The sequence below is a fragment of the Dromiciops gliroides genome, chromosome 6, assembly GCF_019393635.1.
Source record: "Dromiciops gliroides isolate mDroGli1 chromosome 6, mDroGli1.pri, whole genome shotgun sequence".
NCBI lineage: Eukaryota > Metazoa > Chordata > Mammalia > Microbiotheria > Microbiotheriidae > Dromiciops > Dromiciops gliroides.
The window spans coordinates 83,800,708-83,872,796 of NC_057866.1; the positions used below are offsets into that span (position 1 = coordinate 83,800,708).

A 72,089-nucleotide genomic window follows, 5' to 3' on the forward strand; every position below is an offset into this window, starting at 1 on the left:
ATAATGAAAAATGCTACCCACCAGAGAGAGAACTGATGAAGTCTGAATAAAGATTGAAGCATACTTAAAAAAAAAAACCTTTATTTTAATTGTCTTATTTCGTTTGTTTTTTCTTTTGCAACATAGCTAATATAAAATATACATTTGGCATAAGCTTACACATATACTCTAAATCAAAGTGTTTGTCTTATTAAAGAGGGAGGAAGGGCTACAGGAACTAAGAGACTTTGAATCTCACAATTTTTTTTTAAATAAACATCTTTATTTAAAATTTTGAGCTTCAAATTCTATCCCTTCCTTGCCCCTCCCTGTGTTGGTAAGCAATCAGATATAGGTTATATATGTACAATTATGTAAAACATTTCCATACTAGTAATTTTGTACAAAACTTGAATAAAAGAAAAAAATGAAAGTTAAAAATAGCATGTTTCATTCTGCATTCAATCAATATTGGTTCTTTCTCTGGAGGTGGATAGTATGCTTCATCATTAATCCATTAGGATTGTCCTGAAACATTGTATTGCTGAGGATAGCTTAAGTTTTTCACAGTTCTTCATTGAAAAATATTGCTGCTACTATGTACAACATTCTTTTGGTTCTGTTTACTTCACTATACATCAGTTCATTTAAGTCTTTCCAGATTTTTCTGAAATCATCCTTCTTGTTATTTCTTATCATACAATGATATTCCATGACAACCATATACCACAGAATGTTTAGCTATTCTCCACTGATGGGCATCCCTTTGATTTCCAATTCTTAGCCACCACAAAATGAGCTGCTAAAAATATTTTGTACAAATAGGTCCTTTCCCCCTTTTTGGATGTCTTTGGGATATAAACCTAGTAGTTTTTCTAGGTAGTGCTGTATTAAAGGCTAGGCACAGCATATGGAACTCACAATTTAAAAAATAGATTGTTTTTTTTACATGTGATTGGGAAATATTTAATGATATAAAACTATTTTTAAAAACAAAAAAATTATTTTTACTTAGCTCCCTTATATTATTCCATCCTGACAAATGTAACTTATTTGTTATGTAACACCACATTTCAGAATTCGAGGAAGCTTTTTAACATCTTCCCAATTATGTTACTCTCATCCTTTTATGTTCTCAGCTGTCTTCCTCTGTGTTTCTCGAAGGAAACAATGAGAAAAATGGAGGAGTGCTGGGAGAGGAGCCCATTGAACATTCCTAAGGGTCTTTTCTTGAGTGGCATCTCTGTACATGGTGCTAAATCATCCCCATGCAGAACTCGGAATGGACATTTGCCACAAATAGAATATTTTATTTGTTCTGGGGCAGATTATTTAATTAGTGGATTATCCAGATAGACATTTTCCCCTGGACTTAGAATATAGTATAGTGATGAATGAGACTTGGGGTTAAGAAAAGTTAGATTCCAGTCTTGGCTCTGACATATACCAGCTTTGTGACTCTGAACAACTAACCCTCTCAGCATCAACAAATGATTCTTTAAAGACTAATTTACAAAAGGGTTGCTGATCTGCAATTGATGAAGAAGGTACCCAGCCAGGATGTCCCCTATACTGACGAAATCACAGGCTAGAAGACCTTCAACAAATTAAATGGAAATGTTATTAAATATGGACTTCAGTACCAACTAGGCCAGGTACCAGGCATCTATGGTTAATCGTCTTCATCTTTTTATAATTTCAATGTCTTCATCTGTTATGCGATCTTAATAATCCTTCCATCACTGCCTATCTCATAGAGGTGCTGCAAGAAAGGCATCTTATAATCTATAAAGTGTTATATCATTATGAGCTGTTGTTATTTCACCTGGCTATGTGTCATTCCACAGTCTTATTACTTTTTGGATGGAATTCAAGGGAGAGTAGTTTGCTACAATGGAAAAAAAACACAACAACATAGATTCGGAGTCAGATGACTAAGGTTCAAATCCAGGCTCTGTCGCCTTTCTGTGTGATACTTGATGAATTATTTAACTTCCAGGGCTCAGTTTCCTCATCACTAAAAGAAGGAAAGATGGGTTATACAACTCCTAGGTTTCTTCTAGCTATCAATCCATGCTACTATGATAATAACAATCACTTCAGGGTACTAGGAGGAGTAGGAGTACGAGTAGGAGGAGTAGGAATAGTAGCAGCAGCAGCAGCACCAGCACCAGCACCACCAGCAGCAGCAGCACCAGCAGCAGCACCAGCAGCACCAGCAGCACCAGCAGCAGCACCAGTAGCAGCAGCAGCAGCAGCAAACAGTAGTAGCAGTAGTGGTATCTAACATTTATAAAGTATCTACCATGTGTCATGCTTTGGGCTAATTGCTTTACAATTATTATCTCACTTGATCCTCACAAAAATTCTAGGAGGTAGGTATTATTACACCCATTTTACAGAGGGGGAAACAAAGGCAGCCAGAGGTTAAGGGACTTTTTAAGAGTCACACAACTAGTAAGTGTCTGAGGTCAAATTTGAACTTAGGTTTTCCTGACTCCAGGCTGTGTGCTCTATCCACCGTGTCACCTAACTGTGTAACTGTGAATAATTCAGTAGAGTAGGATGAACTTAAGTTTACAACCAGATACCACCTAGTTCACCTCCCCCCCACATACACACACACTTTTTTTTTCTTTTGGGTGAGGCAATTGGGGTTAAGTGACTTGCCCAGGGTCACACAGCTAGTGTCAATCATCTGAGTCTGGATTTGAACTCAAGTATTCCTGACTCAAGGGCCGTTGCCCTATCCACTGCACCACCTAGTTGCCCCCACACACACACACACACACTTTACAGAAAAGGAAACAGTGCCAGAGAAGTAAAATGAGTTTTCCAAGACTTAACAGCAAGTCTGTGGCAGTGTTTGGGCTAGATCCTAGGTTTTCTGAGGCCTCTGACCTTTGCTTTCTATAACACCATAGCTGACTCCCAATTGAAACCAATGCCAGAAATGAGGTTTTTGAATTGTCTGTAGATTTGACTATACTTATACTTTATCCAAGCATTCTCCTCCTGGTTCTGCTTCTGACCTTCCTGAGCTCAACAGCATGCCTCAGCTACTCTCTCACCCTTGAACTTCCCTCAGTCACTAGTCTTTTCACTCTTTAGCTTCCCACATCTCCTGCAGCCTTCTCACCATGGACCAATATTGTTGGCCTCCTCCCATGGATGAGTTTCACCCAGATCCTCCATTTTGGGAGACATAAGTCTCCAGAGGCTAACTTACATACCCTTCCTGGTTCTGGTTCTGACTTTCCAAAGTGATGCTTCCTGTGAAGATATTTTCCCACCTTTTACCTCCCTTTTGTGTGTTGTCTTCCACTATTAGAATGCAAGCTTCTTGAGTTCAGGAACTGTCTTTCTTTTTGCTTGTATCCCCAGCACTTATTACAATGCCTGTCACACAGTAAGGTCTTAATACATGCTTCTTGCTTTGCCTTGCCTTGGCTATCTGGATAACTAAGGATTGACTATGCTATCTAAGTAAAGACACTTCAAGAGTTAGAGCGGGGGTTTGAATGATTCTAAGAAGCATTTCCTTAAAGGATTCATAAATCACTAGTCATTCAGGCTATAATGTGAAAACAGAGACATATTTCTTGCTTCCTTTAAAAAAATCTCACAGTGGATATGTCTCATTTCCTTTCATTATCCTCATCCTCATTCTAAATCATCATCGTCTTCGCTACAACATTAATAATCAGCATTTATATAGTAACACTTTAAGGTTTACAAAGGGTTGCCTATACCCCAAAGTCTGTAGTACAGAATTAGAGACTTAGTAGGAACTCCATAAATAGCTGATGGATTGATTGTTTGATTAGGAAGACAGTGAAAGTGCCAAGGTAAGCCCTTCCTTTTCCCTTCCCCCACATAATTTCATCATTAGCAAAGGGGTTCATATTTCATAAAATTACTTTGCTGGGAAGATGAGTCATTATTAAATTGTATTTTAACTGAGTTCCCAGGAATAATCATTCTTAGCACACCTTCTGGAAAATCAGTGAGCTGTCATAGAAAGATTTTTGGATTACTAGTGAAAAATACCTAGGCTGACACTCAGTTCCCTTATGATCCCAGTTTGTAAAATATGTAAAATCATTGGAGTAACATTTGCATACTATTTACCTCCTAGGGTTGGCTATTGTGAAGATAAATTATGATAATGGATATAAAAGGCCTTTGCCACCTTAGAAGTAACCTATAAAGAAATGTTACTATTATTGTATTCCTAAATACAAACAAGACTTTGATTAGGTGGGGTATGGGAATGGGAAGGGCTTATTTTGGCAGTCTCACTGTCTTCCTAATCAATCAATCAATCAATCAGGTATTTATGGAGTCCCTGCTGAGTTTCAAATCTGTGCTAGAGATTTGGGGGGTATAGCCAAGAGTTATAAAACAGCAATTGCCTAAAATGAGCTTTCTTCTGATCTAGTTGGGAAGAGACGCTATCCTTGCATAACAAAGGATAGTATTTTTTAAAGTGCTGATAATAATATGGGTAATTGCCATAGGAAGTTGGGAAAGGAAAGTGCATGTGAGTTAAAGTAACCTGAGAGAAAATTCAAGGAGGAACTCGAACTGGAACTTGGGCTTAAAACAGGACTGCTTAAACTCTGTGTGTGTGTGTGTGTGTGTGTGTGTGTGTGTGTGTGTGTGTGTGTGTGTGTGAAGGACTCCTTTAAAAGCTTAGTGAAACTTATGGACCCCATTTCAGAATGATTTTAAATAATTAAAGGAAATGCTAAATTTCAGTTAGTGGGTAGTACAATAAAAGGTTTCTTTTGCTCATCCAAATTCAGAGACCCCCTTAGAACTTCTTTCCTCATGGCTTGGTAGAATTTGGATAAGTGGATAAACCCCAAGAGGGTACCAAAGGTTCACCTTGGAACAAGACTCTGGGGTAAATCCAAGTATGGTCATTCTTACTTTACAGATGAAGAAGCTGAGGCTTTCACAGGTTAAGTCATTTCCAGAAAAATACCTTATTATTAAGACCCAGACCCACCCCCACTGCCCTTACTCTAAATTCAGTTCCCTATTCATTGAACCCAGATGCTAAGTATGTGACAAGGAGTCTTCCTAAGAATCCTAAAATCTATTTATTGATCTGGGTGATGGACAGCTTTCATTTGTAGCCTTCCATAGCTGGTGATGCTATGCAGAAAGGGGAGAAAACAAAACAAAACAAAACCACCAACTATCCTTTCAGGCCTGACATTATTTCCAATGAATTGACTACAACAAATTCAATTAGAAAATTAATTTTCTTGTTATAGATATTGGATTTATATAGTAAACACAGTTTCAAGGAATATACAGTCACATTCTCTGATCCTCAGTCAAGTTTGTGGTAGAAAAGACAATATATTTGGGGGGTCATAACTTAGTTCTGAATCTACCTACATTACCTACTAAGTGCATGACCTTGTGTAAGCTATTATATCCCATTTGAATATTAATTTCCTTGTCTGTAGAATGAAAACAATACTTGTACTATCTACTTCAGAAATAAGTTTATTGATTCAGCCACCATTTTTAAAGCACCTACTGTATAAAAATAAATTGCAGAGAAGGTGCCAATCTTCAATGGTGAAGGGTGTTTCCTCATCTGGGCGTTCCCTCTACCAATGAAATCATAGGTCCAGTTCCTATCCCCTATGTACATAGGAAGTGTGTTAAATATGGATGGAGAGCTGGCTATGGAGTCAAGAATAAACAGGTTCAAGTACTGCCTCTGACATATACTGGCAGTATGCCCCTAGTTATGTCACTTAGAGCCAGGAAATGCTCTGCGACATTAAGATGTAGAGAAGCTACATACCTGCATTTTTTGAGGGAATTTCCTCAAGACAAATTTTCTATGCCAATGAAATGCAGGTCAATTTCACAAAAAATAAAATAAAGTATTTTGTTAGGTATGAGCAATACAAAAATAATTGGCATGATCTTCCCCTCCCATCCAGCCTATAATCTAACAAAGGGAATATGACTCACATAAGTATTCAAACTTTACTCTAAGTATTATGCTGAATATAATAGAGTAGAAACATAGAATGATAAAAAAATGTTCTTAGAGGATAGATCATTGTCTGAGGATCAAAGTATATGAGCTTTGTAACTATAAAGTGCTACAAAATATTAGATACTATTTTTACTATGACAGACTTATGTGTGTCCATGGATAAGTCGCAGTGTCTCTTTGACCAGAAATGTAAACTCAAGGGATTGGACTAAATGATTTTCTATATCTATCCAAACTTCTGCGACCTTTGAGATAGATTTTTCACATCACTATCTTGATTTTAAATCTGGACATCAAACAAAGCTTTGAATGGAGATGTTATCAATGTTATACTTTAATGCAATCCTCCTTGTCCTTTTAGTATAATGGAAATGGTACAAGATTTGAAGTCAGAAGATTTAGGTGTAAATACTGGCTCTGATAGTCACTATGTGACGTTGTTGTTCCTTTCTTTTTTGGTAATATTTTTATCATACTGGATCAGCCTACACATGAGCAAATATTTCTCCAATTACTTAGGTATCATTATTTCAATGAACAGTATTCTATAATTGTATTAATATAGTTCTTTGGTGTATTTTGGTAAGTAGACTACAACATTTCTATATACCATGTACTTATTTTTTTCTAATCTATTGTTTATTTTAAAGATTTTTTCTCTTTAACTTTTGAGTTTCAAATTCTTTCCTTTCCTCCCACCCCTCCCACCCCACTGAGAAAGTAAGCAACATGATATCAACTATACATGTGAAATCATGGAAACTAATTTCCATATTAGCCACATCTCAAAAAAGAAAGAAAACAGTGCTATGTGACTTTGAACAAGCCACTTAGCAATTCTGTTATCGATTTCCTCACCTGTAAAATGAGGTAGTTTAAAAGAGATCATCTTTAGGTTTACTTTCAGCTTTAAATCCCAAGATTGTTGGTTGAATTGAGGGAGGGAGAGAGGGCTGGCCTTCATGGAAGATGTTAGAAATGTTCAGGAAACATGAGTTGTGGATTAATAAGAACAAATATACATTGTTTTCAAATGTATGTGTGCATGGAATTGGAGGGATTTATTTTTGGTACAAAAGAGATCCTGTGCTCCATGGTGTCAGCAAGAAGTCAATCATTTCCTCTCTAACAATAAGGCTACCAGGCTAATTAGAAAATAAAAAGAGGTGAGTGAATTGAAACAATACTTGACTTTCGATTCCATCAAATCTGTAGATTTATTCCAGATATAAACATGACTTTTACTGCATAATTATATTCTTTCTAGTTGGTCACATTAATAGAAAACTTTAAAAAAAGAACACATAATTTTGGACAAGTACCTTTACCTGTGTGGGCTTCAATATCAGACTCATAGATCATAAGATTCAGATCTGGGAAGGACCTTCGTCCAACTTCCTTTTAATAGTTAGCATTTACATATAGCACTTTAAAGATTGTGAAGTGATTTACATGTTATTCCATTTGACCCCCCAACAATCCTATGAGGGAGGGGGTGTGTGCCATTATTATTTCCATTTTATAGATGAGGAAACTCAGGTTGAGATCACACAGTTAAACACTAAGTTGAGCACGCTAGGCACTGTGCTACATACATAGCTTTCTGATTTTGTAGTGGAAAGAAACTGAGCCAGACACAGAAATTGACTTGTTCAGAATCGTACAAAGACTGTTTTTACACCAAAGTCAGTGCTCTGCCTGCTATGCCTTACTACCTCTATTCTGTTCAATGTAAAGACTGGCCTAGGTGGTCTGTAAGGTAGATCTGAGATCTAAAAATTCTGTAGTTGCATGATTGATTCCAAGTGGGATTGAACGATGCAGATCTACTGTGATCTGCTTTATAAATGAGATTCTATACCTAGGCAAGAATGGGAAGTATGCAATTACTTGGAACCCATAAAGCTTCACACAAAATGAGGGCCTTTTAAAAATACATTTGATGTTTAAGGTGATTCAGCAGCAAGAGCTATTAGTGTGCCATGTAAATCAGGACTAGGAAACTTTATTAAAATTGGATTTTTAACCTGATCACAATTTCCCCTGCTTATAAAGAATCCCATTGGACTCCTTAATATTCACATTATTAACCTGAAAGATTCAAATAGCTATTATGAGAGTATTGGGTGCACTAGCGTAATATACATGGGACACCTATATCTTCTTATTGATTGTGGAGATATAGAATACTCTATTATGTGAGGTAGGATACAGGTAAAGTTAATTTGAGTACTTTAACAATCTTCTCAAGAGTTCTGTTCATACTTTTTGTTTACATTTTTCCTTGCCTTTGTCTTCTCTCTACCTCCGGCCTCAAGTTTTGTTTTAAAAAATGGGATTAAAGTAATAATAATTAGGAGGTAGGCACTACTATTATTCCCATTTTGCAAATGGGGAAACTGAGACAGGCAGCATTTAAGTGACTTGCTCAGAGGCATACAGTTAATTAATGTCTGAGACCAGATTTTTCATCTCATGTCTTCCTGATTTCAGGTCCAACACTCTATAAATTGTGCCACCTAGCTGCCTAACCCTGGTGTGGGGAAAAGAACTGTACCATATGTTTGAAACAACACAAGATTAGAAGGAAGGGAATGTAAGTTCTAACCTTGAGTGAGCTCCTGACTGTGTGATTTTGGTCACTTCTTTAGGACTGTTTTCCTCATCTGTAAAACAGGGCGGTTGGATTAGATGCCAAGTAAGGTCCCTTCCAAGAGGTAGATTCCATGATCCTCTGACTTGAGTATGAATCAACAATTTGGTTATGTACATTAGTCCAATTGCTGCAAAGCTTTTCCATTTTCTGCTTTATTTCACCCATGAAAATAGACAATGCAAAAATCTCAAGTTGTTTTAATTGCTAAACCACTTACAGGATGCACTCTGCCCTTTACCTCCTGATTATTTGTATTTGTATTGTTCCTTTATTGTTGCATGTGTGTTTACCTTCACCCAGGTCAAAATGCTCTCTCTAGTACTGAGTAGCTATGGGAACATCAATCAATGAAACCGATATTGATTTAGTGCTTCCATTATGATCCAGGTCCTACCCTGGGCACTGGGGGCACAAAGATAAAAATTAAATATTCCTTGCCTTCAAAGAGAGTGCATTCTATCTAGGGAGGTATGTCAGCTTTCCAAGCCTCAGTTTTTTGTCTTTTCAACTGTTAAATAGGATGTGTACTGTCTACCTTTCAGAGTGGTCATAGGTAAAAATATTTTGTAAATGTTTAATTTTCTTAAAATTAGGAACTATGACCAAGTGTGCCATTGTGGGGACTTCCCCCACCAATATAAGTGGCAATGACTGTGTGACTACATAAATCAGGGGTTCCTAACCCTGTGAACTTCTTTGGAAAAAATGTGGATGACTATATTTCATTTTTTGTTTTTTGTTTTTGTTTTTGTTTTGTGGGACAATGAGTGTTAAGTGACTTGCCTAGGGTCACACAGCTAGTAAGTGTTAAGTGTCTGAAGCTGGATTTGAACTCAGGTCCTCCTGAATCCAGGGCTGGTGCTTTATCCACTGTGCCACCTAGCTGCCCCTTGATAACTATATTTCAATATAATTGTTGTACATTTTAGGAATTTGAAAACATGATTCTGAGGAGTCCATTTGGCTTCATAAAACATCTCAGGAGGTCCATCACACATACCTTAAGGACCTCTGCCAGAGTTGATCTTTGAGAGTTACTATAGTTGAATGTTTCATTCCCCTGCAACCAAGTAGATAATAAGGCTCTTTAAATTTTGCTAATCTAGTCCTCAAAAGACATCTTGGATGTAAAGCCTTTCAAAGCTGGTACCATCTGACTTCCAAAGCTTACATTTCACCTAGTACCATTGCCTTCAGCAATCCAGGCTCATCTGCATACCTTTTAAAATATTAGTGATAGAACTCTGGTGAATAATGGCCAAAATGTGAGCTATTATTATAACTTCTTATTCATTATAGACTCTTTGAGGGCAGGGATCAAATCTTATATGTCTGCAGTACTAACTTAAGTCCCATAATACTGGGAACCCAATAAACTCTCAAGAAATATTTAAAAGCTTTGAATGTTTAATCTGAAAATAAACATTTCAGGTTTCATCCAATTCTCCAATTTTATAATTGGGGAAACCAAGGCCCAGAGTGGTCAAATAACTTGTCCTAGATCACCAGGGTAATGATAGAACACCTAAAGGGTTCAACCTTGTTCTTATTGCTAGTTCAGTATTCACTAATTGACTGACTTAGGTAATTCATTGTTGTTGTTGTTCTTCTTCTTCTTCTTTTCAAGAAATGTAGGTGGTTTAATGTATAGAACAGTGAAGAATTAAGAGTGGGGTTGTGGAGATGCCCAGGGTTGTTGTTGTTTGTACTTTGTTCTCAACGGCAGCTAGGTGGCAAAATGGATAGAACACTGGCACTGAAATTGGGAGGGCTGGAGTTCAAATTTCATCTCAGACACTTACTAGCTGTCTGCTTCTGGGCAAGTAACTTAACCCCAGTTGCCTTAAACATCCAGAGCCATCTCCAATCAACCTAAAATATATCTCACCACTTGACCAACGTGACTCTGAAGGAGAGAGTGAGGTTGGTGAACTTTCACAGCCCTCCCTCACTTAAATCCAATTCAGTGCAAACCATGACATCACCCCAATGTCAGGGTCCTCTTGGAGCCCCAAGGACAAACAACAACAACAACCTTTATTCTCAAAGAGAACCAATGACATCAGGAGGTGACTTGTGAGTGAATTGGATTTAACAGTAGATATGACTGTCCTGACTAGTACAGAAAGGGGCAAGTCACTTAGCTTTGTTATGAACCTGTGTGAAGGTAGAGACAATATTTATCTTTCCACATTTCACATAGAATTTGTAAGGACAAAATCACACACATATATGAAAGCACCTTGAGCTTTTTAGGACAGAGTTCCAAAAAACCTAAAGTATTATTGGGCTCATTTCTTCTTGAATTTGTCAAACATGCCAGTTCAACCTTGCAGGGTGGTTCTGAGCCCAAATACCCATGCATGGGGTCACCACCATATTTTAGCTGTATGCAATTTGCCTCATGTAACCTCGGGTGCCTGAACTCTGAGCTCCTCATAATGATAGGATACCTTCTTTTTTAAGGAAATGAAAATGAAAAGCCAGAGGTTTCCAAAATGGGACTTTAAAGTGATTTTTAAATTTGCATTTTCTACTTAGAATCATCTGCCAACATTTAGCCTGGAGCAAAGAATTAGCTGTGGTCATAGAAATCCCTAATAGCTTATGATGTCAAAATCCTGAAGTGTCAGCTATAGAGGTATAACATTCTCAGTCTTATCTGACAGCATGGAAACACCTGCTTTTTCTTGGCCTGGGAAGAAGATGCCTGAGTAGTCATTTGAGCTGGTTAAGATCATAAATTTCTCACTGAAATATCCTGACAAATGGACTATTTTTAATGTTCTTAAAAAAGGTAAATGAAAAATTTTAAATAAATAAAGTTTGGAAGATTATAGGAATTCCAGTTGGAAGGGACCATGGACCTGATCCCCATTTTACAGGTGAGGAAACTGAAGGCCAGTGAGATGAAATTGCTTGCCCAAGATGTGGAAATGAAAAGCCCCAGTGGTCATCTTGTCCAATGCAAAGAAACCTAGTCGCAGAGAGTTTAAGTGAATCATCCAAAGTCACATTGGTTATAATTAGCAAAATGATGGTTTGAACTCGGGTCTTTTAATCCTAAATTCTAGTGTTGTACATCATACACCAATCTGCTGAAGCTCTCCTAATAGCTATTTATCTGAATTTCTGATAGATCTATTTATAAACACATGCATATGGCCACAAACATGCATTTAAATAAACACTTGCATATATGCATGTGTATATGCATATTTTGTTCATGCACGATATAGATATATGTATGCATACACCTGTGTGGACAAATATATGTATATACTTTGAACTCTTCCACTTAGGAACTGTTCCTGATCTTCCTGTGAGGATGGGACCTAAAAGGATGATAATAATGACGATGGTGATAATCATACTGTGCCTTGGAGTCGTCTTTCCTAAGGCTCAAACCCAGAGCTTAACTAAATTTTAAGTTTAACTACTTAAGCGTGGATTCTCTTCGAAACACACAAGCACACGTTCATCAGTGGGAAAAGAGTCTTACACACACACACACACACACACACACACACTATAAAGCCATGATTTGAATTCACACATAAAAGCATCCCAGCTCAAATAAACACTGAATCATAAAGAGCACAGGCGGAAGAGAGTTCTTAAATGGCGACAAGCACAGAGAGAGAGGAGGGCAGAAGCAGGGGACTTTGTCTAGGGTTCGAAAGCCCGCTGGACCAGTGCTCCCTGCCAGCCCCTTCCCTTTCCCCAGGCAGTTCCGAGCTCCTGCTGTGTTTGGAGACTTGGGAAGGATCACTAGCTCAGGGGCCCAGTTACCTGGAAGGGTGGGGGAGGGGAAAGGTGAGGGGCAGAGAGGCGGTGTGGGGGAGGGGGAAGAGGGAATCTTGCCCTGGATCCTTTTAGGTGGGTTAGCACCAGCAGGAGGCTCTCGGCGTGCGCGCCCAGACTCCAGCACAGGCACAAGGTCCGCGGGTGGAGGAGCGCGGTCCCCCAGAAAGCTTGACCTGAAGCAGCGCCTCTCTTGCGGCGGTCTTCTCCTCCGAAGGAAAGCGGGGGAAGGGGAGGCAGAGGCTCTCTCTTTCTCTTCTTCCCTTCCCCATGCCCCAGCGGACCGCGGCGGGCGCGCGGAGCCAGGGACGGAGTCCCACTTCTGCTTTCCCCGAGGTGGAGACACGGAACCCTGGTTTTCTTTTCCAGCCACTAGGTCTGGGGAGCGGTAGGGGTGGGGGTGCTGAAACCAGAGCTGCCGCTTCCAGGGGGCGGGGCGGGCTCGCCCATTGACGTGCGTTGGGGAGGGAGGGAGAGAGGGAAAAGGGAGAAGGAGGGCAGAGGAGAGTGGGGAAGAGAGGAGAGTTTGCCGAGTGAACTCCAGCTAGGCTGTAAAGCGAGAGCAGCCACAGCTTTGGTCGGCCGCACCTGAGCCGGCTCGGCAGCAGCGGGCGCTCGCGCTCCTCCTCCCTCTGGGGCTCTCGCCCTCTTCCTCCTCCTCGTCCTCCTCCTCGTCCTCCTCCTCCTCCTGTCTCCTTTTCCTCCGCCTCCCCGTGGGACCAGGAGCTGCCAGCCTCCCGCACTAGGTCTCCCCACTGTAGCAGGAGCACCCGCTGCCGCTCCAAGCCTGTCTGCCTGTCTCTCCGCTGGCAGAAGCGGCGGACCTCTGGTCTCCCTCTCCCTCTGTCCCCGTGCATACCCTTCCCTTCCTCCCCTGACACCCTCCACCTTCCTCTGGCCCCAGAATCTTCCGCAGCACCCCCACCCACGCGTCCACGGACTCAACCCTCCAGTCCCGGAGGGTTTCGCGAAGATCTCTCCCCTGCCTGCCTCCCTTCCTCCGGCCACTTCTCTCCCGAGTTGCGCCGTGCCCCATGGCCCTGGCAGAGGGACGTCTGCGGGACGCCGACGGACTGCACAGTGCAAGTCAGGTGAGTGACCCCAGCAGGAGCGGAGAGAAGCGATTGCTTAGGGACCGACTGTCTCAACTGCAGAGTTTGCAGGGGCATGGCCACGAAAGGGTGTCGAGTGCACAAGGTCTCTGAGCAGTTGAGAATGGACTTCTCCCTCTTAGGAAGTAACAACCCAGGACGACAGGTGCTTTAGCGATAAGACTAGAGCCCGAACACGAGGTGGGGATGGGGGTAGGGGTCAAAAGAAGAAGGGGCGAGGAGTGGGATTTGTCCCCAGCTCCCTAGCTGCTTTCCTGGCCTCTTTTTGCCCCGAGGGGTAAAATCTCTCCATTGGGTGGCATCTACATAGGAGATATGGTTGCCTTGATTCTGTTCAAAGGGGTGTTGATTAGCCTCCGTCTCTAGCATCTGTCCCCGTGCCTTCTTCCCGGAGGACCAAGCATGTTCGCAAGAGAAGCATCGCTGAGCCAAGCTGTGATGCTTACGGATGTGAAAGTGGGGGATATTTGAGAAAGTCACTTGGTCTGGAGAATGAATTGGAGGGACTCTCTTCTTGAAATTCGGCTGGGGAAGGGAAAGAAGAAAGAAAGGGCGATTTTTTTTTAATTTTAAAGGAGGTAGGTTTGGGCTTCAATGAGGATAGCATTCCAGTGCCCTAAATGCTACCCACTAAAATATAAATTAAAAACTCTACACCTCCAAATCTCTGCTTCTATGTCTGGAAAATAGCAATGGTCAAAGCTGTGGGGAATAGGCGGTACTTGAACCCAGGATAGATTAGTGTATACACTTCCTCAGGAAAAGCTTGAGGGTGTTGGTAGCTTTAGCTGAGCCTCCCAATTTCTCACGGGTGTAAACTCAGTTTAAGATATATCACTGGTACCTTCGCCTCTTCAAAGGAGCGGTCCCAATTTGGCTGTGCCAAAGAGAAGGGTGGTAGCTCTGGCAAACACCACCCTCCGACCCCCGAACCCCCGCCTTGCAGGTGAGATCTCTGCCCTAGGTACTTTACACAGCCCCTCTGCTGTGTGGCTCACTTGCTGTACAGTGTCTGTGAAACCCGAACTATCTGGGAGGCGGCCAGGTGGGATGGAGATGGGGAGCCCAAGGAAAAGGAAACCACCTCTTCGGCAGAGGTGGCCATGTCTTCAATTCCCCTCCTGTTAATTCTGTCTCATCCTAAAAATCGTTCACATCCTCCCGTCTCTTGTATGAGTGCACCCCATCCTGTGGTGATCCCTGAGCTGTTCCTTCTGCTATGGATGAGGCTTATTGATCAATTGATGAGATTTGGTCCCGGATCCCCACACTGGACCAGCGTTAACCGCAGGTTATTTTTATCCACACCTTGTGTACAGACTCTTGGATTTGAGGGGGCTCTGGGGAGATAACTGCAAATCCAGTCAATTCAGGCGGCCCTGCCTCCCAGAGCCGGCTTTTTTCCAGCTGGAAACATTTGAGATAAGCGATTTAGAGAGAGCAGAGGAGGGTTCAGGAAGCACCATCAACATCTCTCTCTCTGAGTTCAAGAAATGACTTAGATCGTTGCACAGCCCCAGATGGGCTGCTTGTGAGACATACATTAGATCATTATACAGTTGGTGCTGATAGAAGGAAACCTACCTTTGGGAAAAGACAACTGCTGCTTAATTATCTTGATAGCTTGAACGAGGGGAAGGAGACTCGATGCAGATGATGGTGTTGTCCAACTCCACTTTCATGCCTTAATTTTCTTCCTTTCTCTAAATTAAGGCCTTTTGTTGGGAAGTGCAAAAAGAAGCTTTAACTCTGAAGCCTTCTACTAGCTTAATATGAAAACTTAAAAAAATATGCCAGGATTTTCTAAAATGTATTTTTGGTATATGTAGAATATATTCTCCCTGAATAACCTTCTAGTGTAGAGATAAGCTGTTCAGTTAAATTCTAGGGTACAGACTCTCATAAGTTGTATAAATTGCCACAGATCATTCCCATACTTCAGACTGGGCACCTCAACAGTTAATCACCCCTAGAGCCCTTTCTTTGTCCTTTCTTTGGGGGGGGGCATAGCACAGGATTGCAAGAATTACATATGGAAATGAGCTATTTTCTTATATAAGAATTCTCTAGCACCAGGCAGTGAAAGATTTCTCTATGTACTGTATATCCCAGTGCTAGCTTAGGGGATCTGACTATTTCAACTGGGTTTGACATGGATCAATAAATTCATGACTAAGCACCTTTAGCTGAAGCAGTTAATTACAGCCAGTATTAAGAAGTGACAGTCCTTTAGGAAGATGTACTAGGGAACGTTTGGCAGTGAAATGTTTCTGTGAAGAGACTGAAGCCTGGCATGTGGAATTTTTGCTCATGAGGCAAGGAGGTGATACCTTGAGATGGGGGTCTGCTGGGAGGAAAGAAAGATACAAGAAAGGCAGATGGCTTGCTTTTAAAATTCTCTCACTTTAGCCAACCAACCAAAAAGTAACTTTACTCCCTGTTGAAAGAAACTGAAACTTTGTTTGAAATTTTGCTTGTTTTCAGAAGTCTTTCATCAGAAAATCCCTTCTATTTCTGAATCTACAAAGGGATAATAAAAGCTGAAGCTTTACTAATTCTTGAAAATGAAAAAAAAAATGATGGTGACTAGAGTCATTTGGCCATAAGCAGACTTAGGCAGTTTAATACTCTTGTGCCAAATACAGGGGAAGTGGAATTCATGTTTTGTCATTGTCCTTTCACTATTCACATCCTAAAAGCCTTACTTGTCACTGAATGGTCTTTGCTCTGGTGGGACTGGATTTGGAATTTCAGAGGTATGAGGAGATTGTATATATCATCTAATGGAAATCTGTACTGAAGTTACATTGTTAGGACATTTTGCTAGCTTTGCAGGGGAGGGTATTGTCCTAGACTACTGAGCAGTAACTCAAGAAGTCAGGTGATCTGAGAGAACACAATAATGGTACTCCTTCCTTGAAACTCTTATGTGTGGTGTATATATGTATATAATGTTCTCCATCACTTTTCTCTCCTTTTCCTCTTCATCATTTTAACATGATTTTGCATGTGAAATTGTGGGTGTACATTTTTAGGGGGAGGGTCATAGGAGAATAGATGGAGTTCTAAGTGATCTTAGGGGTTCTCTAGCTCATTTAGCAGATGAGACAAGTGACAGCCAAAGAGTGGTAAGTATAGGGGAGGGAAATAGTAAAACCAGCATTCCAGTCTAGATTTTCAGACTCCAAATATTCCCACAATTCAATCTTGCATAATTTGCCATTAGACCATAATTCCCTAAAAGATGATTGACTGAAATATACTAATACTGTGATTTATGCTTTCCTTTCTCAGAACTATTGATTTATAGGGTCACAGAACTAGAAGGGACCTTAGTACAAAACAATTAGAGCTAGAGGAGAACTTGCATTACAAAATATATAAGTAGGAGAGGTCCTTTGAGATCAGTGAACAGAAATCCTTTAAAAGTTGAAAATAATATTGGATGTGGAGTTAAAGAATCTTGGTTGAAGTCCCATTTTTGCCATTTATTATCCATACGACCTTGGGCAGGTCATTTAGCCTCCTTAGCCCTCAGTTTTCTCATCCATAAAATGAGGGGTTTGGAGTAGATGACCTTGAATGTTTTGTTCTTTTGGTTTGGGTTTTTGTTTGTTTTTTCTTTTCTTGTCTTTTTTGTGCTCCAAATTTATGATCCTGTGAACATTCTTCATAGAGATGAGGAAATAATGGTTCAGTTAATGTGCTGAGAACAATGTCAAATAGTAGCAGAGCTGGGAACTTTATCTGTAAAATGAACTCTGTGAAATCCTATGGTTCCCACTTCTTGACTTTTTCTTGTCTAGAGCTGTTTTCTTTTTCGCTGCTGTTTCCTTCCTTCCTTCCTTCCTTCCTACATAGATGTGTTTTGATGATATAAATACACAAGGTAACCAAGAATGGGAATATTGTCCTGATAGGTGGGGTAGAGGCAGGGAAACACACATAAAGCCAGGATAGGTTGTTTATATACATGTTATGACTTTAAACATAGTTAATGATGTGATGCTTATACTACTTCCTTTCTTCTCTACATTCTCTCTCCTTGTTCTGTAATTTATCAGATACTTCAAATCTATGTTCCAAATTATTTATGAGTTTTGTAACCTAAGTCATATATACCAAAGTACTATGTCCAACTTAGTAAATATGTTCTACCTTAAAGTATCATTTTTTGTTCTATCTCTTACCTAATTAGTGTCATTTTAGCCATCTTAACACTGTCTCAATGGATTAAAGTATATAATTAATAATGTAGACTTTTATCCATCTGATATGAAATACATAATTTGGGATTGATATATAGGAAACGGTTATTATACTTTCCTACAAAATACTCATTCTTTATTCTTGCTTCCCCTGTCAGAGGGTGAATACTGGACTGTTGGTCCATGGATCTAATCTACTCTTCTATTCCTTATGACCTTGCATATTTGTGCATATTTTAATATTAATTTAAGAAGGAGTTGAAAAGAAGTAGGCTGATTATGCTTTATTGGAAAAGTCACTGGACTATTGTTCATGATGCCTAAGCTCTAGCCTTGACCTCCATCACAAATAGCTGTGTGACCTTTGGCAAATCACCTAATCATTTGATATTTGGTGAGCATCCAGACTGTACAAGGGTATCAAGTGGTGCTGTGGATAGGGTTCAGGGCAAGGAGTCAGGAACAATCATCTTCTCAGTTCAAATGTGACCTCAGACTAGCTGTATGGCCTGGGGAGAGTCACTTAACCCTGTTTGGCTCAGTTCCGCATCTGTAAAATGAACTGGAAAAGGAAGTGGAAAACCACTACATTATCTTTGCCAAGAAAACCCAAATGCGGTTACAAATCATTGGACATGACTGAAATGACTGAACAATGACAACAGAATGTACATGGTACTTTCCTAAGTTCCCACTCAACAGAGAAGAAAGAGGAAATTGTCTTTCTCCCATACTCAGCTTTTCTCTCCAACTTCTATAGGTCTATCACTACAAGTCACTCATGCTAGACAAGGTAATGTCAGTTGAATTAAAATGACTAAGCAGTTAAGTGTGTGAAGTCCAATTGTGCTAGGTGCTAAGGGATGTAAGTTTTAAAAAAGGCCCTGCTTTGACTTTCTTACTCTTTCACTTCTCAGTTACCATCATTGTTCAAGTCCTGTTGATGCTATTTCCACAATCTCTCTGAAAGCAATTCCCTCTTTTTTGTTCCCACCATCAGAATACTAGTACAGAATCTTATGGCCACCTACCTTGACAATAGTAATGGTTTCCCCAGCTGGTGTCTCTAACTCTACCTCTGTTCCCTACAATGTAGGTAGCATGCCACTAAAGCCTTCAGAGCCTTAGAGTAACCTACTGAATAAAGTTTAAAGCCTAGAAAGACATTTCAGGGAGAGTTTGGAAACTGTGTCATAGTGAAATGCAGATGGGGTCAGAAGAACTAGTTTCAAGTCCTTAGTAGGTGATGTGGTATAGCTCTGACACCTATGCAGTAGACTAGAAAATGAGAAAAATAACAATTATGGGACCGTTACCTTAAAAGGTTGTGGCAATAAAAATTCATTGTAACTCAAAGGTACTATTGAAAAATTAACTATTTTTATTGGAGGCAAATGTAGGCGATAGGACATGTATAGGGAAAGCAGCTAACAATACAAGTCTGAATGGTTGGAACTGAAGATAAAGAGGGCGGGAGTGCAAAGGAAGGAGAAATTTCTGCAGTGTTCAGGGAAGACTACAAGGAATAAATATGACTTGGGCTGAGTTTTATAGGCTTGACAGGCTTTAGCTATATTAAGAGAAGAAAGAAGACAGACGTTCTAGAGGAGAACAACATGAACAAAGCCAGGTATGGGGGAAATTGAACTATATATTCCAGGGACAATGAACCACTTAACTTCTATGTGATTAGTGATCAAGAAATCAATCAGCTTTTATTAAGTGCTCACTATGTGCCAGGCACTGCACTAAACACTGGAGATAAGGCAAAAGATGGCTCTCAAAAATCTTAGTCTCTAATGAGAGAGACAAAATTAAAAAAAAAAATAACCATGTACAAACAAGCTACCTACAAGATGAATAGGAAATGGTTAACAGAGGGAGCACTAGCATTAATGGGGATCAGAAAAGGCTTCTTGTAAAAGATAGGAGTTGAGGTGAGACTGGAAAGAAATGAGGGAAGCCAGGAGGAAGAGATGGTGAGGAAGAGTGTCCTAAGCCTGGGCAACTGCCATTGAAAATTCCTAGAGTCTGAAAATGGAGGGTCTTGTTCCAGGAAGAACAAGGAGGCCCATGGTCCTGGATGAAGGTGGGGGAGAGAGTAGTGGGAGTGAGTTATAAACAGAATGGAAGGGAAGATGGAAGGGCTGGTCATAAGAGGCTTTGAATGCCAATTTCATGTTTAATCCAGGTGGTGAGAGTGAGCCACTAGAGTTCAGTCAAAATGGGAATGATGTGGTCCTTCGGTAGAATGATTTGACAAGTGAGTGGATGATGGACCGGCTTGGGAAAAACTTGAGGCAGGCAGAACCATTAGCAGCCTATTGCAACTCTCCCAGAATGAGGCAATGAGGGCAGGCCTGGGTGATGTCATTGTCATAAGAGAGAAGGAGAAAGGGGGCAGGGATATAAGAGAGAGGTTACCAAGGCAAAAGAAACATTATACTGGCTAAGTTTCCTCTGTCACATACCTAAAGTCTGTCCTGCTGACTTCAGAGGGGCTTCGGTAAGGTTCTAGTCAGATTATGAATTTGAAAGCACTTTGAGATATAGAAAATGCTATACAAATGTTAGGTGTTTTAATTATGCATAAAATAAATGTTTGTCCTTATCCTTTACCTCTCCCCCATTCCTCCTATGTTTATTTGTATCCACTGCCATACCCTGTACTTTGTTAAGTACTCAGCAAATATTCTATCTCTATTGAATATTGATTGAATTTAGAAGCAGCTAGGTTGCAGTGGATATGGTGCTGCATTTGATGTAAGGATGGCCTGGGTTCAATTGCAGCTTCTAACTCTTAAGAGTTAGATGACTGTCTTCTAGTTACCTAGACGCTCTGCTCCTCAGGCAATCGGGCAGGATTCCTCTGCTGTCATAGATGGGGTTGGGAGCTGCCTCTGCAACCACAGAGTCTTTCAATTTCTTATATTGATTGAAGTAAAGTGCAGGAGGCATCAGCTAGGTCTCAGGATTCTTTCTGTTGTAATAAGATTCTAAAATGACATTTTTAATGGTATTAAAAAAATGTAGAAAGTTATACTGATGATATAAATGGTAGATTATGAGAAGTCAAGTACAGAATCAAATAAGTATTTTAACTCTAGTGGAGAAATCATTCTTTGCAAGTAAATGAGGTTTTGTTTATTTGTTTGTTTGTTTGTATGTTTATTTGTTTTTATTTTATTAGACCACTAGAGTACTGTAGTTTTACAGGGCACCACTAAAAACTTTCATTTTCTCTTCTCTTCCCTTCCTTTCCCTTCCCTTCCTTTCCCTCCCCTCCCCTCCCTTCCCCTCTCCTCTCCTCCTCTCCTCTTTTCCTTTTTTATTGCATCTATGATTCTATTAATAAAAAGTGAAGATTTCCATTTGCCATTGTAGATGGAGAATTTCTGAAAGTTGCCCATGGCAGTGAGTGGTTAAGTAAGTCACCAAAGGTCATGCAGCCTGTATGTTTTAGATCAGAGGCATGAACTTAAATCTTCCTGACTCTGAGATCAACTCTAGCCACTATGCTATGTGGCTTTGCACATTGTAGGCTTTTAATAAATGTTCATTGAATTTTAACTTTGACATCAAGCAAGGTATAAATCAGAATGACACTTTACTCTAAGGTGTTTACTATTACAAAGGTAACAGTAGGATTCCCTATGGATAGTGGTGTCCCTATTCACAAATGGCACTGTATAAATTACATAAATCTCTGAAATTCTACAAATCTTCTTCCATGGGATCCACTAAAGGGGGCAAAATGGTTTTTACCCTTCTCACAAATAGAAAAACAATGGGTGAAAAATGTATATCATTCAAACAAAGACTTATGCAGATAGCCTATTGAGTTAGTTCAGTTTATCTGTCTTAGATGAAAACTGCTAATGGACAATGAACTGAGCCTGGCATACATGTACTGTGTTTTCAACATTCAAGCTACCTGGTGCCACAACAGGTCATCTCTTAAATTCAATTATTTTCTTGGTGATGTTATGTGGCTATAATTCTCAGAATGCCTAAATTATAGAAGAATGAAAACTTCAAGTAACCCAAGGAGCAATAGAAAGTTTTGTGGAAGTAAATAGCCTACAACACATCACCAAAAATGATTAGCAAGTGAAAATTACCTTGAAAGGCATTGTCAAGGACATATATGGCCAGAAAAGGAAGTGAGCCTTTCCTGTAAAAAGGATGAGAGACAAAAACTAACTAACTAGATAGGTAAATACATTTTTTAATTAAAAAGAGAAAAGGACGTGAGACAATAGATGAATAGCAACATTGGTATCGCTAGGTATTAAGAGACCCAGAGAAAATCTACCAGTACAGTTAGAGAATCCTTTCTGAAGGATTTATAGAAAGACAAGTAGAGGAAGTTATGGAAAAACTGTAACCTGAATTGGTAGAGGGGGTAATCATAGCAATAAAATTGGGAATCTGCCAAAATGCCAAAGTACATTTTCAAGTCTCCCTCTTTGATAATGGCAGAGAGTTGCTTAGAATCAGGTTGGAGAAGGAATGGACCTTAGAGATCATGTCATCCAAGTTGATGAAGTAACTGAGATCCAGAGAGGCAAAGGGGGTTCTCTAAAGCCAATTCAATTCACCAAGTATTTATTAAATGCCGAAGATGTTTCTGGAACTGTGCCAAGCACTAAGAATACAAAAAAAAAAATGGAAAAAAAAACCCTTGCTCTCAAGGCACTTACTTACATTCTTCTTAGAGGAGAAAGATGTACCTATATAAATAAATAAAGAATACTGACACATTAGATACAAAGTAACTTCTAGTTGGGCTGCAGACAGGTCTAATGGAAGAAGTATCTTCTGAGCTGAGCCCTACATAGAGCTGAGAATTTGAAGAAGTAGAGATAGTACATTCCAGGCATGGGGGAAAATAGAAGGAGGTAGAAGATGGAATGTAATGTTTGGGGAATAGTAAATAGGCCAGTTCTGCTGGAATGTGGAGTTAGTTGCAGGAGGAAAGTAATTTGAACTAAGTATCAAAAGGCAGGTCACACAGCTATTCAGTGGCAGAATCAGAGCCACAGCTAGAATTATTTGGATCTCCTGACTCTGACCCTGTGTTCTTTTACTACACTTTAAAAAGTCCTTGACACAGGTGCCTTGATTCCACCAGGCTGAGCTGACCAACCTGAACATGAATTCTTCTGACACTAGCTTGGGAAGGAGGTATAGGTTATCCTCTTGGGCCAGATCACATATGGTCCTCTGTAGTCTTCCCATCTGTGTCCATGATTAATCATATCACGATACTTGGCAGACCAGCATTAATATCTCCACACTCCAGCTCATGAAGTGAGGGCCAAGAATATCTTTGGGGGATATCTCACCTCTCTGGTATATTGCTCCCATCTAGAAAAACCAGAAAACTCACTAAAAGACCATACTCAAGAGTATTGTCATCACTTAGACTCTTAGGTACAAAGTTTACAAAATTGAAAGAATAAAAGTTTTATTTATAGGTTGAATAAAAAAATAGAGCTAATAGCAGAGCTCTTGTAGAATGATGATACCCATCAATGAGCAGCTAGCTCATCCCCAAAGACTTAAAGGTTCTCTCACTTAATCTTGTGATAGGTTATTGTTCAAGGAGGTAGTAGCTAAGGTAGTTTTTTACCTTTTCCTTCACTGAATTCTATTTTGAGGAATTTATTTTTCAGTGTCATTGATGCATTTGTATTATTTTTTTCATATCTGTCATTTTAGATAACTTTAACCCTACTTATAACATACACAAGCTTCCCTTGGACATTGAAAAAAATAAAAGTTAAGCAAAACCAACCAATGTGGTAACTATGTTTGGCAATCTATGAAACATTCTACTCCTATAGGCTTTAACCACTCCAAGGGAAAGGTTTCTTCTACCTTACAAAACTTTCAATAAATGGTCTTAGGGTTGTTTTGTTGTTCCTTTTGCAGTTCTGGGTAGCTACCAGGAGGTGGCATCAGTGCCACTCCCTGGCATGGTTCCTGGTCATGGTTCCTCTTTTTTCTGCATAGTGCTAGGTTGTTTTCTCATCCTGTACTGATATTCTTTTACCAGGTATGGAGAGAAGGGAGAAAATTTTCAGTGTTCAACACATTAACAGCACACTTTAACCTGTGGAGAGAATCGAGTCAAATAAAATCCCAAAGTTCACTTTCTAAGACCTGATTTACCTAGGTTTCAGGTCTATATTGATCTATTTATTATGCTCTGTGAACATCAGTTTTCTCACCTGGAACATTCACATGCTATCTTCCTTATAGGACTTAAAGGAGATAATGCCATGAAATGGTTTACAAACCTTAAAATGATGTAAAGATGCCCATGGTTGGTATCATAGAAATAACTGAACTATCAGCCAGACATTTCAAAGCCTTCACGATCTTTCTGTACCCTACCTTTCCAGGCTTCTATGCACTCTGTGTTCTAGACCATTTGACTTACTTGTGATCTCCCACATATTATGTTAATATTTAATAATAATAATCATAATGACAACAACAGCAACAATAATAATAATAATACAGGAAGCTAGGTAACATAGTAGGATAGGCCTGGACTCAGAAAGACATCTTCATGAGTTCAAATCTGGCCTTAGATACTTACTAGTTGTGTGACCCTGGGCAATTCACTTAAGCCTGTTTGCTTCAGTTTCCTCAACTCTAAAATGAGCTGAAGAAGGAAATGTCAAAGCACTTTAGTATCTTTGCCAAGAAAAGCCCAAATGGGGTCACAGAGAGTCAAACTGAAAAAGGAGTGAATGACAACAAATAATAGTTTTATTATTACTAGAATTTACACATCCTTTAAGGTTTTCAAAGTGCTTTGCATGTTTTATTCTCTGAGCCTTTGCAAAGGCTTATGACTGTGTCTCCCCAGCCTTTTAGAAGCCCTACCTTCCTTTAAGCCTCAGCTTATTTACCCACCTATTTAGAGTGGGAAAGACCTTAGAGATCATCAGTCACACTCCCTCATTTGGTGGATGAGAAGCTTTTTCTTGTGAGGCTGGTTGTTCGTGGTCACCCTCTTCTCAAATCATCACGTACAAAGAGGCTTCTCAGTTGACATTTTGTATCTCTCTAGTAGAATGTAAGTTTCTTGAGGAAAGAGGCTACTTTGGGGTTTGTCAGACTACTTTTAACACAAGGGCTTGCAAACAATAGGTGTTGGATTGAGCTAGATTTCCATTTTTCCCTGTGTATGTATAGTCAGGAATAGACCACTCTGCCAGGAAAAGACTGTTAAAGGTGTGGGTTCATTTGAATGGGAAGCAGGCAAGAGCTTTGTTCAAGGCTGGAGAACTAAGGAACTAGAATTCTCAAAAAGAAATAGTTTAAAATCAAAGTATTTGCTTTTCCTTTGTCCGTGGAGAACTTTCATTTCAGCACTTTTTGAGGCACATTTTTATGTCTTGTTGAGCTTCTCCAATTCCTGCCCATTTAAGAGTATGTATATATGCCCCAGTAGGTTTTCCTATGTAAATGCTTTCTCTCTTTAGTTAAAAAAAGGAGCAAATCAAAGCTCTGTATCAGCAGTTCAAATACAGGAGGAGAAATGCAATTGCAGATGTGAGGAAAATGAAAAGCACTTTAGATAGCTGTGCTTAGAAAAATAAATACAAGAGTGAAAAGACACCAAAGCCTTCTGAAAGCTGCCTCCAGAAGGCTCCCTTGTACTTCATTCAGCTTCGTTCAGGAGCCCAGTTCTCCCTGAAGCCTGGGGCATGTTTCAAGTCTCTGGATGCTGCTGCCTGTTGAGTTCTGTGATCCAGAAAGCAAGGACGATGTCCTAGTGGACAGTTTTTAAAGCTATAGATGGTACAAACTGGAACAACACATCATAGGGACCATTTACTCCAGGGATTCTCAACCTGGGGCGGGGGGAGGAGGGTGTCTGTGAACTTTGGTGTTTATTTTTGTAATGTTCTATTAAATGCATTTCAATGTAATTGGTTTCCTTTATAATATCCAGCATTTTATTTTAAGCATTTAAAAATAGTATTCTGAGAAGAGGTCCATAGGTTTTGCCAAACTGACAAAAGGTCCATGACTCAAAAAAAAAAATTAAGAGCCTCTTCTTCTAGTCTAAACTCTTCACTTTGCAGAGAAGGAAACTAAGACCCACTTTGTGACCACTTCCCCACTCCCATGGGGGAAGTGGTCACAAAGGGAATTAAGGGCTCAAGTTGTTTAAGAAGTTAATTGATCTTAAATTCATCCTAGAAGAGAAGGAAAAGAATAATGGAAAGAGTGTTGCAGAGAGTTTCTGTGGTGCCCGGCATCCTGTACATCTAGTGAGATATTAGACACTTACTATGTGTCAGGCAGAATGCTAAGTGCTAGAGATATAAATGCAAACCAGAAAGACAATCTGCACATTCTAATGGGAGAAAATGCTGTTGTTGGTGATTGTATTATCGTTTAGTTATTGTTTGTCCTTCATTCTTGAAGAGGATCATGATTTCAGGGAGGTGATATGGTGAATTGGATTTAAGTGAGGAAAGGCTATGCAAAGTCAACAGTCTCACCCTCTCCTCCAGAGTCATCTGGGTCCAGAGGCAAGGCATACATCAGGACAACTAGAGATGTCCCTGATGTAGTGGGAGACTTTGGCCTTTTTAATCTAAAGTCTTTCTTAGGTCTCAGTTTGCCTGAGGCAACACCCATTCAGTGATGAAGGCTAGGTAAGAAATGAGGCAAGGAATGGCCCCCTTTACCAGGAAGAAAGGAAGGGAGGGAGGAAGAGAGGGGGAAGGGAAAGATGGAGGAAGGATGGGAAGGAAGGAGGGAGGGAGAAAGGAAGGAAGGAAGGAAGGAAGGAAGTCTGGAAAGGCAGGGCCCTCAGGGTTTCCGACCAAAACAGGAGCGATTCAATGGGAGAAGATAACATAAAGGGATATGAAAAAGGGGTGGTCAATGGAAAGTCAGATGCTTCCTAGTTATTTGAAATAAGTCCTAGACATCTTTGGAAGCTACTTTAACTCTGAGGCCACCAGGGCAGATAGGTATTTCCTAAAGCAGGTCCTCTTTACATCCAACTAGGCTTGGGAGCTTAGCAGTGCCGGACTGTTATTGGAAAAATCTAATATACTGAACGCAAAGACACTGTTTAGTACATTGAAGGAGTAACAGAAACGTTGAAAACTTACACTATGAATTCATTTAGTGTTAGAACAATTTTAAGATGAAAAAACTGTTTAAAAGACTCTCCAAGATGTTAACTATGGAGCTGGTGACTTCATATTCTAAGTTTAGTAAAAACAATTCCCATAAGACAGGTCCAGTGCTCTTCTTTTACTAGGCTGGTAAAACAGTTGATTTCTTTTTCAGATAATATTATGGCTGAACATTTCCAATTAATAAGACTGTTGTTACAAATAAATCTTCTAAATCATAGTACTAGAGTTTTTCTAAATACCAGTGTTTTCCTTATGGTGATATTACATTAGTATACCCAAATCCATTCTCATTCTCATTCTTTCTCTCTCTCTCTCTCTCTCTCTCCCCCTCTCTCTCTCTCATACACACACACAGATATATTATTCTAAATATAGGTCTTCCCTAATTGGTTTGCATTAAACCTGTATGACATCTATAGTTGTGCAAGATGAGAAAAAAAGAGAATGACAAGGAAAGTGTTGAAGAAAAAGACATGTAATGATAAAAATAAATGAAATGTTATTTGAATGGGAGGAAAGTTAAAAGAAAACAGCAATTATTTTAATGAAATCGTTTTACAGGATATATTTGAATTTTCTCCCTTTTAGTCATTTTTTGGGAGGAAAGCCTGTAATTCAATCAATGTTAGTAAATATACATACATATAGTAGCACTGCATTTATTTGATGGTTTTATTTATCCAAAATACAGGCAATTGCAGAAGGAAGCAAATAAGTTAGCTTATTCAATCTGAGTTTCCAGAATGGATTCCATAATTTCCAATATTGACAATATAAATAAGAAGAGTAATCACATTTTCCTTGGTGGAGTCATTAAGACCAAAATTCAGGGTGGACTAACTTACCCAAATTATATTTAAAAACAAATAAACAAGTGAGGTTATCTGGTTTCCTAGCTAATGAGAAGAGGAATTTGGGGAGGCACACAGATAGGAGAAGGAATGAAAGCTGATAACCATGTAGCAAGAAAAGAGACCAAAAATAAACAAAAAACAACAAAAGAAAAACCATGAAAAGCAGACAAAAGACACAAGAATATGAGGTCTTTTAGAAAATGGGTGCAAATCCCAACAATGCAATGAACAAACATTTATTGAATAAACTTATTTTTATTTTTAACTCCTAATTCACTCATTTAATCCTCTAGGGATTGGAAATACAAAGACAAAACCAAAGCAAGCCTTAAAGACTCTGTGTGTGTGTGTGTGTGTGTATACATACATATATATATATATATATATATATTTGTATTTTCCTGTGTGTATGTATTTGTGTATGTATGTACATATATACATATATACACATACACACATATATGTATTCTATTGGGAAATAACAGGTATACATATAGTAGACACAGTGCATATGCAAAGTAAATGCAAATTAACCCAGGACAGTTGAGGGGGCTCTGCATTTACATTTCAGCTGAGCTTTGAAGGAGGATGAGGATTCTAAAAATCTGGAGGGGTGGGGAAGGCATTCAAAGGTTGAGACAAAATTTGAAATGTTGTGTGTCATGACTCCTGTGCCTAAGGAATAGCAAATAGTCTAGATTGGTTGGACCATAGACTGTGTAAAGGAATGGAAGTGCTAAGTATTTACGGGAAAAGGATACTAGAGCCAAATTCTGAAGGGTTTCTTATCTCTCACATCTTTCCCTTTTCCATTTACATCATCAGCCCAGTATGGCTTCATCACCTTTTATTTGAAGTATTGTAATGCGGCATGAACTAGTAGTGTGCTTGCCCCATCCTTCACACAATAGTCAAAACAATCTTCTGAATGTCTTGGTCTAATAATATCACTCATCTTGTAATATAATTATTATCTGGCTCCATCCTAACTCTTCTAGTCATATTTTACATCCATCCTCTGAACATATTCTAAGCCAAGTGGATTTAACCATCTGTTTCTTGACCTTGTCTCGGTCTCCTCTACGGCTGTACATTTTCCCAGGTCATCTTCTGTGCCTTCAGTGTATTTTCCCCTCTGTGCCTGTTAAAATAGCCCTCTTCTTTCAAGGCCCAGCTTGGGGGTTACCTCCACTGTGAAACTCTTCCCTTAGAACAGGAAGTGATTTCTCCCTCAAGTTTCCCCTCAACGCTGTGTCTCTATCTCTACCTTGCCTTTATAATAATCTTATTTGTACCATCTTATTTCCTCTACCCCTCCTCAGGAAAGTTTTCAGCTCTCTGTGGACAGGTCTTATTCTTCATTTTTGTGTCCCAAGAGTCTTCTAAACAGTAGATATTAAATAAATTAACTAGAGATGTGTTGATAAATTGGTGGAGAAAAGACTCACTTTAAGGAATACTCTTTAAAAGAATCAAGAAATTATCATGTTGAAGCATTAATCTATTTCTTTCTCTCTCTCTCTCTCTCAATCTCTCTCTCTCTCTCTCTCTCTCTCTCTCTCTCTCTCTCTCTCTCTCAATCTCTCTCCCTCTCCCTCTCCCTCTCCCTCTCCCTCTCCCTCTCCCTCTCCTTCCCTCTTTAGATGATACAGTTCCATTACATATAGGTGGCAGTTAACTAAAATGTTAGTACCCTGTTGATGTCAAAGTGCTAGGATAATGGGCCACATTTAATGAGATTTAATTTAGATAAATATAAAGCCTTCCACTTGGGATTGGAAAAAAACAACAGTCAACAATATGTGATAGAGGTGGCATTGGTGAATGACCATTCAGTGACTTTTAGTGCATTGGAAATTCTATGAACTATGTGACATGGCAGTTCAAGAAGTAGGCATAAGCACAGATTCCATTAAAGGGGAAATATTATCTATAATGAAAGAGGTCACAGTCCCATTAGACTTTGATCTAAACAGACCAAGTCTGAAGTATTACACTTAGTTTTTTATTTTTTTAGGAAGGACAGTAACAACCTAGAGGGCATCCAAAGAAGGGTCACCACTATGGTGAGGTCATTCAAGATCATATCATATGAGAGTTAGTTAAAAGAAACGGAATGATTATCCTAGAGAACAGAAGACTCAGAAAGAAAGATGATAGTCTTCTTCAAGAACTTGAGTTAGCATGGTATAAGGCAAAGAAGTATGAGAATAAACATTTATAGGGGGTCTCCTATGTGCCAGGCACTTTGCTAAATACTTTACAAATATTCTCATTTGGCACTCACAAGAACCCTATAAGGTAAATGCTATTATTATTCTAATTTTACATTTGATGGAACTGAGGTAAATAGAGGTTAAGTGACTTGTCAGTAGGACCTTTTTTTTCTGGACCACAATTTGTATTGGCTAGTTTGTGTCAAACTAGTAAATGTCCAAGGCCAGATTTGGACTCAGATCTTCCTGACTCTAGGCCCAGTGTTCGATCTAATGTGCTACCATCTGCTTTAAAGAACACTAGAAATATTTACTAAAAGAAGCTCTGCAGTCAGACTCCAGCTCAGATGCTTAATACCTTTGATCTATTGAGCAAATGGTTTAGACTCTCTGAATCTTAGTTTCCTCATCTGTAAAAGAGGCATAATAATTCTTGTAATTCTCTAATTTATAGGATTGCTGTTGGGAAAGTGCTTTTTAAAAAGTTAAACTCTATATAAATTAGACTTCTTATTATCCATTGGTAAGAGGCATTGGAATTTTTCTGTCTGGCCTGAGTCCAGATCCAGGAACGATGTGTCGAAGATTCAAATGCATACTGGGGAGCAATGTAAGGAAACATTCCTGAACTCTTAGAGAAATCTAATAATGGAATGGACTGTTCTAGAATGCCATGGGCTTACTAGAGGTCTTCAAATGAAATTTGAGTGACAGCTTGTTGAGAATGTTGTTAAGGCAACTCATGTGTAGTTAGAGTATGGAATATAGGCTTTCTAAGTGGATCAATGGATTTTATCTTCAGATATGGAAAGGATATCAGAAGCCATCTACTCTTTTTTTGTTTGTTTTTTTGGTGGGGCAGTGAGGGTTAAGTGACTTGCCCAGGCTCACACAGCTAGTAAGTGTCAAATGTCTGAGGCCAGATTTGAACTCCGATCCTCCTGAACCCAGGACTCGTGCTTTATCCACTGCGCCACCTAGCTGACCCACCATCTACTCTTAAGATCTCATTTTATAGCTGAGGAAACTAACTTAGGTACAATTTAGTTAAGTTACTTGCTAAAGGTCCCCAAGATGGATAGTAAGTTGCAGAGCTACAATAGCATAGCTATGTCCTCTGATTTCAATTATCCATGCATATGATCTCTTCCATTAAAGTAGGGCAGAACAGAGTAGATTAAAAGCAAACCTCCAAGCTCTCAAAACCTCCCTTACTTTAAGAAATCTCTTTAGAAAAAAAAAATTAATGCTTCCATTAAACACACAGAGATTACAACACACTTACATTTAAAAGTTTGCTAGAGATGTGTTAAAACTTCAAATATTATGAGACAGGGATCAAAGGACACTGAATTTAAAACAAGAGAAGCTGGCTTTGAATTCTAACTCTGCTATTTCCTATTTCTGTGACGAGTCATCTAACATCTACAGGTATTAGTTTTCTCTTCTGTAAGATGAGGGGGTTCGAATATATTGCCAAGGGGCTTCCCAGCTCTAAGTCCTCTGATCCTATTCTAGTAATCATTCAGTAAATATGTATTGAGTAGCTACAATGTACAAGGTACTCTGGCAGATTCAGAGATGAATAAAACATGGCTACTGTCCTTAGGGGAGTTATAGCCTTGCAGACTTAGGACAATGAATTCATGTTATATAGACATAAATGTACTTTAATATTTCAAAATGTCTAGTATTTATTTTTGGTTTGGGGAATCCTCCCTCTGATCATTCAACAAGCCTTTATTAAGCATCTAAAGTCATACATTATTCTAGGCACTAGAGATACACAGACAACATTGAGGGAAAAAAAGTCCTTGCCTTCAAGGAGCTTATGTAGTTTAAAGGAAAACAATGTATATAAAGGACACATACAAGTAGATGCACAATAGATCCAAATTATGCATATGGTGATTTTGGAGAGAATGTAATGACTAGTCCTTGTGGAAAGAAAGGAATCAGGAAAAGACCCAAACCAGCTGGTGCTGAGATGATTGTCTTCTGGGGCTAGTCTAGCTAAGTTTGGAAGAATTGATCACTGAAAGTTGGCCATCTGGTAAGGATTATTTTTCACCCACAGCAACTCCTAAATCCTATGTACTAATACATAAAAAGACTTGTAATATGTGTTACTTGAGGAGATTCACTCAAATTTCAGGCATTGTGATTGAATTATCAGTCCCTGAATAATTAAAGTAAATAAATATCTTTGACTAAAGAATATAGAGAATTTGAGTTCCCAAAGTTGAATCTCTGGAAACAGAGTGATAAAATCAACAGCAATTTATGGAGACTAATGATAGAAGACCTAATTAATTTAGTCCCATTGTCCATCTGCAAGGTTATAGGGTGATCAAGTATTACTTCTCTACAAAAATGCAAGGTCACAAGAATTAAATAGATTTGATGATGGTTAGGGACAGAAAGACCTTTCTATAGCTCACATCTCTATAATTTAGCTATCCTTAAAGTTTGCTTTTTCGTTTTTCTTCACAATGACTTGGTAGGTAGGATGATCTAAAAGTACAATGAGCCATTTCCATAAGACATCATTTGAAGTTGACAAATAGATATTATGCCTGTCAGAGATATTATAGATCAAATTGTGATTCAGACATGAATTGGACTAGATGACCTTTACAAGTACTTTCCAAGTCTTAGATTCTTTGATTATTATTCAAAAGAAAGAGAAATCCTTATAAATTAAAGTAGGTGAAAAGGGCTAAATTCAGTGTTGTACCTTAATTAATTTTCCTGTAAGCAGAAAGGAGTAGGGATAGCATTCCAGGGAGGATGTACTGAGTAAACAAAGGAATGACCAAAGTATGTTCCAGAGACCATGAATAATTACAGAGTGGACCATTAATGCTACATAGTAATAGTCTAAAAGGCCTGAGAATCGAACAGTTCAAATCATAGAGGACCTTCAATGTCAAGAGAATAACAGAATGTTTTACCCTCCAGGGAGTAGAAAGTCTTATAAGAATGGTTGTTTTTGTTTTTGTTTTGTTTTTGTTTTTTTTTTTGGTTTTGCAAGGGAATGAGCAAAGTGTTGTTTGGGGAAGATTCTGTCATCAGTTACTTGAAGGATGGATTGGAAATGGAAAAGACAGTAGGGGAACACACTTGTCCAGGGGCTAGTGTAATAATCCGGGTGAGAGATGACAGGAACATGAACTCACGTGGGGGAAATCAGCGTGGTATTACAAAGGAAGAATAGCCAGGACATAGTGGCTGATTCAGGAGATGAGGAGGAAGAGGAGCAAGGAGTCAGGATTATTCAAGTCTTCTCTCCTTGGTATCCCTGAGAGTGGCGTTCTCATTAACAGAAAAGCAAAGAGATTTAGGGTTTAGGGAATGCATTTGGGGTGTACAGGGTATTTAAAACAAAAACAAAGATCTAGGATTCAGAAGTGAGTTTTAGTCCTTACCCTGCCACGAATTTATTTGAATTAGTTTGAGGAAATCAATTCCCGTTTCTGTGCCTCTGCCTTCCTATCAGAGGATTGAGCCGTTTGGACAGCATAATGGCTAAGTTCCCTTTCTTCTCTGACTCCATGAAGCACTTAATTATTACCATAATGAGTTTCATTCCAGGGTTTGGAATCTATGGGGTTTTGCTCAAAGAAAAGAATCAGACGTCGAGGTTTGGTAAATTCGACCACACCATGGTCCCCTTCAATGTTCTATTTTCATAGAAATATTCTTTATTCTCCCCACTCTTGTCTCAGATTGCAGATGCTATTATTTCAGAAATATGATTTTTCTCTTCTAAAAAATAAGGTGCAAAATGGTGGTTGCCCTTTCCCAATACTGAAACACTTTTCCTTCCCTTTATATCTTCCAAAAAAAAAATAGTTAATGACTTTGTGATAGCATCAGGCAATTCATTAGGAAACCTCTGATGCATGTCATCAGCCTTCCCTGATTTAAACAAATCCATGTTTGAAAAATAATCAGCAACTGCTTCTTTTCTTATTTTAATTGCACTTTATAATCTCCCATTAAAGTCAGTGCACAAGCTAATTGTCTCATAATAGTTGTCCTTTTAAAAAAAATTAAAGACTGAGGGTTAAAACACACACACACACACACACACACACACACACACAAATAGGTATTCAATGGCTCTGTCGTTGTTATCCCTGGATTCTTTCTTTTGCTCTCTAAGACCAGGAGAATGGATTTCAACTTCTTCTCTTGTGTGAGATAGAACAAAAGAGCATTTTCCTCTTCAGTTAAGGAAGATTTATTAAGAACATACTATGTGCCAGACAGTATATTAAGTTCTGCAAATACAAACACGGGTCAAAAAACAAAACAAAACAAAACAAAAAACAAAAAAACATGGTCCCTGCCTTCAGGAAGCTCACAGTCTAAGACAACATGTCAATAACTATCTATATATGTCATAGTATTAAAATGGAGGTAATCTCAAGAGGGAAGGCATTAATTAGCAGTGAGGAGACTGAAAAGGGCCTGCTATGGTAGGTGAGATTTGAGCTGAACTATGAAGGCCATTTCTTAAAAAATATAACTTTCTTTTCATCTTGAAAGTCAAATTATAAGAAAATAAATAAATAATAAAACAACTAGAAGATTCAGAACAAAATAAACAGACAAGGGATGAAACTATGTCCTTTTGTTCCTATTTCACAATATCACCAATGTCTTTGCTGATAAAGTATAAACACTCTTAGCTGGCCCTCCATATAAGGTTTATATAGCTTCTGTTCAGTCTATTTATTTTGAAATGATAATCATATAATTTGGTTTCATCAAAATGCTATTTAGTGAATCAAACTTATTAGATAGTTTTTCCCAACTTAAGCGGTTATAGAAAAATCATGATGAAAAAAAAAATCTGATCATAGTCTTTAAATATCCATTTAACTTATGCTTCTCTCCCAAACCAGCCTCTTCATTTATTTTGTTGATTCTTATGAGAAAGACCCCCTTGTCCGCTTACAGGCTGGGCCTTCTCTGGGGCTGTACTCAATGACCACATGCTTGTAGGGGAAATGAAGGTGATTTTTAAAGAAGTGAAGCAATTTGGCAGATTGGATATTATGAGCCCACTTTTACCAAACACACTGCAGTAAGTTTTATTCTTTTGACACCTCTGAGAACTTATTCTCAGGGAAGTCTCATTCTAACTGACAAATTGCAATACCTCATGGTGTGTGTTAGCTTCATTATTGCATTAATGGCCTTGTGAAGGTAGAAGAGTAGTGAGATGCAATGAAAACTTAGCTCATTCTCAGAGTTATAACCCTGGACATATATGTATTTTTATGTAGCATTTGGCTTTTATGTGTACCTTACATGGGACATTATGCAGCTGAAAGTCCACATCAATCCAACTGTCAGATTCTTTGGACTTAGGACAAGATATAACAGTTTAAAAATCCTTTCATGTCAAGGACATTCAATTGCCCCCCATTTGTTTGCCCTAATAAAATTTTGTTCTTTATTTTTTAATAAAAGATCAAAGGAATATAACAACAAGAAAAGGATAAATGTATAGTCAGTTTGAAGAATAAGCTATTTTAAAAAAAGGTCAACTTGAAGGCTCTGGAATGATCAGCAAAAACTAATCTTATCTAAATTCTAGATTTCCTTTCCAAGATATGCTTTGACAGGGATGGGCCTAGGTTTACCTCCCCCTAGTCCCCACCCCTTTCAGTAGATGCTTGTTAATGTTTTTTGAATCAAATACATGTACTTGTTTTAAATTAAATACATGTATTTTTCAGATATGGTGGTTTTTTAAATCAAATACATCATTTAGAATTCTCCCTTAACTAGTGATGATGATGATAACAAGTAGTCAGGTGGTTCAGTGGACAGAGCACTAAGACTTCAGTCAGGAAGACCCAAGTTTAAATCTGGACTCAGACAGCTACTAGTTGTACGATCCTGAGGAAATCATTTAACCCTGTTTACATCAGTTTCCTTATCATTTCTGTACAATGAGCTGGAGAAGTATTTTTGCCAAGAAATCTTCAAATGGGGTTAGTCACAAAGAGTCAGTCATGACTGAAAGAACTCAATAACCACAATAAAATCATAATATATAGGTTAAAATTTTCATATATTAATCTCCTGTGAGCCTGAAAAAATTCTGTGAGGTATGAACTACAGGTATTCTTAGTTCATTTTCCAAATGAATACTGGATGGCTGAGATGGGAAATACCTTGCTCAGGGCCACTTAGCTAGTAAGCATCAGATAGAGGATTTGAATCAAGATCATCCTGACTCCAGAGCTAATATGTTATCCACTATACCAACAACCAACTATTGCTAAGCACAACTTAGCATGGCAGATCCAGAAAGGGAGACCTCTTCTGACTGGAAGTTATGCTTATTTTATGCTATCAAAGGATCCAGAAAAGGACTCTTTTCTGAAACTTTTCCTTGGCAGTTCAGAATATAGCTATATTGCTTAGAGTTTAAATGTATAGAGAAGCATCACAGGGTAGTAGAATTAGATATGAAAAGAACTTGAGTCCAATAAAGGTTTTGCTGCTTACTGTCATTTTTGTCATTTTTAATCCATGATCTAAAAGTATGGGTGAGTATCTGCACCAATCTGAGCCTCAGTATACTCATTGGAACATGGGTATAATAATATTTGCACTAGAGCCTGTACTTTATTATTATGAGGAAAACATCTTTAAACCCTAAAGAATAATACACAAATATTTGGTTGTTATTGTTGTACTTGGGCTAAGCTACTTTAAGTGAAGGATGGATGCTATAATTTGGCAGGCCTTATTTCATTTCTTGATTTGAGGCAAAGGTCTTCATTTCCTTTTTTTCAAATGATTGACTTATTTGGCAAAGATTTTAATAACCGAGCTCTGTTTTTCATAGTATTCCAAGTATATCTTCGTTATCATATAACACTTTAAGGTTTGCAAAGTGCTTTACAAATAATAGGGCATTTTATCCTTACAACAACCCTGAGAAGTAATTGCCATTATTATCCTCATTTTGCACATGAGGAAACTGAGACAAGGCAAGGGTTCAAGTGATTTGCCCAGGGTCACACAACTAATAAGTGTCTGAGGTGGAATTTGAACTAAGTTTTTCCTGACTACAGGTCCAGCACACTGCCCACTGTACCACTCAGCTGTCTATGACTGTGTAATGATTGTTAATAAATTGAAAAGAACTGAAAATTATAGAATGTTAAATTTGGAAGGCGCCTTAGATAAATAATCCATCTAATATAATTTTTTTTTTTTGGTGCGTGGCAATGAAGGTTAAGTGACTTGCCCAGGGTCACACAGCTGGTAAGTGTTAAGTATCTGAGCCCAAATTTGAACTCAGGTTCTCCTGAATCCAGGGCCAGTGCTTTATCCACTGTGTCACCTAGCTGCCCTAGTCTAATATCACTTTACAAATGAAGAAATTGAGGTATAAATCATTAAAGTGACTTATCCAATAATACATGGCAAGCTAGTGGTAGAGCCCAGACTAAAAGCCAGATCTCCTTCCCAGTCCAGTGCTCCTTCTATTATGTAATATTTGTCCCGAAGTAATATTTAAGGAAGAACATCATGTATAGTCTAATTTATTTGGCCCAAATTATTTAAATTCAGCCTTACATTGATAAGACTTACTGGAAATTGGCAAATATCCATTTCCCAAAGGCACAACATATACTGGATACTCAGTAAATATTTATTGAATTAAACGTAACTGATTTTCTTCATCTACTGTCAGGTTGATTCCAATAATTAATCAATAGCTACAGACTTCATTTAAAAAATTACACTTTAAAAATCATGTCATTAACAGTCAGAAATAACAAATGAAAGTGAAGCTGAGAATTTCGCCTTGTGTTCCTGTTAGACATGATGAGAAGTGATTAGAATTTCAATTAAAAGAAAAAAAAATGTAAAGAGGTTACTAAGTGGAAGATTGGGTTAAGTATAAGCAGTAGGTCTTGCCTTTCTTCCCTCAGGTCCAGCATTAGGTATCATCTGTAGAATTTTTTTTTTTTTTTTTTTTTTTTGCAGGGCAATGAGGGTTAAGTGACTTGCCCAGGGTCACACAGCTTGTAAGTGTCAAGTGTCTGAGGCCGGATTTGAACTCAGGTTCTCCTGAATCCAGGGCCAGTGCTTTATCCACTGCCCCCAATCTGTAGAATTTTAAGATTGAGCAGAATTCAATGATGATATCCATTGTTTTAAGTAAATTAATTTATACAATTTAAGCTTAATTGATAAATTGAAGCATTCCTCATCATCTAAGCATTCAATTGAAGGCACTGACAGGATTACATCATGCTTTGTTTGCTGCCATCTGCTGGAAATAGTTGTTATTACAACACTGCTCTATTAGAAGGAGATTGGTGATGTTTGTTTTAAATCTTCCAACTGGCTCCTTCTGACATTGCTTTTTTGTCTGTAGCACCACCATTCTTCCATGTCCAAAACACTGGGGAATGAGGTCTTCTTCCCAAGTCAGTCCATTTTGCTTTTGCATAATTCCGATTATCAGGAAGGATTTTTTTTTTAATTTCCCCTCACCTCCATTCCTTTACATTAGGCTTACATTTTTTTCTCTTAGCAACTTCCTCTTGTTTCTTTTTCCACCCTCTAAAAAAGTAAAAATACTCCAATCCCTCTTCTATTGAACAAGTCTCCAAATACTTGAAGGTAGTTACCACCACCTTCTTATTCTTCTTTTATAAATAAGTTTTAAACATTATATTTTAATAATTTACATATATGTTATATGTCATGTAAATGTATAATTATATAATTAAACTAATCTTCATGTGACATGATCTCGAGTTGCTTTACCACCCTACCTTCCTTCTTCTGAAAACAATCAAGCTTATCCATGTCATTCTTAAAATGTGGTTCTTGAAGATGAATATGACTCTAGTTGTAGTCTGACTAGGTATGAAACCAAGAGGACTACTACTTCCCTTTTCTTATACACTGTAACTCTCAATAAAGTCTAAGATCTCATTAAACTTTCATGCCTGATGTATCACATTGAGTTTGAATTGTACTGATTCCCTTCCCCGCCACCAATCTTTTCCAGTCAAATTTAGCTTTTGCCTCCTGCTTTCTACCTGTGAAGTTATTTTTTTAACCAAACTGGAAACTTGCTTTTATCCGTGTTACATGCCATTTTATCAGATTCATACTGATGTTCTAGCCTGTCAACTTCAATTTTGAATCCTGATTCTTATCATCCAGGGTGCTAACTTTCCCTCTAAGTTTTGGGTCATTTGCAATTGTTAATCTAAATATTGATATAATTGTTCTCATCAGTTGTTGTATCCAATCATTTAACAAAGTCCCATTACTTCTGCCACCCTACTTTCTTGCCTATGTCCTATTTCATTCTATTTTTTACCTCTTTGACCCTTGTTACCAATCAACAGAACATTTCAGTAGCCTTCTATTGGTCTTCCTTTCACTTCTCTTGCAAGTCTCCCCTCTGGGTATTCTCAATTCTCCAGTCCATGATTCACAAACTTATGTCCCTTTTTGTAAAGATCTGTCCATATTAAATCTTTGGTCAAAGCCTTTTAATAGGTCTTTATTGCATCCCAAATAAAAATTAAACCCCTATCCTTCAATAAGCAAACAGGACATAGAATGTTTTTTAGAGAAAGTTTGTGCAATTCTTTTTCAGTGAGTGTATACACATATGTAAATTTGGAGAATAGTAGGTAGTGAATTTAGTCATTATAAGTCATTTAGTCTAACACTTATTTTAGGGATGAAGATACTGAGGCTGAAAGAGGTTGTGACATCCATGGTCACACAGATAAGTAAGTAGTAGAGTTTAAAAGCAAAGCCAGGTCCCCAAGCTTCAAATCCAGCATTCTTTTCACTGAACCATACTGTCTTTTGTTTGTGTATTTGTATAGAGAGGCTGTAGGTGATTGTGGATAGAGAGCTGGCCTGCGTTCAGATCCCATCACTGATACATACTGGTTGTGGGAAGAATTTAGACAAGTCATTTAATCTCTTAGTGCCATAGGCAGCTCTCTAAGACTATAACATGGTAGAGAGGGTGCCAATTGACATTGGTAGAGGTTTTTCCCTTATCTGGGCTTTCCCCATACAAGGAACGAATACTCAGTTCCTATTATGTCAAGTATACATGCTCTATCTAAATATTAGACATAAACATGCATAGATGTGTTTGTATGTTACATACAAAAACAATGATGTAAAATTGCACATAACTAGTTATGCCATTCATTATTATAACTCTACGTATGCTCAGGCTTAAGATAAAACAAAGCCTTGGGTTCATATGCAGCTCTAACATTTATTTATCAGCTGCCTAACTCTAGGCAAATCACTTAACTTTGACTCGAGGACCTCCTTAGAATATCTCTACCAAGGCTTATTGAAGGAGGAACTTCTGCCTGTGAAGTGGTCACACATTTTTTCTATGCTCACTCATATGTGGCTAGTCTGAGGTGTCCCTAGATCTGGAGCAGTATAGGTGGATACGAAAGGGAACAGGAGGCATGGAGTGCTGAGGGATTCCTCAGGTGCAGGGGATCCCCCAGCAGCCCCAGCCCATGTTTGAGTTGCATATATATATATATATATATTTTTTTTGGCAAGGCAATGGGGGTTAAGTGACTTGCCCAGGGTCACACAGCTAGCAAGTGTCAAGTGTCTGAGGTTGGAATTGGACTCAGGTCCTCCTGAACCCAAGGCCGGTGCTTTATCCACTGCGCCACCTAGCCGCCCCTGAGTTGCATATTTACCACCAGCTAAGACCCAGGTATAAAATTCATTGACCCTTGCTTCATTTGCAATTAGATATTACAATACGAGCACATCCTCATCGTCATGCTGAAACTAGATATGATTATGCATTTCAGAGGACTTTTATCTCTGAAAGTTTCCAAATTCAGCCAAGCCTCAAGCATATTCAGTAACAGGCTAGGCAAAAATCAGTCCTGTCTGGCAGTTGAAGCCTGCCCGCCCACCAACATATCCCCATTCTGCTAAAAAGTAAGAGGTAATGAGGGCCCCAACCCACCCTCTTCTCAGGTAACTGTGTCAGTCCTTGACAATGTCAGCGTGTTGGTTTCTCTGATGTAGGATTTATTTAGGTCACCACAACCCAGGTTACAAAATATCTGAGAATGAAAATGGGTAATTCAGAGCTCCTCTTTGTGCATCCCTATGACCGCCCCACAGTAGAGCACCTTTGGCTAAAGCCCCCTAGGAAAACATTTTAAAATGGTTCCTGACCTGTCATTAGCATTAATTCTTCCACAACTCGGACCATTGTCTACTGGGAGCATTCAATAACTCATTCAGGATCAGAAAGATTATGGCTAAAAAGCTGTTCGCATGTAAAAATATCTCAGGGTTCTTATAGAAATATATTTTAGTGATTTAATTCTTTTAACATTACCTACATTTCCTAATATAGTCCCCACTCCCCTTCCCAAAGAGCCAATTCTTATGATATAGAAGAAAGTTTTTCTTTCTTTCTTTTTTTTTAGGGGGGAGGGGCGGGAACAGGAGTTAAATGACTTACCCAAGGTCATACAACTAGTAAGTGTCAAGTGTCTGAGGTCTGGATCTGAACTCAGGTTCTCCTAAATCCAGGGCTGGTGCCTTATCTACTGTGCCACCTAGCTGTCCCAGAAAGTTGTTGTTTTTTTTTTAAGTTAATCAAAACTGAAAAACATATTGAATTAATTTGACATTATCTGCACTGTTCCTCACTCACGGTTCCCTATTTTGACAAAGTGTGTCAGGCTTGCTTATTTTATTTTTGCAGTTTTATTTCAGGTATTCTGTTGTTGTTTTTACTTACATTGGTCAATCCATTTGTATGGACTTTTCCTGGTTCTACTTGCTTCTCTATCACTACGTATCAGTTTTCCCATGTTTCACTCTATTGATTATATTCACTGTTTTTTAGAGCAAACTCATATTCCGTTCCATCCATGTGCTACAGTGGTTCTTAACCTAGTGTCTCTTAACTTTTTGTTTAAAAAATAAAGTTGAATCAGTGTATTTCAATGTAACTGGTTTTCTTTGTAATCCCATGTATTTTATTTCATATATTTAAAAACAATATTCTGAAAAGAATTGCATAGGCTTCTCCAGAAAGCCAAAGGCATCCATGGCATGAACGATGTGCTCATGCACAAACACACACACACACACACACACACAATGGCTAAATCAGAATCACTGAAGTACTGCACCTTGTTTTTCTATGCTCTAATCGATGGACATCTACTATGGTTCTGCAACTTTATTTGCTACCAGAAAAAGAAAATAATATCACCATAAATAATTTAGTGCATATGGATCTTTTTTTTTTATATTGACTATTTTGGAGAATACGTGCCTAGTAGCAAGAATGAGAAATATGGATCAAAGGGCATGGGCCTTTTAAGTCACTTTCTATTCATTATTCTAATCAGACAATGGGTCAACATGCATCTGTTAAGCAGATGCTTAACTAAGTGCTATAGATATAAAGAAAGGCAAAAATATGGTCTTTTCCCTCAAGTAATTCACATTTTAATAGAGGAGACAACATACAAGTCAATATTTATATACCATGCATGCATATGTATACATATATTGTGTGTGTGAGAGTGTGTATGTGTGTGTGTAAGTAATCATCTTGGAAGGCAATCTAGAGGAAAAAAATTAGTAATGAGATTTGAGCTTCCTTCTTGAAGGAAACTAGGAAATCCAAAAGAAAGAGGTGAGGAGGGAGATATTTCCAGGAATGAAGGACAGCGAATGAAAAAGCTTAGAGTTTGAGATGGAGTGTTGTATGTGAGAGGAACAGCAAATAAGTTAGTGTAGCCAGGTTATAGAGGAACACTTTATATGACACAAATAATTTCACATATATTCTCATTGTATCATTACAACAACCATGGGAGTTTTTATCCCCCTATTTTACAAATGAGGAAACCAAGGCACTGTTTAACTAATTTGCCAACAGGAACACAGCTAGTTAGGGCCTTAGGTAGGTTTCAGATTCAAGTCTTCCTGACCCCAAGTCTAGCATTCAATACACTATGCCACCTACCTGGCTCTATCAATAACTACATTTACTTTAAAGTTTGCGAAATACTCTCCATATCTCATTTGATTCTCAGTCCATCCCTGAGGTAGAAGCTATTATTACCCCATTTTGAAGATTAAGACACTGAGGTCAACTGGGTTTAAATGACTTGCCCACGTTCACATGTTTAGTGTCTATCTAAAGCAGGATTTGAACTCAGGTCTTCCTGAATCTAAGTTCAGCCCTCTATCCATTGTACCAATTAGCTGCCTCTAATATGTGGAGAGAAGTAAACTTTAAGCAGCCTGGGAGGTTTGGAAGGGGTCACTTTGTGAAGGGCTTTAAATGTCAGATAGCATTCTATATTTGATCTTTTTTTTTTTTTTAGGTTTTTTTTTTTTTTTTTTTTTTTTTAGTGAGGCAATTGGGGTTAAGCGACTTGCCCAAGGTCACACAGCTAGTAAGTGTTAAGTGTCTGAGGCCGGATTTGAACTCAGGTACTCCTGACTCCAGGGCCAGTGCTCTATCCACTGCGCCACCTAGCTGCCCCTCTATATTTGATCTTGGGAAACATGGAACCACTGGAGTTTATTGGGAAAAAATGGGGAGACATGGTCAGACCTGCACTTTAGGAAGATGGATTTGATAACTGACTGGAGGATGGATTGGAGTTAGGAAAGATGAGGCAAGAAGACCAACCAGAAGTCTATTGTACCAATTTAAGCATGAGGTGGTAAAAGTCTTCATCGTGGTGGTGGCTGTAGGTAGTGTTGAGTGTGAAGAAGGGCATATATTTGAGAGATGTTGTGCAACTTAACAGTTTGAATGCAAATTAGATTGGAGATTCCCCCTCAGGGAGCAGGTGTTGCCCTAGGAAAGTTGGGGGAAGGGAGAAGGGTACTGTTTGGGGTGGGGGAGAAAATATAATGATTTTTTACATATTTAGAATTTGAGGTGACCTTAGGTTATTCGAATGGAGATGTCCAAAAGGAAGTTGGTGATCAGAGACTGAAGTTCAGTAGAGATTAAAGCTAAATATAGATAGGAAAATCATCTGAATAGTAATGCTAATCAAACTCAAGAGAGCTGATGTGGTCAAGCAAGATATAACAGTACGAAATTATAGAGGGAGAAAAGAAGAGGATCCAAGACACAGCTCTGGGGAAAACCCATCGTTAATGCTCATGACTTCAGTGAATATCCACCAAGGGAGACTGAAAGAGTAATCAGAAAGGTAGGTGGAGAACCAGCCAAAAGCAGTTTCATATACCACAGAGATGAGAGGGTATCCAGCAGAAGAAACTCAACAGTAGAGTAAAAAAACCAGAGACATCAAGAAGACTCAGGAATGAGAAAAGACCAATTAAGAGTTGACCAATTAAGAGACTGCTGATGACTTTTAGAGAGAGCAGTTTGGGTTGAAGGATGATGTCAGAAGCCCCTACAATGGGGGTCTATAGAAGGCTCTCTCAAGTAGATTAAATGAAAAAAGGTGAAGAGATATAAGTTGATAGCTAGTGGGAATATCAAGTGAGGGTCTTTTAAGGAAAGAACAGACAAAAGCATGTTTGTAGGCAGCACAGAAGTAGCCCATAGATAGTGAAAGATTGAAAAGTAGAAATAATGTGAATATGATAGAGTGGGCAATCTACTAAAGATGAGGGAAAGATGGGATTTGGGGTACATATGAAGGGATTTTCCTTTGGAAAGATAAATGCCACCTCTTCTTATAAGAAAGAGGTGAAGGAGGACATTGTGGAGGAACTTGTCTGAGTTATGTGAGATGAGGAGGAAAGACAAGCAAGCTCTTAGCTAAATGTTCTTATTTTTTTCAGTAAAGTATAAAGGCAAAGTTCTCAGCTACAAACATAGAGGGAGGGCATGTGATGGGAGGCTTAAGAAGGCTTGTCTAGTCTGTTTCATTGATCTTCTTTTATATTTTTAAACTAGTGCCAAATTGCTTTGACTAATTGCTTGAGGTCTATAAGTGATATTATTTTGTTCCTCCCAATGATGAAGGGTTCTTTCTGTAGTGGAATTTAAACATAATAGGAATCATTAATGTGAAACTGTGGTTCCCAAAAATACAATGAAATTGATGTGGAATGTCTGTAGTGAGGGAAATTATGATCCCATTGTACTCTGTCCTGATCAAATCATAGGTGGGGTACTGTGTCCAAGTTGGGGTACCACCTCTTAGGAAAGTGGCAAGTGGCCAGATGAAGGAGACTGGAAAGGTGAGGGAAATCCTTGCCATACCCTAAAATAATTGGTTGAAAACCAAGAAATATCTTGCCTGAAAAAGAAAAGACTTAGGGAGATAGCTAATTTTCTTCATGATATAGAAGAGGGATTAGACATATTCTGTTTAGAGTCAGAGAATAGAAATAGTAGCAGTGGATGTAAGTTCCAAAGAGATGGATTTAAACTGGATGTTGCTCTTCCTATCCATTAGATCTACCCAAAAGCTATATGGGCTGCCTTGGGAAGTTGTGGGCTTCCCTCGCACTATTTCGTTCAAGCAAGGGATGATGGAGAAGAACACGTCAAGGATGTTATAGACACAGTTCATGATTTGGTTGAATGTCAATAGAAAATCCATTCCTTTAATAAACATGAAATACCTTTTATGTGTGTGTGTTATGGCACCATGGAAATCATGTTGGATTTGGAGTGAAAGAACCTGGGTTCAGATCACAGCCCTGACAGTTACCATTTTTGTGACCTTAAGAGGTCATTTAACCTCTCTAAGGTTTGGTTTCTTTTGTAAGAAAGAGTGTCTTGGCCAAGGTGACCCCTAAAGTCTTTTTTATATCTAAATCCATGAGTCTGTGATCCTATGTTTAAGTCATTGTGACAATTGCTAGAGATATTAGAGATTCACAAAGTTTCTGAACTGAACCCATGTTCAGTTAGCTCTTGTAAAAAGTGCAGTGGTGATATCAGAGTCTTAGTACCATGAGCTGGGGGGGGGACTTCAGTGAAGAGTAGTGTCTGGGTTTTTCTACTTGCTGGATTCCCCCTGGGGTTGGCTCACTCCTTTGAGCTAGGGTCTGCTGCCTTTATCCCAGCTCTTAATATCACCACCGTCAGTCACCTCTTCCCAGGTTGTTTCTATCTCTCACCATAGTTCCATCGATGTCCAGGCTCCGGGACCTATAGGTTTTACTTGGGCACTCATTTTATTATTTCTAGCACCCACTGTCAGTTCCTGCCCTTCATGATCAAACTAATCCAAGGTCCATTCCTTTTCCTATTATGCACATATCTTCAGTCCATGGTATCATGGGAAAGAGGAGCTACTTGCTTTATATAAATAAGTGCATGATAAGTATATTGAAGAATATGCCATTGAACATTGTCAGCTTTGTGGGGTTGGAGAATTAGGGTAGTCTCCTGAAGGAGGTAGAATATAAGCTGGGTTTTCAGGGGAGAGCAAGAATTTGAGTGGAAAAAAAAGAAGAAGAATGAGCAAAAGTATAGGAGGTTCTGGTGACCTGGAAATGCCATTTGGCTGGTATAGAGTGATAGAGATAGGGTAGTATGGGATAACTCTGCAAAGATACTGCCAACAGTGGAGGACTTTAAGAGGCTTGGACTTCATTTGGAAGTGAATAGGGAACCCTCTAAGAGTTGTCAGGTTTAACAAAAGAATGACATAAGGTGATTGGGAGGCAAGGGAGATTATAGTGGTATCAGATAGAAAGGTAGGAGGGGAAGAAAATAGTGAGAGTCAAGGCAAGTCAATAAGCATTTGGTATGCAACTACTGTGTGCCTGTCACACAGTGGGGGATACACAGAAAAACAAAAATGGCCCCTCCCTTCAAGATGCTCACTGTTTAAAAGGAGAAGATAGGGAACTTTCATGTCATCCTCTTGGGGCTGAAGGAGAAACAGCTAAATCTACTTTAGTATTTCGAACACTGACTTTGATGAAAACTTATTAAAATTGTGTGGCCTGACCTTTGGGGGTGGGGTATATATCCTGAACTGAACCTCTTCCTACCCCTAGCCCAATTACCATAAGTAAATCCAAACAAAACCTAATGTCAACATTTATTGAAGACTGTCATATGTAGGCAATTTCGAGAAAATAAATATTTATGCAGCTCTTGAAATATCAATGTCCTTTCTGAGACTGACAGGCACCAGCTGAGGCTTTTGTTTCCTACTTTCTGGGTTTCAGAGATGACCTGGCAAATATATCCGTTTGACACCATTACAAGAGTGATCTTAAGCAGGCATGAAAAGATGGAAAGGGAGATGCTTCTGACTCTTCTAAAGATCAGCAGTAGTAGTCTGTGTTTGCCCAGAATGAAGACTTGATAGGAAGGGGCAGTTCTATTTTTACTCTGTCCACACCAAGTCATCAGTAGATTGCATGTCCCAGGAATTTAAAAATAACTTTTACTCCTTTGTGTTAGAAGAGAGGGCAAATTTGAATGATGATAAAGAGGTGAGGAAAATGGAGACAGTCATGTGGCAATAATGCAAGATGGTAGATAGGTACACCCCCAAAGTGAATGGCCCATTGACATCTTTGCAATCTCGGGAGAATGCAAAAAAAAAAAAAGCCTTCAGCACATTGGGTTACCCTTATAGTGAATTTATGGGAGGACATAGAAATAGACAATATTTAGGATGGGGAGGGATGGATTGGCCGCAATTTTCATGATTAGAGGGGCTTCCAAATCCATGAGATCACAGATCTCCTTGCGTAGTTGATATTAGCAAGATGATAGACTATTGCAAAGATGGAGGGGTCCTAGAAAGCTTTTTAGCTTAATGCTCATCTCAAGTATGATTTCCTCCTGAGAGAAATGCTATGTGGTTGTTATACCCTCATTATAATGTGGACTCCTTGGGGAGAAGACTGTGTTTGCCTTAATATCCTCCAGTGCTTACTTAGCCCAGTGCATGTCACATAGTGGGTGCTAAATAAATACCTGTGGAAAGGGGGAGGAGAAAGAAATAGGCATTTCTATAGTGCCTACCATATGCTAAACTATCTTACAGGTATCATCTTATTTAATCCTCACAACAACCCTGCAAGGTAGGTGGTATTATTACCCCTATTTTGGATTTCAGAAACCTAAGGCAAACAGGTTTAGTGACTTGCCTAGGGTCACACAGGAAGTTTCTGAGGTGATATTTCAACTCGGGTCTCCCTGATTCCATACCTAGCATTCTATCCACTGCACTTCAAACTAGTTGGTGTGGTCTGACTTAACTATATACTTGATGCATAGTGTTTTTCATATAATAAATAATAAATGCTCTCTCTCTTTTTCTTTCTAATTTCTTGACTTTTTTCCTTTTTTCTCTTTCCCTTCCTTTCTCCCTTCCTTCTTCTCTCCCTCCCTCCCTTTCTTCCTTCCTTCCCAAGTATGTCCTTTGTCTATGAGGAGTTCCAGTTGGGCTCCTGACCCTGGCCCTCATTTTGGGCTGTCATATGTACTAGAAAAACCTAGTACATGGAGAATCATAACATTTTTAATAACATTTCAATATTTTTGTGGATCAATGATATCATCGATGTGGCTTTGACTTTAAGAGGTATAGATGCCACAGTGATCATGCTTTTTTGTTCTATGTAATTTTTGCCCATAACCTCCCATATTTCCACTATAATGGGTCCTGCTAATGTTCTGGAGCCCATTCTTTATGGTGAAAGGGAGTTGGGGGCAGTCAAACTAAAATGTGATCTGAGAATCCTATATAAGTTGGGGTACCCCAAAAGTCCTAGTTCAGTTTTTAAAAGCTATATAAATATTTCCTATTAACATGTTAATATTGTATAAATGATTTGAAAATTGTTTGTTTTGATATTCTTAAAATATTAAAGCTTAAAGCTGTACTAAGACTTTAGGGACATACTGTATAAGCCACCGACCCTAACTCCCCAACCCTCTCTTCCCTGAAGGCAACAGCTGCATACCCAGACCTGAGACAGTGTAACATCTAACAATGTTGTAGTTTTCCCCTTAAGAGCACATCAAGATACTGCAGTTAATTCATAATCTCCCTGGTCTTGATTTCATTTGGTTAACACCCTTCATGTTCTCTCTAAGCAGTTTAAAGGAGCTATACATGAAAAGAGGTAAAGTGACTGGAGCAGGGTCACACAGGGAGCAAGAGCTTCCTGTTTCAGAACCAGAATATGAACTCAATTTCTCGGCCTCTAAGGTCAGAGCTCTTTCTACTTCACATGGTACATGAGAATGGTGAAAGTTTAGGATAGATAAACAGGAACTCACAGGTACATCAAACTGATCCTTCTTCTCTGTCACACTAGTGAAATACTCATTTTGTTCCAGCATACATTTCTGTGCAAGCCAGATGGAAAATTGTAGACATAATTACATTTGAAACCCAGTTTCCAATTGTAGATTAGATAATAAAAGAGATGCACACACAAAAGAAGTCTCTGTTCATAAGGGTTATTTTCTTGCCTTTCTCTGGTAAAATATTCGGCTGTATAGTAGGCATTTGAAGGTCCTCTTGTTCTTCTACCCCCTCTTCCTTTTCATATGTATTTGGCACCTAATTAACAACTCCCCAGGGGTTCTGAACCATGTGATAAATGTAAAACAAGTGTGACCAAAGGCAAGGAATCTTGTCTTTTGAATTATTGAAAGCCAACTAGAAGCATCTCTGCAGGTCAAAGAAAATCCAGCCCCCTCCTCCTCTCCCCTCTGTCCCCTACATCTACCCTTAAAGGAAGAGACAAGGCACAATTATGGCGATTACTCATACTTGAACCTATCTATAAACCTAGCTACCAACCTTCACTATTGTCTTATGGCTTTGGTCTTAAAAAAAAAATTAAGGATTATAGAGGCACTTATTTCTTTTTCTTTTCTTCTTCTTTTTTTTTTTCTTTTTGCGGGGCAATGAGGGTTAAGTGACTTGTCCAGGGTCACACAGCTAGTAGGTGTCAAGTGTCTGAGGCCAGATTTCAACTCAGGTCCTCCTGAATCCAGGGCCGGTGCTTTATCCACTGCACCACCTAGCTGCCCCTATAGAGGCACTTATGATAAACAAGAATTGCAGAATTTATATTCTCTAAATCTTCTTGGGCCCTTTAAAAGTCCATTTCCACATAATCTTATCAAGCTAAACTTGATAAATTCCTGCTTAGAAAGTCAGTTGTTGATGGTCCTCTGGGCTGCTTGGAAGTCTTTTTTCCCCCTTCATCATAGGTGTTGGTCTAACCCTAGACACCACTCATTTATGTAGAGAGGAGATCTGTTTATTGTGGCTAACTCCTTCAAATTTCAGAGGGCTTGGCAACACATTCTCCACAGCAGCTGTTCCAAAGCATTTCTCCTCTCCTAAAGCCCCCAACTCCTCCCACTTCCCACTCAATAAACATGAGTAATTATTATAGAATGGTAAGGACAGAAATCAGATTGCAAGAGAGTGAGAGCTGATTGACTAATGAATAACTGTAAGCAATGAGTACAAGTTTCTACAAGTTTGACAGTGAGGGGGAAGAGAGAGGCAAGGTGAGGGATTGAGAGTACAACAAATCTAAAGAAAGTTTTTGTTTTGTCTATTTTTTGGTCTGTTTATTTGGCATTGCTGTTTTTAGAATACAGAAGGATGGGGCATGTTTGTTAGTTGAGTGTAAGGAGCCAGCAGAGAAGGAGGATTTGTAGGTAAATGGGAGATGAGAATGATCCTTGGTGGAGCAAGGTCAGGAAGGTATGTAATTAACCACATGGGTACATTTTTTAGCCTTGCCAAGAGGCACAGCAAGTTCAACCTCTGAAACTGGAGGGAGGGATGACAGGATGGGTTAGGACACTGAGAATTCTGGGGTTTGTTAAAATCAGATGACCGCAGAGGAAAGAAGGCCAACAGCTCAGACTTAGCTAAAAGTGATAGGAGTTGAGGGATTTAAGAGATCAGGGAAACTTGAGAGCAGCTGTTGTAGAGAAGGTGATGCCAAAACTTCTAAAATTTGAACAAGATCACCACAATAAACAGACCTCTTCCCTATACAAATGAGTGGCTTTATAGGTTGTATTAAGATACTCATGGAAAGGGGAGGGGGAAGATTTCCAAGAAGTACAGTTATGTGCCTTGTGAGAGAAGGGGTGGGGGGCAGATAGGTCATTAATCCTGAACAAATTGACTTTCCAAACTCAGGTTCATCAAGTTCGGTTGAAGTAAAGATTGTATGGAAATGGACTTTTAGGTAACTTTCAAAGACCTGGATAACTTTCACATACCAGTGCATTGTGTGATGGTATGAAATTGTACCAGCCTTGATGCTATTTTCATTGAAGACCAAAGACTCAGGAAGGTTTGAAAGCCAATCTAAGCTGTCGGTTAGATTTTTAGGTTCAAATAGGAGTGATTGTCATCATTGTGCTTTGTCCCTTTCCATCATGGTGGAGAGGAGAGGAATAGGGTGGAGAGTATTTTCTTTGATTTATTGGGATGCCTCTAGTTGGGTTTCAATAATTCAAAAGAAAAGGTTACTTGTTAATTTGGGTTGCAGAACAGTTTATGGACTTTATTTCATTTAAGTTTCACAGCACTCAAGCAAGTACATACTTTTAGTATCTCTCCTTTTACGGAGCAGGGAACAGAGCAGGGTTTGTGGGAGAGATCTGTCTTTCCATCTTCAGCAGGTTTATAAACTGAGAAACTCTACCTCTATAGCAAATTACCCCTCCCTACCCACCTCAAATTCAGCTCTACTGCAGTCAAGGTGGGAGTGAGAGGTGGGTCTGAGAACAAAGCCCATGCCCCTCATTTTCTCAACCAAGTTACCAGTGCAATCCTTCAGTACCTAACCTGAGACAATGTATTCCATAGGCTTATAACACATGTCAATTTTTAATTAGAATTTGATTTGGCCAAATGAGGTGTAGTATGTGAAAAAAGGAGTTTTAAATGACCAAGAAAATTTTGTGACAATAATTATTATTGCCATCATAATTATAATTGATATTTATAGAACAGATTTATTTGAACTTTAACAGATTTCCTAACAATCCCATAAGAAGTATATCAATACTATAAAAAGGTCAAGCAATTATCACATATAGCACAACTAGGATTCAAACTCAGGCCATTTGAATATATATCCAGGGCTCTTTCCACTATTCCATATTTATCTTTCAATATGCTTCCATATCTAAAACCTGTGATTCATTCATTCAACTTATTTTTGTTGAGCATTGGTTATGTATAATTTATTCTGTTAGGTACTGAAGATCAAAAGACAAAAGTTATTCCATTGGTGGAATGCAACATGAACAAGGATGGGTCAATGAAGAATATACCCAACTCATTTCTGGGAAGAAGGAAACTAGCAATTGGGAGAATCGTGAATAAGCATCAGAATTCCAAATATATTATTGTCAATAGCTCTGTCTGATGGAATTATTTTCCTTATCAGTCTATCTTATGTAACATAAGCATTATTTATTTATATCTATTCATCCTCAGTTCCTGGGCTGTGAGGTAGTGGAAGTGGATAGAACACTGGGACTGAAGTTTGGAGGACCTGAATTCGAATCTCACCTCAGACACTTACTAGCTGTGTGATCTTGGGCAAGTCACTAAACCCCAAATGCCTTAAACATCCTGGGCCATCTTTAGTCATCCTGATATATATCTTGCCATTGAATGCAGATGGTTCTAGAAGAGAGAGTGAAGTTGGTTACCTTGCACAGCCCTTCCTCACTTAACTCCAGTTCACTACAAGTCATGATGTCCCCTTTGAGAAAGGATAAACAACAACCCTCAGTGCCTAGCACAATGCTTTGTATATAATAAATAGACAGTCATCAAATATTTGTTGACCAAGTGATATAAGTATTTGGTCATAGTTCTCAGAGAATCAGTGGAGTATACCACAAAGGATAAATTATGTATTTTGGTAAGCAATATTGTAATTAACTCTTTTCAATAGCTAGGAAAAGGTTAAACATAGGCTCTTCAGTTCAGTCTTTTAGACAATATTCAACTGTTGTCTCCCCTACGTACCAGTAATCTCAGAGATAGCTCTCAGCAGAAATATGAAGATGGTTGTACTAACTTCTATTTCTGAGGTCATATCACTACAATATGCAAATAATAGGTGCATTTGGCCAGTGTGAGCTTCAAAAAGGAATGGAGTTGGACTGAATGGATCAGCTGTTCTGTTGTTTAAACTCAGTGGCCAATTCACTTAAAATACCTGCAAGCAGAAGGGGTGTCCTTATACCCAAAGCAACAATGTGCCCACAGCTTTCTCAGACAATCGCCATTCAAGAAAAGAAAGCAATCGGTTTTACGAAAGACATGTCATTTGCCAGATAGCACGTCCTTATTTAGTTTCACTCAATGTGGTCATGATATTTATGCCACAATTTTAGCAACTTTTTTCTGGCCTCACTATAGTATTATTATGATTTTTTGTTTGTTTTAAATTTTCTAATTAGAGAATTCTTCTAGATCATCTCCAAAGTCTCTTTCAGCTCTAAAGGTCTGTGATTCTCAAAAGGCCAACATAATTTTAATTGCATTACTGCTTAATATACATTCAAAAATCAGCAAACCAAATTTGTAGAATCGGATATTAGCCCTGCTGGTTTGATGACAAGGCAGGGACTTCTAGGTTCCATTTTCCATTTGTGCAGTTTGAAGAATTTTCACCCTAATGAAGCAGATTTTGAATCTACCTTGATTAATGGTGATAATAGCTCATATTTGGGTAGTGCTTTGCAAAGTGATTTCACATACATTATTGCATTTGATTCATACAATGGCTCTCTGAGGTAGACAGGTATAGGAAAAGGAACTGGAATGGAAAATCAACCTAAAATTAAATTAAAATAAAGAACCCCTGGATGAATAAAGCTCTTCTACCACTGCAGGTCGATACTTTATAGCCTTAGAGAGCTTCCTAAAACACCGGAGGCATCTTGTGTCAAAGGCAAGGCCTGAACCTAGGTCTTCCTGCCAATTCTAATGACTGCCCCTTTAAGGGAGGGCATACAGATATTAAGGAACCACATTTTGTGCAGGAGGAACCAGGCTCAGAAAGATAAAATGACTTATTAGAAAAAGGCCAGAAATTGAATCTATCATCTTATTAATCCCAGATTAATTTTCTTTTTAATACTCCCCAACACACACACGTACCTTTACAATTAAGATAATCTATTTTTAAGTTATATCTTTGTTTTTTATATCACCTGATTTATTAATATAGTCCTCCTTACTCACTCACCTACCCATGAAGGTATCCACTGCAACAAAGATTGAAAAACAAAGAAGGGAAGAGGCCCATCCCTTTTATTAATTGCCTACCATGATACAAGCACCATTTAAAGCACTTTGCAAATATTCTTATTTGATACCTTTGGAGGTAAGTTATTACAGTCCCCATTTTATGGTTGAGGAAACTGAGGCAAATAATAATTAAGTGATTTGCCCAGGGTCATACTAATAAATATCCAAGACTGAATTTGAACTTAGGGTTTGCTGACTGTAGGCCCAGTCTTCTATCTAATGTGATGCCCCACTGCCTGTTCAGCAAACCAACAATTAAGTCCATCTGGTAATCTAGTCTGTGTTCCACATTCATACTCTTCTCCACAACCACCACCACTTCCTGAAATGAAGAGATGGAGGTACATTTCTCAACTATTCTCCAGGGCCAAGAGTAGTTATTTTTTGTTCTTTCCTTTTACATTGTTGTAGTATATGTTGTTTACTTGATTTTGCTTACTTCATTTGTTATCTGTAAATATAAATGTATGTATATATATGTGTGTGTTTGTACATATATATATATTCATACATGTATATATGTATGTATGTGTATGTGTACACACAAACAAAATAAATTTTCTGTTCTTCAGAACCAGGCAAACAATATATTTAATGACTACAAAAATGTAAATAGAAAAACAAAACTGAGCACTATAGATTTATCATGACCAAGCTTGATCAGAAACAATCAATGAGAAGATACACTCTCCTCCCTTCTTGGCAGACATGAAGATGAAACAATGTATATATTGTTAGCATTGGTAGATATGTTGATTGGTTTTGCAAAACTATTTTCTCCTATTTTCCCCCTTTGTTAAAAAGTAATTGCTCTCTAGGTAGCAGGTAGGAAATGATATCTTTGGGAAACAAGGTGATGTACAACCAAATATATCAATAAAAACTAAAAAGTAAACCTGTCAATGCCTCTCTGAAGTCTTCATATTGATCACTGGTTAGGACCTAACACTGTGCCATTGTCTTCCCTGTCACAATTTAGCCATTTTCTAATTGGTGGGGAGATGTTTTGTTCCCAGTTCTTTGCTACCAGAAACATATGTCTTTTTAATTATATGGACCATAATAAATCCCATCCTATTCATAGGAAAATTTCTCCATGACCCCATAACCACTACATTTGTCCCCCTGTATTAAAACAGCAGTGTCACTTGAAATTTATGTGTCTCCCCCAAAACCTTCTTTGATTGGCTCATTCTATTATAGAGAAGATCTCAGTTTCTCAGTCTATACTAGTAAAGTAATAGCGATATTGGTATAGCAAGCTAGACATGTTTCAAATGGGGATCCAATGATGGATGAACTGTGTGTGTTTCACCTGGGGGATGTCCCAGGTAATTTCAGAAAGAAGCATTACCTCAAGCCACCAGATGATTAATTATTTTGATCATAGTTACTGAGAGAGACTTTTAAGGTATCTGTGTAGCAAGGATCTTCATTGGTAGATTGTTTATCCACACACAGATCTTTTGCTCCCTTGTTTTTCACATTCTCCCTTGGGTAGAAGTGCCAGAAATTAGCTGGGAGAAAATCGCAGATCTCTACTTCATCTTAACCTTGCCAGATTTGGAATACTACATGAAAGTTTCTCCTCCACCACTACCCCACCCCCCCCCCCCGGGAAGGAAGGAAGGAAGGAAGGAAGGAAGGAAGGAAGGGAGGGAGGAAAAGAGAGAGAAGAAAGAAAGAAAGAAAGAAAGAAAGAAAGAAAGAAAGAAAGAAAGAAAGAAAGAAAGAAAGAAAGAAAGAAAAACATAGTATGCTTGTTTGTATTTAGATATCAGTTCTTTCTCTGAAGGTGGATGGCATTTTTCATCATGAGTCCTTTGGAATTGTCTTCCACCCCTACTCTTAAATAATAAGATTAAATTTATACAAATATTCAAGGGAAACAGTCACTAATAAAAATGTTTACTAATGAAGAACATTGACAAACAATAAACACATAAGGAATGAATAATTAAATACATGGCATTCATACTTAATTGCATTGAATATTACTGATTATGTTAGCATTCCCTGGTACAGATGTTGCCAAAAATGATCTATGATATGAGTACCAACACTGAACAGAACAATTACTGATACTATATACAGCTTCTATTGGCTACCAAAGCCTGCTTCTGATCATCTACAAATAAGATTTGACAGATATTGGCGTGCGCTCTAGGTCCTCTTGAGAACATCAAAACCCTTGCTTTGTTAAGCATATAACCAACATAGCATTCTAAAATGCTAAAGCTGGGAGCACCCAAAGAACATTGACTATCAGAGCTGGAAACACCCTTCAAGAAAGATAATCAAGTCCAACTCCCGAGTTTTACAGATTAAAAAAGTGAGGCCAGGAAAAAGGAAGTGACTTGCCCCTAAGTTAGTTATTTTGGCAAAGATATCAAGGCTTCTCTTGTGTTTCACAGGCTAATCTCTGTCTTATTTTCTTTTCCAGTAATATCACTGCTTGCCAGATATATGTGACGTGAACAAGGAGGAGCTGTGTGAAGGCATTTCTATGCAGCGGTTGCTTCATGACCCCTCATCCAGTTAAGTGAAGTTACACCAGTGTCCACCATGACAGCACTTGTTCTGGGAGCAGTGCTGCTCATTCTCCAGCCACAGTTAGTGCCTTCTCATCCTGCCACCAGCTCTAAAGTGGAAGTCCCTTCAGAAGCTGGCCAGAAAGAGCTCTTAAGGAAAGGCTCTCTCAAGAGTGACTTCCAAGATGGTGCTCCTTTGAATGGATCTAGCCAGAGGCTCCCACAAACCATCATCATTGGTGTGAGGAAAGGTGGTACCCGAGCCCTCCTAGAGATGCTTAGCCTACACCCAGGGATAGCTGCTGCTGAAAGTGAAGTCCATTTCTTTGACTGGGAAGATCACTATGGAAATGGGCTTGAGTGGTACCTCAGCCAAATGCCCTACTCTTTCCCTCATCAGCTCACTGTGGAAAAAACCCCTGCGTACTTCACATCATCCAAAGTGCCTGAGAGAGTTTATAATATGAACCCATCCATCAGACTGCTCCTTATCCTGAGAGACCCCAGTGAGCGAGTTCTATCTGACTATACCCAAGTGTTTTATAACCACGTGCAAAAACACAAACCATACCCATCCATTGAAGAATTTCTCATCAAAGATGGTGAGCTCAATGTGGAATACAAGGCAATAAACCGGAGCCTCTATTATTTTCACATGCAAAACTGGCTTCAGTATTTTCCTCTGGATCACATTCACATTGTGGATGGGGATCAACTCATTAGAGACCCTTTCCCAGAAATAGAAAAAGTAGAAAGGTTTTTGAAGCTGTCTCCACAAATTAATGCTTCAAACTTCTATTTTAATAAAACAAAAGGCTTTTATTGCCTAAGGGACAGTGGCAGGGACCGGTGTTTACATGAGTCAAAAGGACGAGCACACCCTCAAGTGGATCCCAAATTACTTAATAAACTGCATGAATATTTTCATGAGCCAAATAAGAAATTCTTTGAGCTTGTTGGCAGAACATTTGACTGGCACTAGAATACCAAGCAAGGCTCTGAAACTGTCTACTCTAAGTTCTGGTGTATGTCTAGGAAAGACAAAACAATAATAACAATAATAATAATAACAAAGGGCATTGAAGCTATAATTTATTTGTAAAATCCATAAATTACTTATGTACAGTATTAGAGTCACAATTGCCATATATACTAGTTATATTTTTCTACTTGTTAAATTGAAAGCATTTTGTATTGTTTTTCATGGTTGTTAACATGGTGTATGATGTCTCTATATGAAGGAACTAAAATATTTCACTGCATAAGATTTGCTAGAGACTGTGTTGTCCTTCTCAGTATAAAAATCCATTTGCCCCCAACACCTGAGGCAACCAGTAGTTTCCGACTGCAGTATCCAGACCCCTTTATTATTTTCCAATGGAAAAATTGCTTGTGCATTATGTTTCTCAATCTGTTTTTTTTTCTCCCTGCAGTTCTTTTAATTTTTAATGCCTCACTGTGGTCATCAGATTTCTTTGACTTGCCTCATAAAATAATGTATCTTGCCTGACATGCCTTATTATTCGCAGAAGTAGCACTTTTTCCCAGACTGAAATGAAATTTGGCAAATATCTGAGTGTGGGTCTCAACCCTGTGTAAAGTTTGTATGGATTACAGAGCATCTCATAAAAGCCAAATGCTTTAGGTCTGCAGTTCTTAACCTTTTGAGGTCAATGGACCCTTTTGGCCAGCTATTGAAGCCTATAGACCCTTTCTCAGAATAATGCTTTTTTAAATACATAAAATAAAATATATAGGATGTCAAAGGAAACAAATTACATCGAAATATAGTTTTATATATTTACACATATATGTGGACATACAGATACACACACATATAAACCCAAAACTAAAAATCCCTGCTCCAAGTAGTTTGTTTCTTCCCAAATGAACCACCCTACTCACTTCTGTACCTCAAAAATTGGAGAAGTCAGCCATGGGAGAGAATAAGAGCCCCAGCTTTCAGGATAGTTTTTTACTTACATTGGATACTTCTGCAGCCTCATTTAAAGGAAGCCCCAAGAAAAGCTTTGATACAGTGGCTGTGGAACCAACAGATAGAGGCTTAAACCTTAACTCTGGAAGTCTGTCTATGATCCTGGGACACAAAACTAGACAATATTAAGTTGTTGAGCCATCACTGTACTTTGGTATTTGCAGCAAAGGAAGAAAAAAAGTTATTCTACACTAAGACCGTGTGACCATCACTCTGAGCCTTTGTTTAATTGTTTCTAAAATGAGGCTAAACTAGGTGATTTCTAAGAACCCCTCTGCATATAATTCTTAGAATACTGAAGAAGGTTTCATCTTTTGGCATCTAGATTATGCCCATCTAAAATCATTCCTCTGTTCCTTAGAAAAAAGAAACAATATAGAAAGGCAAACTGTGAATTTGGTTTACTAAAGAATAACCTAATATAATCAATACTGCAGTGTTGTATATAAGGGTTTGGGAGACTGAAGACCAATGTGCTGGTCTTGATTTTATTACTAACTAGATGTATGGCCTCCAAGGAGACACTTTAGTTCTTTAGCCCTAAATTACCTCATCCATATAAAAAGGGATTGATGTTGGTCATCTCTCAGGCCGCTTCCAGATTTAAAAATTCTATGACATGCAACAATTCAGCCAGTTCAATATCCTGATGTCTAAAAAACCAAATGTGTTTCCTAGGCCTAAAGGCTAGGCTATACCTGTGACTTTTAGGGTACAAACGACATAGGGCCCCTTCTTGTATCTGAATGTAGGGGTTCCTAGTAGTAGACAGTACATTGTCCTTGATATATTCCCTGAGTTCATATGAAGTTGGAAGCTGATCAAATATTAACCAGCTTGAAATCTGACATAAGAATTGTGAGATGAAATCACTACTGGATGCTTTAGCAGATGAGTTTGGAGTCTGGCCTGACTTCAGTGTGCCCCAAGGACTGTACATAGGTGGAGTGAAAAACTTCTCTATCATAAGGGAACACCCTTTTGTTGTCCCTGGAGTGGTGGAAAGAATTTATTTTTATACTTCCCTGCAAAGGAAAAAAAAAGAAAGAGCAAAAACCCAGTAGATTAGGAATGACAAAGCTCATTTCTATTCCCAACTTTTCTGTTCTGCTGTCATTTTACTATATGACTTCTTATCTGTAAAATGAGGGGGTTGGACTAGATAATCTTAAAAGTCCCTTAATTCCAGATGCTAAATTCCTTCTAGCTCTCATATTTTATATTCTAAGGTTCTTTCTGTGCTGTTTGGTATGTCTAGACATACAAAGCAGTTGTAGAAAACTTATTCTTTGCACCCAAGGACCAGCCAATTTATTTGGGGCAATAAAAGGAACACATACTAACCAAAATGGAGTAAAATGAAATGACCTCTGCTCTCTTGAAGGTTAATTGCCAATGAATTGCATAGTATATATTTAATAAGTATTTATTGATTTTAATTGAATTTCCCCCTAAAAAGTTAGAGAAGTACTAAATGGTGTGATACTGACCACATACACAGAAGTAACTCAGAGAAGTGAGTGGTCAAAGTGGACCAAGGTAGTTAGGAAGGTTTCCTGCAGAAAGTGGGAACAGAAATGGAAGGTAAAGATGGGTAATATTTAGGTTGTGTAAGGGGAGAGGGCAGAGCATTAGGCAAAAAGAATAGCATAAGTAGGGGCAAGGAAGTCAAAATGTATATGGTATGTGTTGGTTGGGGAGTATTTTAAGAAAACCAACATAACAAGAGCCCAGTGTGGATGTTAGAATGCATCTTTTATGATGTAATGTTTCTAAAATAAGATTATATCGAGAACCTTAAAAACTGTGCAAAAGAGGAAGAAATTGATGCAGCAGGTAAGAGCCATTTTTATGATCAACAAGAAAATAAATCCATTGAATATTGGCATAACTGGAACTTTTCCCCCTCTTAAGCATGTTTCCTAAAACATTAAATGAAAAACTTTGAATGAAAAATTATAAAATGCAAAGTATTCAGTTCTCCCTCCTCTTCCTCCTATCTTCCAAATCTTCTACTTCTTAGGTACAGGGTGCTATTATAGTCTGACTATTAAATAAATGTTAGGTGGTGTGAAGTAATTCTTTCTTCACTCCCATTCTGATTGTACTTTCTGTGACTCTAATATGCTTCTGATTGAGTTTAGTTTGTCAATACTTGTGTATGTGACCTACCTCCCCTAATCCCCCAATAGACTCAAAGAGTCTTTGAGGCTATCAAATTAGCCTTGAATCTGACCTGATACCTAGCACAGTGTTTTTCAAGTATCATTATTAAAGTTTGTTGAAAGCCAGGATTCCACTCACCAAACTAGAGAATTAAAAGAAAAACTCCAATCACTTAAGTAAATGAAACAAATTTAGCTTAATATTGTAAGCCAATACAGGTTCATCTAAGCAACAGCCTGAGTTCTGCAGGTTCTTCAATCTCAGACCTGGCTTTGATTGACCTAATTATTTAATATTTTAATAAAAGGAAAAACCTTTATCTCTCTTGCTTATATTTATACTTCATTTCAGAGTATACAGGCTCTTACACACAGGGGTAGCCAAAACATGAGTTTGACTACAAATTCCTTAAACCAGCACGATAAAATCTAAGGAAGATGAACTCCTAAGTAGACAATGGCCACACAGAAGCCTGCTCATTAATTCTTCCTTTAGGAGCCAGTCCTGTTCTGATTATTCATTCAGACCTCTAGAAGGGCTGAGATAAATACAAAGAAGAAAGGAAGGGTAATTCTGAAAAAAAAACAAACAAACAATGAAGAAAGCTGAAGGGCACCATGATAGAAGGAAGAGAAACCACAGTCCTGAGATTGAGAGCTGGAAGTTGTCTCAGAGGTCAAAATCCCCCTCGCTCATTTGGCAGATGAGGCAACATGTCCAAAGAAGGAAAGGGGTGATTTTTTTCAAGGTCTTGTGATTCAACTGCTGTGCATATGATTATTTGGTCTCTCCATCTTCACTGCCTCTACCCCCAACCGCCCCCATCTTTTTCTAGGGCTGCTTAAAAAGCTCATCAAACCATCTCTGTCAACACTTTGATTGTTAAGATCGAGCAGCATTTCTTGTGTGTTTGCTCACACTGCATTTCATTATAGTCCAACTAACTCGTGTGAGAAAAAAGCTATGTTTGGACCAAAATTCCTGGTCTGCTTGGATAATTTTGCCTGATATAGACATATACTTTTGAGCCCTTTATGAAAGAACTAGACCAAGAATAAGGAAAATTGAATTCTTGTCCTGACTCAATTACCCTATGAGGTATGTAACCTTGGGCAAGTCAAATCACCACTCTGAGTGTTAGTTTTGCCATCTGCAAAATTAATTATCTGATCTCTCAGGTCCCTTTCATTCAACAAAGCCTATGATTTTGTGACCTTAGGATTAATTTAAACTGATGAAAAATACCCAGAATGAGATTTGATTCTAAATATAGTTACCCTTTACACATCTTGACTTTACCTATCATGGCTTTGATATATTGGGGGTCAGCATAAGAAATTAAATGGGAAATTTGGGGGAGTTTTGCAAAAGCTGCAGACAACACACAAAGGCCGCTGATGACACAGAAAACGTTTAGAAACTCAGAAATTCATGAAATATATGTATAGTATTGTATAATATCAACTCAAATTTTACAATAAGGTACTGTAAACAGCCCATAAAAGAAAAAGAAAAAAATTCAGACTCCTTCTCTGGTACAAAGAAAGGGCCAAAAAATTTTATGTGAATTTTCCAAATTTCAGTAGCACTTTGCCTCTAATCCCCATGATGCTGAAGGGATTGTTGTTGTTTGTCCTTTGATCTCGAAGAGGACCATGACATGTTGTCATGACTTGTAGTGAATTGAATTTAAGTGAGGGAGGGCTGTTCAAGGTCTCCAACCTCACTCTCTCCTCCAGAGCAATCTGGGTGCAGTAACAAGATCATCAGGATGACTAGAGATGGCCCCAGGTGTTTTAACACAGTTGGGTTTAAGTGACTTGCCTAGGATCACACAGCTAGTAAGTGAAGGGATAACTGTGTAAGAAGACAGTTAGAAGAATCTCTATAGAGAAAGGTTTGACTACTCCTTTCTGTAATTTGAAACACAAAGGAACAGTGATTTAGAGTTGGAAGAGAACACAAGAGGCCCTGCAGTCCAATCCCATCATTTTATATAAAGAAACTGAGACACAGAGATTAAGTGACTTAACTAAGGTCACCCCATAGTAATCGGAAAAGTGGGAATTCAAACCCAATATTCGCTTCCACCAAGCAACTTTCAAAAATTCCATTCTTGACAAATATTTTCTATTTTCCACATAATTTAAAACCTCACAGAGTTCTATTTTGTTTCACTTTAAGTATCCACTTGATATAGGATATATATACATAGCTCTTTTCTGCACATCTGCCTCTAAGAAACACTTTTTTAAAAATTTTATTTTAATTTATTTTTGAAACACTTTTTAAAAAAATGTGTATTAATATATAATTTGAAGAACCATACTGGTGGACTGTTAGGATGTCAGCAAAGTTAAATTCTGCATTGAGCCTGGGAGTAATGATGAGAAAAAACAGTCATAGAAAGGTCACAATACCTTTAACTGTCTTCAGAAAATGCATTTCAAATCAAGTTGAACACAAGTAGGCCCTAAAATACAATGTTATAGCTACAAAGCAATACAATTTCTGTACAAAGGAAGGTGGGCCATGAAGAAACTAACCTAGAAGGCTGTAATGCTAAAATATTTTTTGAAATATGCAGGCACTGAAGGGAAAAAATCATTAATTACCTGAATAGAACCACCTCTAGAAATTCAAGAATCGAGAATTGTTAATGAACTCAGATGTTAACTACATAACTGTAGCAGTCATTCCTTTTCTAACACCCCCTTATAGTGATTACTTAATATCTTTATAAAAAATGACAGTTTGGGGCACCTAACTACCTCAGAAGACAGTTCTATTCCACTTAATGTAAAATTGAGTTATTTCCCCCTAAAAGTCAAACTTCCATACATTGGTCTTAGTTCTCTGCTTTGAAGCCACATACATAGTTCGGTAGAGCCCAAGGAAGAGTATAAGCCTCCTTGCCCCCATACCCCCCAAGGGGGCTGGGAGGAGGTTGCGAAAATATTATGTTTGGTTTTGCCTAGATAAAAACGACCACTTATATACTCATTTTAGTCAGGTAGAGAGGAGGAATAGCTAAGGTGTTAAATTTGGAGTAAGGCAAATGTCTTGCTTCTGACACTGTGTGACTGTAGACAAATCTCTTTACCTCTCTGTGTCTTAGGCATCTCAGGATTTATCTACAGATGTGTGGAACAGATAACCCGACCAGGGATTCCCAGAAGGGATGAAAAACAGGTCCTTCCCATGTTCACCTATTCAGTTATATGGAGGGGACAAAATTATTTTTGCTTTAATTTCATTTTTTTCATTAACAATGACCAACATTCTGTCTTTTTTTCCCCTTTCTAGTGCTTCTCAAAAAATATTTTAGAGGCTTTGAAGGTTAAATTTTAAAAGAGAATGTCTGTGAAAATTGGGTAACATAACTAAATATTTTAATTGTTTTTTTATTTATGCTACAGAAAATCCATTTTCCTAAACTATTTGAAATACTGACAGAATACTGTGCATGATGGGACGAGTGTCGGGCTATAATGGAAAGAGGGTTGAATTTAGCCCCAGAAGATCTGGATTTCAATCCCAGCTTGGCTATGAGTAATAGTGCCTATAACCTTGTACCTTACCTTGTACCTTAACTCTCACTGATAAAATAAGGTTAGGTAGGATCACAGGTTCTCAACTTTTTTGTTGTTGTTATGAATTACTTTCCCAGTCTGATAAAACCTATAGAAACTCTCAGAATTTTCTTTTAAAAATTGAAGGAGGGGCAGCTAGGTGGTGCAGTGGATAGAGCACTGGCCCTGGAGTCAGGAGTACCTGAGTTCAAATCTGGCCTCAGACGCTTAACATGTACTAGCTGTGTGACCCTGGGCAAGTCACTTAACCCCAATTGCCTCACTAAAAAAAAATAAATAAAAATAAAATAATTGAAGGAAATCCTAAATTTCACTTAGTCTTGAATTAAAATAAAGATGTTTGTGTGTTTTCCTATCTAACCTCATTTACATCTATACATAGACCCCAGCTTAAGAACCTCTGTACTAAATTTTCTCACTGAGATCTCTTCAAATGTTAAAATCCTACCCTTCTAACTATAAGAAACATTATTTCATCACTTTTGAGTTTTAAGTTGCTACATAGGAGATAGCATATTTTAGTATGAAAAATGGAAGCCTTGGAGGGAAGAAGTTCTAGGTTCAAATCCTGCCTCAGACCCTTATTGGCTGTATGATCATGAGCAGGTCAACATAAATTTTTCAAGCATCAGTTTCTTCATCAGTAAAATGGGGAAAATAAGGGAACCTATCTCACTGTTGTAAGGATAAAAGGAAATTACATAAAGCAATTTGCAAATCTTAACACTCTACACAAATGTCACACCTGGTGTGCCCATGGGCCTTCCTGTCATCTGCTGCCTTGCTTCTTCCCACCTGGACCATTGGACCCTGCAAACAAGATGCTCCCAGGTCTTAGGGGAGTTAATCTTCCCTGAGAATTGGGGGCATGGATCTTTGGAACTTCTGCCCTGGGGAACTGTCCTTTTTGTTTGTTTTGTGGGGCAATGAGGGTTGAGTGACTTCCCCAGGGTCACATAGTTAGTAAGTGTTGTCTGAGGTTGGATTTGAACTCAGGTCCTCCTGAATCCAGGGCCCATGCTCTATCCACTGCACCACCTAGCTGCCCCAAGGAGCTGTCTTAATTGGAGAGTGAGTTCAAAGTCACCTAGCTCCCCATTTCTAGCCAGCCCCAAACCAAACCATCCTTTGACTTCCAGAACTACACCCAGTGCATCTTGCCATCTGCCCCATCCCACTCCCCCTGTAATTTTCCCTTCTTTCTCTTTCTTCTTCTTGCTCTGGACATAGTAATCACACCCATACTATTACCCTTTCTGGAAAGGGAATGTCATTTGACTGTCCTGTGGAAGAATTATGAGGAATCTCTTTGATTGCTCACACTAGAACTCATTTCCCTGTCTACTACACCTATATCTGTGTTTTCCCCTGCCCCTATGGGCAGGGACTGTCTCACTTTTTTTGTTTTTGTAGTCTCGGTACTTGTGCTATACCAGACACGTAAGAGGTACATAAATGATTTTAAACCAATCATGTCATCTATGATGATGATGATGCCATATTATTCTTATCATATCCAATCTGAGGTTCATCTGTTCAACTCTTATTTCTCACATATTTGACATAAGACTTAGAGTTTGAGGTCCATAGAATCATAATATCAACGATTTAGAGTTAGAAGGGACTTTCTAGGTTCACCTAATTTGACAGATGGTGAGAGGCCCAGAGGGCCTTAGTTATTTGCCTCAGGTCACGCAAACAGTGGTGGGGCTAGAAGAAGGCTAAGAATAGGAGTATGAGTCAGGAGACATGAGTTCTTTCCTGCCCCGGCCCTCTTCCTTGCTAGACAGTTTTCATCCTAGCTGACCACCAGTTGCCTCATCTGTGAAGTGAGTTGGACAATGCATACTGAAGGGTCTCCTCCATGATCACAATCAGCTAGTCTAATCCACAAGGATTCTGGGAACTAGAAAAAACTTTTAAGATCCCTATGTCCAAACTCTTAGGATCAAGGGAGCCTAAGATTTAGAGCTGAAATACAGTTATCCCTTCAACATCACAGGGGTTGGGGGAGGCACCCCCATGATGTGGAAAATTCACATAAAATGTTTGGGCCCCACCAGAGAAAAAAGTCAGAATGATTATGATATTAAAAGATAAAATGTGTTTGATATTATACAATACTATACATATATTTTATGCATTTCTGTGTTTCTAAACTTTTTCTATGTCATCTGTTGGCCTCTGTGTGTCAATTGTGGCTTCCACAAAAGTCCCCCAAATTCATGTTTGATTTCTTATGCTGACCTGCAATATATTGAAAGCATAATGAGAAAAGCTGTGATGCAGAAGGGATAATCGTATGTAGCATTCAGTACAATCTCTTATTTTATGCCAGTGAGGACAAGTGACTTACTTACATAGTCACACAGCTTGTAATGGTGGGTCTGGGGCCTGAAAGCAGGTTTTCTGAGTCCTGGTTCATTGTTCTTCCCCCTTCATGCCTCCCATTCTGGCAAATAAACTGTTAAGCTGTTGTTAAATTTTTTACGTTTATGATGGTTTCCAACTTTCCCAATTATGAAGGAGTTCTTTATTGAGTTTCTGTTACCTGTAGTTCCTATCTTCCCTTAAAAAGGTTAACTTTTTCATTGTTCTTGCATCAATTACATAACCAGCCAGATCCTCCCAGAGCATGGATCTCATAAATCATTTCCACCATTTGTGAAATGATGACCCACTACCAAATATATTCCTAGTCACAAAGGAAAACAAATCCTCCTGGGGCTTTGGAAATCTCATTTACTGACGTCAACATTTCATCATTGATCTCAGGCTGCACACTTCAAGTTGCTTATGGTCCCTGAGTGGTTTCATAATATTTGGCTCAGAAGCATCTCTATGCAACTACTTGTCAAATGCTGAAGCTAGAGGTTCTTCCTGCCTTCCCTGAGGAGTTCTCTCATTCACAACAGCCACCCTGGAAGTTTTCCACTTTAGTGATTTTCTGGACAGAAGCCAATTTTTCAGGAAAGGTTATGATTGATCTATGTTGCAGAAATATCTTATATTTTAGGAAATGGAAGCTTTGAATTGTACTAGTCTGACTTCTAGGGATGAAAAATACAAATCTGTATCTTTCACCTCTCCCTCTGACATGCTTGTGAAATAGGGAAGAGAACAGTGAACTTGGAGGCAGAAGGATTGGGTTCAAGTCTCAGCTGGGGAACCACCTGCTATGTGAATATGGACAAGTCACTCCAACAATTTGAGCCTCAGTCTCTTACTCTGCAAAATGAGGATAATAGCACTTGCAATACAACCTCTGTAGGGATTTTGTGAGGAACAAATAGCTTAACGTGTGAAAACTATTTTATATTGAATATATAAAGTTCTGCATAAATTGAATTCACCATTATTATCATGATTATATTCTCCCAAAGTTTGGTGGATAGGAAATCTTTCTTTTGTCTCCAATCCTCTGGCCTTCAATTTTGTCAGGCATAAACCAGAAACTGTACTAGGGAATTCCTGAATTGCTACATGAAGCAATCCTGAACAAAATGATGCAGGAGACAGGACACCATTCTTCCCTCTTTCAAATGAATGTGTTGTCTCCCTGGCTACACCCCATGATGTACACTTTCTATACCCTATATATTTGTCCAAGACTTTCATGCCTTTTGCTTCATTCTACCTGTTTTTGTTCAGTCATTTTCAGTCATATCCAACTCTCTGTGACCCCATCCTTGGTTTTCTTGGCAAAGATACTGGAGGGGTTTGCCATTTCCTTCTCTAGCTCATTTTCCAGATGAGGAAACTGAGGCAAACAGGGTTAAGTGACTTGCCCATGAATTCAGGTCTTCCTGACTCCAAGTCTAGTGCACCATTCCCTGTATGATCTAGTTGTCCCTCATTATATCTAGGTCTGATTCCCTGAACTAACAAAAGGGGTAGCTAGGTGGCACATTACAGAGAGGACAGACTTCAAGTCAGGAAGACTCATCTACCACAATTCAAAACTGGCCTCAGACACTTATTAGCTATGTGACCCTGGACAAGTCACTTCACCCCTTTTGTCTCAGTTTTCTTATCTTTAATATGAGCTGGAAAAGGATATGACAAACTACTCTAGTATCTTTGCCAAGAAAAGCCCAATGAGGTTATGAAGAGTCAGACTCAACTAAAAGTGACTAAACAAAAGAACCAACAAATTTTACTGATTTTCTGTTCTATCATAATGAACATCTGTTCTGTACTTGGTAAGGTGAAGAGTGCTATGGCAAATACAGAGGAAGCTTATCGAATCATAGAATCATGAATTAAGATCCAGAAGTGTTATCTAGTCAACCTACTCATGTTCTTGTTTATCCTTGTCCTAAAGAAGCTTGTCAGTTTTTAAGATGGGGACTAGTACCTACATTTCAAATAAGTTCTAGAACAAGATAGGCAAAATAATTAGGGTGATTGGTATGTGATCTGGACAACCAAGACAGAGAGATTTCAAGAAGGGAGATGTCAATGGGCTAGACATCTTAGTATGTCAGATCTGGGAGAGACCTTAGAGCATTTTTAGTCCACCTCTCTCCATTTACACATGAGGTAGTTCAGTAACAGAAGGGAATGATGAATTGTTACAGCTTATACCATGTTATGGGGGTAATAAGGAGGGATTTGGGGTAGGGGTCCTTAGGATTTCCTTTTTAGAGAATTTCATCCTCTTGCACACAAATCCAATGAGAATAAAATAATAGTTTATTTAGGCACGAGGGAAAGGAGACCAAGAGAGAAGTCCTTGGATTTCTCATGGGGAAATGTGCATGGCACAGAGGCGTGGCTCTCTGAGTGGACCCATGGTGGTCCCATGAGGTGATCATCTGACTCTGGAAAGTTCCCTTACTGGGGGAGGACCATTCCCCTCTGGTGGTGGCTGGGGGAGTTGGGTGAGGGGCAACTCAGGATCTCTCAAGCAATCTCTCTCCTCCTCATGCCACAAATGGAGCGGCCACACCTAATCTTATCTCAGGTGCCACTTCTCTCTTTAGGTGTGTCTGTCCTTGGGTTTAGTTTCTCAAGGAGAAACTTCTGAGGTACCCTGGGCCCATAACACACAGTGAGCCAGGAGAACATGAAAGTTTTTTATTTTTTTTAAGTAACTATTTCCAATATGAGCTAACTGCACTGTTCTCTAATCTCTGGTTATCACATCAGATACTAAACCATTAATTTATATAACTGTCATAAATGCCCCCCATCTAACAAGTTTGAGGAACTTTTGCAGATGGAAAAGTGTAGATAAACCTCCATGATCATTCACAAGTTCAAGTCACAAAATGCTGTGGCCTAAAATAGCAGGATGCAAAGAGACTTCTCTGTCTTTGGTTATTCTCATATTTCCAATTATTGCATTCTTACCAAATCATATGAACTCTGGAAAAGTAGCCCATAGTACCCAAACTTATCTTTTTGTTAAATTGGTTTTTTGTTAAATTGTGTTTCTTTGAGGACTTTATTATACTCTTTCAAAAAAGTGATTCTAAATCCATTTTGAGTTAAAAGTAAACCTTAGAGGCCACCCAATCCCATCCCTTAGCTTTAAATGTGGGGAAAATGAGGGACCAAAGAGTTGTCAAAAAGTCCCTCACTCAACAGCCACATGGACAGGTAAGTGAGCAGGTGTTAGAACTCAGTTCCCTTCTCCAATTTCAAATCCAAGGATTCTTCTATTACGTCAGGATACTTGTCACTCACAAGGCTACCTCTCATTTTTAGCTCAAGCACATAGGTCTGAATTTCACTCCCAAGGTAAAATCATTGCCATGGGCTTAGGAATTTGGATAAACAGGAAAGGGGTACTGAAGACTCAGATGTTTCCTTGTAAATAATGCATTTTTTATGCTGTATATCTGACTATAATAGCTAAACTAGAGATAATGTACCATTCTTATTGAAGATGTTTGCATATTCATGCCTCTTACAAAAAAAAACAACAAAAAAAAACAACTTTCCAATTGAAATGTTTGATGGTAGGTTCTGTTCCCCAGGGGGGCTCAAAAAAAGCCTTCTGGAGCTTTGAAATACCTGAAGCTCTTGGTGTTACCAGAAGGTGGGGGCTGGGGTACATAGCTGGGGGGGGCAGGGGAGGGAATGGCAGAGAAAGAAGGATTTTCAAACACTGTGAAATTTTCTGTTCTTTGGCAATCTCCTAATTCAAACAGCTTCAATTTTTTTTTTAATGTCACACTTGAGATGTACTATAGATAGTCATTAATAAACATGAAAGTGTTTCTAAGTTTGGGGAAAAAATGGCAGTGAATAGAGTTATAGGAACAGAAAATACCAGAATGCATAGTCCATTCCCTTTCCAAGCATCATTTCCCCAACATGATGGCATTTACATAGACTTTGGAATAGTCATATTTGTGATGATCCCCTGGGCCAGAGAAGATCCTGGGCCCCGTTATGAAACTGGAGAAGTTTTGTTTTGTTTTTCCTGTGCTCCCAAGCATCACAACCTGTAGGATGTTAGAACTAAGAGGGCATTTAAGGATCCTCAGGTCCTGTAATTGTAAAATGTGAGCCTTGGAAGGGAGTTCTTTGTCATTTAGTCCAACACTGATTCACACGGGAAGCCTTCGCACAAGAGGTCAGTCAATCAATCAATATTTATTAAACACATCAATTCATTCATTTCGTATAGTTTAATTGATTAATTTAATTAAGCAAATTATTATGCCAATCTCTCCAAACTTTTGCTTATGGCCTCATGAGAGGGTTTATTCTACTCTTGGATTAGCATTTTCCTTACCACAAGCTTGAATCTGCTTCCCTTCACCTTCTGACTTTTGATCCTAACCCCTCAGTAACTAGGCAGAACATATCAGGCCAGTTAGGTAGCACAGTGGATAGAACAGGCTCTCAAGTTGGCATGATCTGAGTTCAGATCCTGCCTGCCTCAGACATATACTATGCAGGTGATCCTGGGCAAGTCACTTAATTGCTTTCTACCTCAGTTTTCTTAGCTATACAATGGGGGTGGGGTGGGGAGGTGGATAATAGGATCTACTACTTCTCACAGCTGTGGGGATGAAAAGAGATGTACAACACTTTGCAAACCTGAAAGTGTTATATAAATGCTAATGATATTATATCTCACTCCGCTTCCCCTTGACAGCTCTTCAGATATTTAAGGAAAGCTCCAATATGCTCCCTGAGTCTTCTCTTCTTCAGGCTATATGCCTCCAATGCCTTGTATTCTAGGGGTTTCCCATCTGGTTTCCCTCAATGTCCTTCAAATATGGTGCCCCAAGACATTAACCCAGAGCTCCCAACGTCTCATGACCATTTCAGAGCCCTCTGTCATCTCAGACCATAGGCTTCTCTTAATGTAGCCTATGGTTGTAGTAGCTTTTTTGGCAGTCATATTTCATCACTGACTCACAGTGAACATCTACTCCACTAAAACCAATTACTTCTTTTCAGA

At 38.6% G+C, this 72,089-nt stretch overlaps 1 protein-coding gene across 1 annotated transcript; it reads left to right on the forward strand.

Annotated features, from left to right (window-relative positions):
- The first annotated feature begins 13,429 nt into the window (after positions 1-13,429).
- Positions 13,430-58,178, forward strand: HS3ST1 (heparan sulfate-glucosamine 3-sulfotransferase 1). The gene is made up of 2 exons (XM_043969697.1): positions 13,430-13,561; positions 56,824-58,178. The coding sequence occupies exon 2, from the start codon at positions 56,946-56,948 to the stop codon at positions 57,891-57,893; it is 948 nt and encodes a 315-aa protein (XP_043825632.1). The 5' UTR covers positions 13,430-13,561; positions 56,824-56,945; the 3' UTR covers positions 57,894-58,178.
- Positions 58,179-72,089: the final 13,911 nt, after the last annotated feature.

What these genes read in the sequence shown, in the direction of transcription:
- HS3ST1 (XM_043969697.1), top strand. Translation starts at nt 56,946, where the DNA reads ATGACAGCACTTGTTCTGGGAGCAGTGCTGCTCATTCTCCAGCCACAG.